The sequence below is a fragment of the Leptidea sinapis genome, chromosome 29 (genome assembly GCF_905404315.1).
Source record: "Leptidea sinapis chromosome 29, ilLepSina1.1, whole genome shotgun sequence".
Lineage (NCBI taxonomy): Eukaryota > Metazoa > Arthropoda > Insecta > Lepidoptera > Pieridae > Leptidea > Leptidea sinapis.
This window is the reverse complement of record NC_066293.1, coordinates 3,981,162-4,053,250: the sequence shown is the minus strand read 5'-3', so window position 1 is coordinate 4,053,250 and position 72,089 is coordinate 3,981,162. Positions and strand designations below refer to the sequence as shown.

The following is a 72,089-nucleotide window of genomic DNA, read 5'->3' as shown; positions in this document are numbered from 1 at the left end:
GGCCTTAAATATTAGTGTGCGTGACCAGCTACATCTTACACTCGCGATTTGTATGATACTTTGTGTTAGTGTGCGTGAATTTCTTAAAATAGAGGTTAGTTCTAAACTCTATTTTTTTCGACGTTTTCACAGCTGTCATAGTCTATCTAGATGTATAAATGATCTACGGCCGTTTTCAAAAACCTATCTATCTTTAGTTCTACTTACTAGAGGTAGACAAATAGACGAAAGGAATAATATTTTATTAATGTCCAAAAATCAATTTAAAATATTTAAAAAAAATTAGTTTGTTTTGTGTGGCAATGGCAAGTTTAAATCAAGTGTAATTGTTTTTATTTGGTGTTAGTTTTAATTTTAGATCCGAGCATCACTATTTTTTGTGCTTTGTGCTCATAGAGAATTAATAGTTTGTACACCTTCGTATCTGGACTGTGCGTTAGTAGCGCTCTCTGGGTTTCCACGGAAAACCAGCGTTGTGGATTCTTTCGAAACCACAACTATGCTGAGTTGGAGGCCCATTCGCGTCATTAGATCATAATTAGATTGGTATAACTTTAAGAACTACACTGGCCTTCAAAAGTAAGTATCACACTTTTAAAATTGGGATAACGTTTTAAGTTCACAAGATATACTTTCGAAATAAAAAGGACTCCAAAGAAAATTTAATTTTGTACATAAAAACTTTATAGTCGGTAACCTTCTTTTAAGAATTGGCTGAAAAAAAACTTCAAAAACAAAACCATTCCTTTTTCAAAGTGGACGTTTCCGAATTACAATTTTACTATTCACATTTTTCTTTCTTTTTTAAATTTTTTTCAAGATCAATGGGTCTTGTTTTAAAAATTTATGTTAAAAAGCACATTACATTTATTTATCATGCCTCTTTCAGTTGAAGAATGTGCTAGGATCATGGCTTTTCTGGAACTAGGCATCAGTATGCGTCGCACTACTAGAATGGTGGGTGTGACGGTACGAACGGTCCAGAAGGTAAAGCGAAGGTACGAAGAGACTGGACACCATCTGAGGAGACCTTGTAATGGCAGACCCAGGTGTACCAGTGCCCGAGAAGATCGTTATATTATTTCCACTGTGTTAAGAAATCGCCACCAAACTGCAGTTGAAGTCCAGCAACAGCTACTTCAGACCCGGAGGGACTACATTAGTGGCAGTACAGTGAGAAGAAGACTTGCTGAAGCAAATTTGAAACCCCGAAGACCAGCGAGTGGCCCAAAACTCGAGAGACAGCATCGAGTAGCGAGACTGCGATACGCCCGTGAACACATGCAGTGGGATGAAGAAGAATGGTCAAGAATTTTGTTTGCAGATGAGTCTCGATTCTCCCTTTACACTTCTGATAGAAGTGTTTACAGGCGACCTGGTGAGCGATACCTTCAAGCCTGCATCTCAGAATGAGTCCAATACGGTGGAGGCAGTGTACATGTATGGGCTGGCATATCTTCAGAAGGTCGCACAGAGCTAGTAGCCATAGAAAATGGCACCCTCACTGGACAAAGGTATGCTCAAGAGATTCTCAATGAGTATGCGGGGCCGTATTTAGCAAATATGGGTGATGGATCGATGCTAATGCCTGATAATGCCCGGCCACACACGGCTCATATCGTACAAGAGTATATTCAGGAGGTCGGTATCAGCGTGATGGCTACGCCATCAAGAAGTCCTGATCGCAACCCGATTGAACACGCCTGGGATGAGCTTGGGAGGCTAGCCAGAAATCGCAGACCACCACCTACTACCCTCAGGGCACTAAAGCAGGCCCTGGTAGAAGAATGGGAGAATATTCCCCAACATCGGCTCCGAAACCTAGTGTTCAGTACGCCAAACCGGCTCGCAGCTGTAATCACAGCTCGACGAGGCAATACCAGTTATTAAAAATTAAATAACATGTAATACATTTTAGTTGAATTTTTTTTACACTAAACTAAAAATGTCTATTTTCATTGTTTTATCTTTTAAGTTAAAAATGTTACTAATGTATAACTTTAGTTTCTAAGAATTAAAGCCTATAAAATTTGCAACAAAACGTTTTTAATCTTAAATCTCTACCTTCTATAGTTAAGAAAAAAAAAATATGTACGTCAATATGAAAAGTGTGATACTTACTTTTGCAGGCCAGTGTATTATCAAAATGTATAATGACCTCAATAAACATTTTTTCTTTCTTTCTTTCTTACAAATCTATCCTTTTACGCTTACTCACTTTTCAATAACCTAACCTAATTTCAAGACAGCATCTTCTGCCGAAGTTGTATGTCTGTCGTTAGGAGGAGGGATAGTCTACTAGACATAGACTTCACATACTGATTGTTCTTACTTGTATTTCAATTAAAGTTTCAAGTTAATAGTTTCAATTTTGATAGCACAAGTCCTCGATTGTGAAACGCAAACCATGGAAAGATAAGATTTTGCCATTAAAACAGGGATAGCAGTCTATCCGTAACTAAAGATAATTTATTGAAAACGGCCGCTAAGCGATTTTGATTGAAACAGAAAAAGTCCTAACTGTTCACGCAGTATTGGGCTGTCGCGTTCTCTATAAGTTCGTATGTCCATTGTCTGATCTGCATATAATTTCGTTTGTGTCGCTCTTGTCCGGGCATTATGGCATGCAAATAAAATATCTTCGAACATATTTATCTTATTTTTTAAATTCCGTCGAGGTCAAACCATTCACAGCTAATGTACGTCTTAATTAATTCAAATAGGCTTATTTAATTTGAATAAATGAATAAAACACCAACAACTATCATTTGTATGTAGAAATAGAATAAGAAGAGACTCAAAAATTGCTCTTAATATAATTTACAAGTAAATTAAATAATACAATTTACAAATTGTCCTCCGCAGTGTACCGATTAAGTACGCTTCAAAAACATAGAGTAAAATAGAGACTTGGTTTAGTGGCACATAACAAGGAATAAAGAATAATAAGAATAACAGAAATGAAGACTAATAAAAATATTAAGAAGGTAAGAATACTAAATGTGTAGATATTTATAACACTATATTATGTACTGACTACGTACTCAAACAAATCGACCAACAAAAGTGGAAATGGGCAGGGCACATGATGCGAGATAAAGTGGGGAAATGGAGCAAAAGACTTACCGAATGGTACCCAAGAGATGGCTAAAGAAAACGAAGGAGACAGCACACAAGGTGGGAAGATGAAATAAAATTAACAGCAGGACCTAACTGGGGAAGAGTTGCCCAAAACAGAAAAGAGTGGCAATCGTTGGAAGAGGCCTTTGCCAATCGGCACGCCGAACTAAGAGACATTTAATAGTTTATACTTTTTAGCTTAAGATTATTGGTTATTCAAATGTTAAATGTTTTTTAGTTCTGAATTAAATGCCTTTATTATTATTATTATGTACTATGATGTAATATGTTTATGTGAGACATGGCTAACTGATGCTGTATTTTCCTCAGAAATTTTTTGATGCTAGATATCGAGTAATAAGGCGTGACAGGGATTCGAATTTCTTGAAAAAGCATAACAAAGATCTTGGAGGTGGAGTGCTAATTGATTTATCAAAACATAAACTATTAAAAGTTAACAACAGTGATCTCGAAGATCTGTGGGTGCGTCTCCGTATAAATGGGATTGCTAATAATCTATTCGTGGTTTACATACCTGCCTATATTCCAATTGCTGTATTTAAACAATTCTTGAAGAAATGTGCTCAAATAGTTTCATCATCACCTAATACTAAAACTATGATCATGGGTGATTTCAATATACCCGATACTCTATGGCAAAGCTATCATACGAACGTTAATGATTTTTTGAATAAAACTAACTCAATGCAATATAATAAAATTACAAATTGCTGTAATAATATTCTCGAATTAATACACAAAATCCGCTTATGCGGACCAGAAGAAAAATTTCGTCCATCAATTGATTTTACTATAGATTTATTGATGCGCCCTGCCCATTACAATGCAGTGCCGCTCAGGATTCTTGAAAAACCCCAAAAAATCTGTGCGGCACTACAACTGCGCTCGTCACCTTGAGACATAATATGTTAAGTCTCATTTACTCAATAATTTCACTAGCTACGGCGCCCTTCAACCCGAAACACAGTAATGCTTACACATTACTGCTTCACGGCAGTAATATACGCCGTTGTGGTACCCATAATCTAGCCGGCATCCTGTGCAAAGGAGCCTCCCAATGTTAAAGCATTTTGGCGATATACCAAATATAAACGTATTACCAATGATCAGTCTAACTCAATTAGATATTTGAATAAAATTGCTAGCTCTGGAAAAGATATGATGAATACTTCTCATCTGTTTACAAATCGAATAAGTCAACTACAGCGTATAATCCAGATTTTCCAAGTTCCAGTTACTCTTTATGTTTAATTAATCTGAATATGAAGTATATAAGCACTTCAACAAAATCTACACTAACAAACGTAGTAGACCAGATATGTGAAACCACCAATATTTATTAAGATGTGTCCGTCGTCTCTGAAAGTACCGTAGAGAATTACAAACAAATCACTAAGTGAAGATTCTTTGAGCTATAGAAAATAGCTAAAATCACTCCCATACATAAATCAGACGACAAGACTGACGCAACAACCTACCGGCCTATTACAATATTAAACTGTTTTGCCAAAATATATTTGAGAGTATGGTTTATAATTCACTCTATAATCATTTCAAACATAGACTTAATCCGGTTCCACATGGCTTTGTCAGTGGTGAGTCTACTGCATCCAATCTGTTAACATATTCAAAATACTTATGTCAATCCTTTTATAGTAAATCCCAAGTTGACTCAGTGTATATTGATTTTTCTAAAGCTTTCGATCGAATCAATCAATTTATTCTCTTTATCAAGCTAGAAAACTTAGATTTTAATGGTAATCTTCATCTTTGGTTACATAGCTATCTCATGAATCGTTCCCAGATAGTTGAATTGTATGGTTTTGAATCTATTCCTTTTGAACCCAATTCCCGGGTCCCTCAGGGCTGAAATTTAAGACCTCTGCTATTTTTGATCTTCATCAATGCCCTTCTTGATAAAATAACATGTAAATGTCTAGCTTATGCTGATGATATTAAATTATACACCAAGATATCAAGAATCGAAGATTGTTATTTACTTCAGGATAACGTTAATACTCTAAATAAATGGTGTAAAACTAACGACATGTCAGTAAATATAAAAAAACTATGAATTTATTAGTTTCAAGAAAAAAGGAATAAAATAAATTTAAACTATACCATAGATGGTACCAATTTGGTCAGGGTTGGTGTTGTACGTGATTTAGGTGATTGGTTCGATTTATCATTAAGTTTTAAACATCACTATGAAACCACTGTGAAAAAAGCAAGTAGGATGCCAGGATTTATGATGCACACATCAAAACCATTCAAGCATATAGATTCGCTAAAGATACTTTACACCTCACTAGTAAGACTAGCAACTAGCAATTTGTGTTCTCAGTCTACTCAGTTACTGCTCCTCAGTCTGAGCACCCACTTACAAAGCTGACAAAGACAGTATAGAAACAGTTCAAAAGCGATTCATTAGAAAATTAAGTACGAAAATGGGATTGAGACGTGCCATACCTGAGTTTGAGCACCGCTTGGTACATTTTCAATTTCCATGACATGTCAGCAATTTCTTGCCTGAATTTCAGCAGGCTATCCTACACCGGATTGTGCATGGGACTTTCAACAATGATTTATTAACATATGTTCACTTTATAACTAGCAAGCAAACCCACTCGTATACCTACATTCTTTGCAATACTGCACTGTTACAACAATGTCGCACATAATAATCTACTTCATCATGGGCCGTTCATCGTATATAAAGAGTTAAGTAAGTAGTAATAAAAATTATGAATAAGATATACGACATATTTAGTCAAACTTTGATTAATTTTAAAATAAAAATTAGGAAGCACAGTGCTTCTTAATTTTAACATAGAACTCAAATATTAGTCGTACTTACATATTTTCAATTTGAATGTAAATAATAATATAACGCTGTGTACAATAGTTAGATTTACAATTTTTTTGTGATAAGTTCTATGACTTTGTAATCGTTTTTGTACCTTAATTAAATAAATAAATAATATCCAAAACAAATTACAACCTCAAATATGCATGTTGTATGCATACCCATACTTTAAAACAAGTTAACTAAAATCTAAAAATTTTAAATGTTTGATTGAAAAAAGAATTTGAAAGTGATGACTTACGGTACGCAGAGTTGGTCGCTAACTATGACCCAGATGAGAAAGCTGACGGTCGCTCAGAGGGTATGCTATGCAGGCTATGCTCGGAGTTTCCTTGCGAATCAGAAATGAAGAGATCCGTAGGAGAACCAATATAGCCCAAATGATTGCGAAACTGAAGTGGCAGTAGGCAGGGCACATAGCTCGACGGACAGATGGCCGTTGGGGCAGTAAAGTCCTCGAATGGCCACCACGTACCGGAAGACCGTCAAATCTGGTAAAGATCGCCGGAACAGGTTGGATGAAGGAAGCGCAGGACCAATCGTCACGGAGATCTTTTGGGAGGCCTATGTCCAGCTGTGGACATCTTCCTGTTGATGATGAAAAATTTTAAAGATAAATCTCCAACGATTAAAGATAAACATATAAATAGAAACATTTATTTGTAATGTTTGTCTAAACTCTAAGGTCGATATTTATTTAATTTTTACTATATTAACCTAAATTGATAATTGATTAAAGAAAATCACATCCAGGCTTAATAATCATATTGCGCACATATAATAAAATCGTCAACAATTAAAAACTATATATTGAATATTAAGAAAACACTTGATGCGCTTTCTAAAAACAATATTGATTCCAAAAAGGTACTTTATAGCATGTCTGTTTAAAAAAAATCTGGAACTACTGAATAGATATAATTCTTATTTGGCAAATGAACGTGGACACTATAAAGACGCAAAAATACAATAACTGATAGTATCTTAGGACAATGTCGCGGGCAGTTGCTAGAATACGACTGTACTACAAGTAGTGCGAAAAAGCAGTTATTGTAACGGGGGACTATAGTCCCTCATATCCCCCTATCATAATCTTAAGAAAGGGTATTTATATATTTGCAAGGAATCTAGGAATCATGCTTGTAACGGCTTGATCACTTGGCGTTGCGTAGAGACGTTGCTTCATTGTGTCGTCTACCGCATTTATCACGGGGAATGTTCCGAAGAGCTGTTTCACTTGATTTATACCGCCTATCATCTTCGCATGGCACGCCACTGATTTGTATACCATCTTCACCATGTCGATGTTTGGCGTTTCTTTACAGTGTGAATTTCATTCAACTTTCGTCCTCGCACAACCAAACTATGGAATGAGCTTATTTGCGTGATGTTTCCAGGACGTCAAAGTCAAAGTTCTTTATTTGACAGAAACATTCACAAGTAAAGTTGTTACAAATTTAAGAGCAGATACATGTTTCGTCTTGACAGATATGCAAGTATTTTTGTAGTTTCACTTCACAATATTATAAACCTAACACAATTAATAATTACTGCTACATTTAATTTAATCAACGTAAAGCCTTCTAAAAGACCCTACAACACACATTTACAATAATAAATGAAGTGCTAAGAGATAATGTAGTAAAAATAATCACAACAAAATAAACTTAATATTATTGGTAAAAATAGTATTGGTGCCAGTTACCACATCGTTTGATAATATTCATTTATTGAGTAAAAACAACTTTTTTTGATAGTGTTTATAATTTTAATTTAAATCTATTTAACACTGTCTCCTCTCTTATTTCTTTTGGTAATTTATTAAATATTTTTACACACATAGACACATGACAGTTTTTTTGGTACGAAGTGGTTCTTATGTGGGGTACTCGAAGTCTCGTAGGATCACGCGATGGAAACAAAGAACAGTCGCCCAGCCGAGTGAATAGATTTGAATTTTTCTTAACAAATAAGCTAGTCTCTAGTACGTAAATTTCCGTAACAGTCAATATGTTTAAATTTAGTAAATAGAGGTTTGCAGCTATCGAAGGGCCCTATACCAGCCGCAGCTCTTATACATCTCTTTTGAACCAGTAATATTTTGTTAATGTTTGTGGAGTTACCCCATAGCAAGATACCATACCTTATAATAGATGCTATATAGCCATGATAGGCAACGATTTCAGGTTCTTTTGATATAGTCTTTCTGGTTCGCCTAAGAGCAAAGACAAATTTATGTATCCTTTTAACTAGTGATTCTATATGAGCCTTCCAGTCTACATTTTAATCTATACTGATACCAAGGAATTTTATAGTAGAGAATTCTTCAATTGATTTACTTTGATAACTTATACTCTTATACATATTATGATTCGTGTTCTTGTTACTAAATTGAATTATTTTGGTTTTTTCAATATTTACACTTAGTTTGTTTCTTTCCATCCAGTTTATAATTGTTAAGATTTTATCTTTTACAATTTTGTGATTATTTATTGATGGTTTAAGGTTAGGTATTAGAAGAAAAACGTCGTGCGCAAAAAGTATGCATTTTCGTGATGTTGAATTTGGTAAATCATTTATATATAGAAGAAACAGCAAGGGCTCTAGAATGCTGCCCCGTGGTACACCTGAATTTGAATAAGTCCACTTGGATTCATAAACCCTTATATTACAATTTTGTCCAAAGTTGAACACATTTTTTCTATTTTTAATATAAGTTTGTAGCCAGTTCAAAGTAATTCCCCTTAAACCATATTGATAACATTTATTTAACAATATATCATGGTCAACATAGTCAAATGCTTTGGTCATGTCAAAAAATACGCCTGTAACTCTTTTCTTATTGTCAATATATTTTAAGATATGATTCACTAAAGAAAATGAAGCACTTGTAGCACATTTTCCTTTTTGGAATGCGTATTGAACCTCATATTAAACATTAAATTTTGTAAGACCTGAACCAGTCTACTTTGCATTAATTTCTCACATAACTTGGATATGATCGGAATTAGTGTGATCGGTCTATAGTTGGCTGCATCTGTTTTATCACCTTTTTTGTAGACTGGTCTTATTATTGAATATTTAAGTTTTCTGGGAATTTTCCTTGGGAAAAAGAAAGATTTATTAGATATGTGAGGGATTCGACAAATAAGGTAAACCTACTGCAATATTTTAGCAGCTGGGTAGAGATCTCATCGTAACCTGTTGATTTTATATCTCTTAATGATTTTATTGCAGCTGCTACTTCATCGTGAGTGCATGGCGTCAGATAAATAGAATTATTTAAAAAATATTTTATGTTTTTAAAGTGATAACCCTCACTTCTAGGATTAATACACAAATAAAATTTGAAAAACAAAATTTTATGAAGCCACAACCTGAGAGTTGAACAAAGCAAACATAATTTTATAACGAGGCGCTACTCGAACGGTTAGCTCAGTCGGTTAGAGGACCGGCACGGAACGCCGGAGGTCGTGGGTTCGAATCCCGCATCGTTCATAAAATTTTGTTTTTCAAATTAGAATTATTTACTGATTTAACTTGTTTATAACAAATATTGGTGTGAGTATTTTTATGATTGAGATCTGTCACATTATGTCACATCATAATTAAAACATTAAAAAATAACCATTAAAAAGCTAGCACACCTTCCTAAAACTGTCACTATTTCAATTATTCCGCTTATTTTTACCCGATTTGTATCTATGCATGTTTGATTTTATTTTTTATGGAATAGGAGGACAAACGAGCGTACGGGTCACCTGTTGTTAAGTGATCACCGCCGCCCACAATCTCTTGCAACACCAGAGGAATCACAGGAGCGTTGCCGGCCTTTAAGGAAGGTGTACGCGCTTTTTTTGAAGGTACCCATGTCGTATCGTCCCGGAAACACCGCAAAAGGAAGCTCATTCCACAGCTTTGTAGTACGTGGAAGAAAGCTCCTTGAAAACCGCACTGTGGAGGACCGCCACACATCCAGATGGTGAGGATGATATCCTAACTTGTGGCGTGTCGTGCGAAGGTGGAATTGAGGATTTCTAAAATCACTAACAAAAAAAAAGTTTCAAAAGAATGTTAACGTAGAACGGAAAGGACGGCTAAAAATATGTACTTATGATATTGGATCGGTCGTTCAAATTATATTATTATCATAAACAAAAATAAATTTTGTATTTGCGTACGTAATGCATTATCAATAATTACCGACGTACTTAATGGATTAATGGAATTATTAGTGAGGAGCTTGATGTGTTTTCTATTAGTAATATTTACACAGGATCAATACACAAGGTACAGATCAATAGTACAAGGCCTGCTAACTACTAAGTAGTTTATAAGTACATTTACATGGGGCTAAACGTTTTGCACTTGTAGCTAATCGGAACTATTTGAATTTCGAATGTTCTATTTTTTGAAACGTTGCAACCTTCTTAGTAATAAAAAGAAACAATTGGCGAGAAATCATTCGTCAATTGTTTTTTATCACACAACAAAGTCCTACGTACGCAACGAGAATGGAATTAAGTCGAAAAGATTTAAGAGCGATGATTTTTTATGATTTTAAAAGTTCTCACGACAGCGGAGCAGAAGCGGGCTCGCGTGGAATGGTGCTCACAGATGGTAATGAAGTACGACCACGGACAATCTAATGCTGTTTATGACATTGTCACAGGAGACGAAACGAGGATTTATTGTTTTGAACCCGAAAAAAACAGCAATCTTGTGAATGGGTGTTTGAAAATGAGAACAGGCCAACAAAAGTGAGGCACGCGAGAGACGTTGGTAAAAAAATGATCGCAATTTTTTCTCAGCTACGAGTAACATCTGCACAATTCCACTTGAAGATCAAAAGAGTGTAAATGCCGAGTGGTATTCTACCATTTGTTTACCCAGGTGTTCAAAGAAGTTCGCGAAAGACGACCAAAAAGCTTCACCTACATCATGACAACGCTTCTTCACACACAGCCAAGGAAACTAAGTCATTTTTAGCCTATGAAAAATTACAACTCGTCACCCATCGTGCATATAGCCCCGACCTAGAACCCTGTGATTCCTGTATTTTCCCCAAAATCAAAGATTTGATGAGAGGTTTCGCTTTTACCAATTCCGAAGAGGCAGTGATAGCGTTCAATCATCACGTAGTAAACATGCCTTCAGATCTGTGGTCCTCCTGTTTTAAAAAATGGTTCGATCACATGAAAAAATGTTTAAAATGTAATGGAGAGTATTTTGAAAAGCAATAAACATCATATTTTGGTCAAAACATGTTGTTTTTTTTAGTAACGCATAACTTTTAGTGTGACCTACGTATAATAATATTATGTTGCCTTTCCTCCATCATCATCATTTCAGCAGGAAGACGTCCACTGCTGGATAAAGACCTCCCCAAAGATCGCCATGACGATCGCTCCTGCGCTGCCCACGTCCACCCTATTCCAGCGATCTTGACCAGATCGTCTATCTTGTGGGGACCTACCAACACTACTTCATCCTTACTCCGTCATCGCCAATTAAGGAATTTACTGCCCCAACGGCCATTTGTCTGTCGAACTATGTGCCCTGCCCAATGCCACTTCAGTTTAGCAACCATCTGAGCTATGCCCTCCATTATATCCTCCATTGCCCTCTGAGCGACCATGAGCTTCCTCAACAGGGCCATGGTTAGCGACTACATCTGTGTCCCGTGTCTACATCTACATGTTTAAATAAACACTTTTAATAAAAATATTTTGTTTGTTTGTTTGTTTGAAGGTCTTAAAACGTCGGGTTGACTAAAATAAAAATGTATCTTTTGCGCAAAAATCTAATGTAAAAACAGTTACAATTACACGCGTTTTAATCCTTTAAAAGTGTTTTATTTAAATGTGTAACACTCGCGGTAATCAAAGAAAAAACTATACATCTACATGTCATCACTGGCAATACCTATATGGTATCTCTTAGAGAGATGCTGCTGCCAATCCTCCGTTCATTGTATCCTATTTGACGACTAGATAATTTTAATTTAAACAAACAAAAATTACGTGTTACCGTTAGCCGGGAAATGAGTGGTTTTATTTTTACTTCAAGTCCCAAACAGTCAAAAAAACTGTGCTTTATTAGCGGCAACAATTAAATAAAGATAACAAAACATTTTGAAGGTATATAGCAGAGACTTTTTAAAGTCGATGACGTCACATCGTCGCTTTGGTACGGTGTGCAAAACAATCATCACTAGGACATTATTATTAATATATAAATAATGAATTATATTTTCAGTATTATAGATTGACATAAAGTTGTTGTGTTGTGATGCTGATTATTATTTTTATAAAGATGAAAAATCAATGAATGAGTCTGGGTTAAGTATATAGTAATATGTATTAAAAATGTTACTTAAAATAAACCTAAAGGTAATGAAACTGCAAACCGTACCGCGAGGGGGTAAAAGGGGGACCGGGGTCTTCACTTTCCAACGAGGTCCAGACATCATGTGGCCGTGTAGTGGCTATACAGCCACAATTATACAATAAAAGTAGTGAAGTTGAAAACATACTAATGATATTGTTTCAGAATTGACACGAAAATATTATGCGTTGAATGCGTTGAGCATGAATCTTGCTATATAATCAGTGTAAAAAAGTAAAAACGGTTTAAATGAGACAAGTAGGATGCATGGTCTACGAATAGTCACGCGAAAAAACACAAAAAGAAGGATAGATGGAGTGAATCAAAAAGCTAAGGAAACTGCTCGAATAGATCTAGTGCTCTGTGAACGACTCGATCACTTGGCGTTGTGTAGAGACGTCGTTTCATTGTGTGTCTTCTAACGCATTTATCACGGGGTGTTTATAGGTTTGTCCATCTTCGCATGACACGCCACAGTGCGGTTTTCAAGGAACTTATAGGATGGCCGGCAATAATTAATACCTGGCAATACTTTTAAATCAAAATCAGTGGATAACGTAAACGATTTTACAAATCTGCCTGTTGTGTGCAGTTCAAAATATGATTCAATAAATCTATGATGTTTTTTTTTGTTTGAACTTGATATTCGCCATAAATGAACCGCTTTCATAAACTAAGTCGATCAATAGTAACTTTTTAGTCCAATTAAAGTGACTGTGGTCTAAGAAGGCAACGATTAAAGAAACGTTTTTCGCACTCAGTTAAGATAAACCTTATATGTGATATTTAAATAGCCATAAAGCAATATCTTTTAATCACAAAAACTAAAATAGTAAAGTGGTTCAATTATAGAAATGTCCCCTATTGCCTTGCTCTGTTTATGACTTTCTTGTTTTTTGAAGCCGGTTTGCCTTCCGGATGTTCTCGAAATTGGCAATCGCACAAGATTCCGAGACCCAGTATTCCAATAGGCGGGCACGGTTTTATTCATTTTTATTGACATCCATATTTAGGATAGATTGACAGAGGACATTGACAGGATATTGATTCGGTATGATGCTCAATTATAGCCGTAACTATTATTTCGCCATTGCTAAGAAGGAAAATAGTCCTATTATTTCACTGCTGAATATCTAAATGATCGGACAGCCTGGGACTAATATTGTATATTTTTATTGAAAAGAGCGCAAAAAAAAGAATGCTGAGAGAGTTTCTTGCGCCGCTTCTTCTCTCTCAGAGCGCTATTTGTTTCCGAAGCGGTAGTAGTATAAGAAATGACATCAAAAAGAATTCTAAAGGAATCAATTTTGAGAAAATAAATGCCTTTTATGCCTTTAGTTAACGGAAAAATCGCCATACTCAGCGCCGACATATCGAGCGGTTCAATTGTGTAGTCACTTGGAAGAGAAGGCCAAATTCGCTTGGTGTACTCAGTGGGGCCAGACAATACTTCATTACAAGAATCGATACGACTTAGGGACCTTCTAGAACAGACCATACCTTAAAGGCCAGTAAAGCATTTCTTGACCCCTGGTATTGCGGATATCCATGGACGGTTGTCCCACTATTCCCCATCACTTGAGCCTCTTGCCCGTTTACACCCTCTTATATAAGAAATAGCAAATCAAAAATTGTATAGTATAGAAAAACAAACACAAGCAGTTAGTGATATAAAAAATTTTATCTCTTAAAATTAGCTAAATATACTCCGGATGTTGGCTCTTCATATGACCCTTTAAACTACAATTCTGTATAAATGCTTGCCCACATATATGGCACCTGTAAAAGAAAAAAAGAGTGAGAAAGGTGAATTAAAAAAAAAGATAGCGATATAAGTGTTTGCATTTACACTCCTACAATAACCATTTTTTCCATTACTTGTGCTGTAGGAACATCTTACTTATGGAATACGAGGTCAAACAAGAGTAAGGTGAGCGTCGCCAACTATACTCTCTTGCTAACACTGGTCTCCTCTGGGAGTTTTATTGAAGGCACCGATGTGATATCAAAAGTGGAACAACTGATCCATAATATTGCTGCTACGAAATATCATATATGAATTCTCTATGAAACGCCTTTTGATGGCCTTAAATTTTCCGAACATTTACTATTGTAATTTATTTTTTTTATAGTATCGGAAAGTAGAGATTTTGACGGACAGAAAACAGAACAATTTTTTGTAAAAAGCTGTTATTTTGACGGGTGAATTTTCGATTGAAAATAAGGGTTCTTTTTCCATATTTGAGTCAAAATAAGGTGACAAAATAAATATTTCAATTCTAATAAATAACAGTGTATTTGGGACATAAAAAGGTAAATTTTCACCAAATTTCGTGAAAAAAAAACATTGATTTTGGAAAAAATAAAAATTAATTTATTTATTTATTGCCCTAACTTCTATCATGTGAAGAATATTAGAAAAAAGCATTTAAAGATCAACAAAATTTGTTGACTGATAAACATATTCATTTTTGACAAAATAAATATTTCAATTCTAATAAATAACAGTGTATTTGGGACATAAAAAGGTAAATTTTCACCAAATTTCGTGAAACAAAAACATTGATTTTGGAAAAAATAAAAATTAATTTATTTATTTATTGCCCTAACTTCTATCATGTGAAGAATATTTGAAAAAAGCATTTAAAGATCAACAAAATTTGTTGACTGATAAAGATATTCATTTTTAGAAAAAAACAAAGTTCTTGTACCACAACAGAAATGGTTGCGAAAAAACCACACCACACCGATTTTTGTAACATGTATTTTGTCGATCATACAATATAGTTAAAAACAACTGGAACATTATGGATTACGTGGCAACTTTCACAGCCTAATACAGATATACCTTGGAAACAGAAATCAAGTAACGCACATTACTAAGCTCAGCCCGCGTAATAAACGGAAAAACCCAGTAGTTCTCAAGAATGTGAGGGTGTACCCCAAAGTAGCATGCTAGGCCCCTTATTGTTTCTGCTATATACGACTTGCCCTCTAATATACCATATCCTACGATACGCAAGGACTACACTGGCTTAATTGTAATAATTTGCATTTTTTCTAACTTGACATTTACAGTTAATTAAATTGGAAGGCACATACAATAGGACCTAGTAAAAATGCAAGTTAATTCTCGTACGCAGTTGATCAACTTTCAAAAGTCGCTAATAGACACAATGACCTGGCAGCATATCATGAATTCGTTGTATCCAACTTACGTTACGGTATAATTTTCTGGGGAAACTCATACGAAAAAGAGATAATTTATGAAGCTCAAAAGAACTGCGTTATATGATGTCTTAAAATAACGGATAGTTGCAAAACCATTCTTTAATGAACTTAAAATTCTAACGTTGACCTCCCTAAATATATATTTATGAAATAGCATTATTTATATAAATTAACCACGATACATTTATCAGAACAACCGAAATCCACAACATAAATTTGAGAAGAAAGAATAGATTACGTAAACATCGGAGTAACAAAGCTTCTATGTTCAATAGTGTTCTTGAAATGGCACCGAGAATATTTAACAGGCTACCAACTAATATCACAGAATTTAAGTTGACTTGTTTTAAAAAGAAACTATTTAATCTCCTACTAACAAAATCTTATTATTCTATTGAACACTTTTTTCAGATGCTTCACTCAATTCAGTGCCGCTCAGGATTCTTAAGAAACCTAAGTTCTGAGCGGCAACACAATTACGCTCGTCATCTTGAGACATGAGAAGTTTCATTTGCCCAGTAATTTCACTATCTACGGTGGTAGGTACGATCTTTCCTTCAGACCGAAACATAATAATTCATACTCATTATTGCTTCACGGCAGAAAAAGGCGCCGTTTGTACCCATAATCTAGCCGGCATTCTGTGCAAGGAAGCCTCCCACTGGTAAATATTTAGTAAAATTATTTTCGTATTACCTATATCTCCTGTCGTTTGTGTGTATCCGAATGTGATCTTTAAGCGTCTTCAGACGGGGGTAAGATTTTTCACAAACTTTGCACTTAAAATTCCTCTCTCCCGTGTGGGTCGGCATGTGATTGGTCAAAGCGAAACGTGTGAAAAATTTCTGGCCGCAGATCTGGCACTCATACCTGTAAAAATTAAAATTTCGAGTCACATTGTTTCTCTGCGATGACGTTCAATGCAACTTGATTCATACGATAGTTTTTATTTCGATTCGTGATTGTAATAGTTTTTAATTTCAAATTTTATCTATATATATAAAAATTAATTGCTGTTCGTTAGTCTCGTTAAAACTCGAGAATTGCTGGACCAATTTGGCAAATTTTGGTCTTAAATTAATTGTGGAAGTCCAGGGAAGGTTTAAAAGGTGAATAAAAACAACGATTGATTTTCTTTGATATGTCCCCCGTCGTACAGAAATTAAATAAAAATAATAGTTTAAAATGAATAGCTAATTAGAATTTTTATATCTTTCTAACGAGGTAAAAAATAAACTTAATTTTAGGTAGCTATAGTTGGTGGATTACTTACAGTTGTTAACTATCTATCAAATTACCTTTATGTAATATAAAGTATGGCGATGTCTTTATTTAATATAAAGTTTTACTAAATATAGATCTTTATAAGTACTACGCGTGTACGCGTGTGAGTGTACGCGGAAGAAGTTCCGGGTATCAGCTAGTTTCTTTATAAATAGTTCAATTAGATTAGATTTGCAAAGTCGGAGAAAAAACGGTCGAACGAAAACGTTTCTTACGAACACTGCCTAAACGATAAGAGACACGATGTCACATCAATTAAATGCGGACTTAATAAAATAAAAGGCGACAGGCGTTCCGAATGCACCTTCTTATTTAGTATCGAAATTATCCATCTTATGCAATTAATAAACGCAATCAAAAAACAAATTACAACAGATTAGATCATTTATACGTCTAGATATACTATGACAGCTGTGAGAACGTCGAAAAAAATTGAGTTTCGAACTAGCCTCTATTTTGAGCAATTCACGCACACTAAAACAAAGTGTCATGCAATTATTTATTAATGCGCAGTTATCCACCCTTCTATAAGTCGGGACAATGTCGCTAATTACAGACCTATTTCAGTGTTGGGTGATAAATCATAGACCACCAAATAAATTTTAGCTTCTTTTTCATAATCAGTATGGATTTAGGAGTGGAAAATCCACCGAAGATGGACTGGGACTTTCAAATACGATTATTAGCCACTGGGAACATAAATATAAAACACTTGCCATCTTTTTAGACCTATCCGAACCCTTCGACACTGTTTTCATTCCCATTCTTCTTTCAAAGCTAGAACATCCTGGTATTCGTGTAACGGCCCACAGTCTTTTCAGAAGTTTTCTTACAAGTCGTTAACAAATAACAAAGCTTGAAAGTTACCTCAGAAACCAGGAGACTCTCACTTTTAGTGTTCCTCCAGGGCAGTGTCTTGGGTCCCCGACTTTTTCTCATATACATCAATGAGCTCTAATTGTTCATGGTCGGGACTGAAGTGATACTTGTCTGAATGTGGAGTATGCCTTGACTACCATTATGAGGTGGCTGACAAAAAATCACCTTACTCTAAACGTCAATAAAACAAATTTATCACTTTTTCTACTATAATCTAGTCAGCCTACACCCAGCACACATGCAACGAACTTCACAATCACTATATACATATCATTAACACTCACCCAAACTCAGGCACCCATTCACCCAAAACTCTACACATTAACATATACATTGCAAATCACATGTCCTGTTTAATTTTCTGCTATTAATTAGCTTACTTTGCTTACTACTTAGATCTTTTATGCATGGAACATCATTCCTTATTGTATTCGAAGAGAGGCATTGTTAGCTGCACTGAAGTTAATACTTTTGTAGCTATTATCGTTTTTACTTCTTTGTATTAGCTTTGTCAAATTGTTCCAAATATTTTTTTGAAATAAGACGTAGCTCGTCACGCATACTAAACTAACGACGACCTGTATAGCCCAGTGGTTACCGATCCTACCTACTAAGCTAGACGTCCCGGGTTCGAATCCCGGTAGGTGCAAGTATTTATAAGATGAATATGGATGTTTGTTTCCGAGTCATGGGTGTTTATATTTGTTTAAGTAAGTATATTGTATTAAATATCGGTGTCTTGCAAACCATTACACAGGCTTTAATTTGTGTAGAAAGTGTATCAATATTATTATATTATTTATAGGTTGTCTAACAAAAAAAGACTCTATCTAGACGTATAAACTTATCTAAGCACAATAGTGCACATGTGTTGCACGCAATGAGGTTGGAGCGTCACTGCCGGCCGGACTGGCGGTCAAGTGACTGAGACACCGAACCTAAACACATACCTGTAGTCCTTCAAGTGTATCTTTCGCCTATGCGTGGTCAGAGTGCGCCGCGTCTCAAACACCTTTTCACACAAATTACACGTAAACGACATCGGTTGCTCCCCGTGGACCTCCACCAAATGTTTCAGCTTCTGCGGGTACGTCATCAATCTGACGTCACATTTGGGACAATATATCCTCCCCCGCCTGTTATGCACGCGATCTATATGCAGATCTTTGTTGTACGCAGCCCTGAACGACTTGCCACATATTTCACATGGGTACTCCGTTTGATCGTGCCGTTGTTGGTGCATCAGAAATCGAGCTCGATCAACGAAGCCCAAACCGCAAGTCTCACAGACAAAGTTACTATAATGTTCATTCATGTGTTTATTCAAAGCGTGGAAATATGGAAATTGAAGATCGCACAACGCGCACTTGATCTCATTCTTCGACAGCCTAAAAGGCAGCAACATATCTTTGATATCGTAGATTCTCTTTTTATGCGCCGTTGTGATGTGACGTTTGAATTCATCGAGTGAATCGATTTTCATGGAGCACAATCGACAATCGATTCTCGTTAGGTCGACTTTTATCATTTTTTTCGATTCGACTATTTTAAATTTCTTCGGGTTGTGAGTTGATAGTGTGTGCTCCCGGAGCGCGGAAGGGTCGGCGAAGACGTCGCCGCAGAAGTAGCACAGTAGATGGTTGTGGCGACATTTGAACGGACAAACATAAGAGAACTCCATTATAGTAAGAGTGTTCGACTCCATTAAGTATGTTGGATCCCTTTCTCGTATTCGTTGTTGTAACACTGACATAGATATTTCTGGAAATTAATTATAGATATTTACTTCCCGGCGAAAATAAGCCTTTACTCACACAGTAAATGAAATGATATTTAAACTTAATCTACCAATTCATAATATAATAAACTCGTAGTAAAATAAAAGAACGCTATTTTTTTTAAAGAAAACTGTTTGTTCTAGAAACAATACCGAATCCAAACATTTCTTTTAATTTAAGGAGAATAAACCAACAATGACGTGGCCGATTACCTTTCCTCTGGAACCGCGCAGTGGTCAAGCAACCTCTACTAGTAAAATGACGTTCAGTCGGCATTCAGACACAGAACGTGCAACATGAGAAGAAAAGCGAAAAAAATCCCGAATTGTCCATTTAGTGACGTGAAACCAAAGCTCACGGTAACATTACCTATCACCCGCGCCGGTGAGTATAACTGAATACTTAATAAATATTAAAACGTAAGTTATTGAGTATAATGCCAAATACCAAATCATAAGAGTCACTGTTTCTGTGCATCGCATGCCGCTTTTGGCGGGAAGCGATTTCATTGGTTAATTTTGATCGTGCCACGGACGCCACGCTTATATGCCCAACAAAAATTGGTTCACGCGGTCTTCATAGCAATAGTTTGTATTGTCAGTCAATTCTCTTAAAATGTCGTAGTCTACATCTTAATTTGCACCAAAGTATATGGACGATCGATACGACTCTGTCCTGTAGATGGAACCACAACCTGAGCGATGAAAAAAAATACTGCGATTTACGGATCATGGGTCATTCGAACAGTTCCCTTGGTTACTGGGCGTAACCGAAGAGCCACGGGTTGGAGTCCCACAGCGAACATAAATTAAGTTTTCGTACAAATGAAAGTCATATACATATTTAATTCCAGAATAATGAAGGGAGATAAAAAAAAAAATATTTTTAAAGTGATATCCCCCGCACTTCTGGGATTAATTAAATTAAATTTGTAACCAAAAATTATGAATGATGCGACTCTAACCCACGACCTCTCGGGTTCAAGACATACCAAGATTTACGAACGTAATGATACGTCACTGCAACAGTTGGCTCAGTTGGAAGAGCCCCGTATTGTTCATAAATTTTGGTTACAAGTTTAATTTGTGTAAGGGAGATAACATAAAAATAAACTTTATAGATAATGAACCTTTGAATTAAATGGACTCACGTTTTGATACGGTATGATTAGTCGCTTTCGAGTTCTTGTCGATTCTGAGCTCTTGCCGAGCTGGATCCAGAGTCTTTACCAAGTCTATCAAAGGTCTGTCCTCGTCTTCCACGCTGTTGGTGTCTGACTTCCGTGATTCCGATTTAATGTCACCTGCAAGGTAATGCTGCTCAAAATTAGTATGTCTAGCGCTCGCGTAGACTATACCGACGCGGCGCTGATAACGTATAACATAACTAAAGGTGCGTACAGACTGGTGATACGTAACATGAAACGTATCATTCTACATTTCATTGCATATTCGCTGCAACCGTGGACGCATAGCGCCCTTATACCGCACATTCACTTCGAACCGCCCACGTACGTCCGTTTCCGCCATTCAAACGCCAACGCGTCCCTACGCGTTCGTTCGAAAAATCGACAAATCAAAGGAGGTCATAAAAAAAATAGAGGTCCTGACTAACTTTAATAAATTAACTTTGGTTTGATACAGAGTGTTTGCCATTTGGTCTCCTATAAAAATTGACAGTTCGGCCCAATAGAATTCATCTTATGAACATTTTCTATGAATATTTTTGTTTACGTGGATAATATTTTTAAAGTTTCTTAGGAGTTTTCAATTAGATTGTTTATTACCGACTTGAAACCTATCAAAAGGTAGCACATACAAATAATAGTATTTTATTAACATTAAAAGTATAAGATTTGTATAAGAGGTGTATTAAATTAAATATTAATTAAGTTATTTATACTTTTCAGTTTTTAAAGTTGGTTTTTTTAAACGTAGTTTTTTTTATTTATTATTCATTTAACCCGACTATTTGTGAACTTTGCAGAAGCACGTTTTCAGGGGGATTGCGGTTGACAGCAGTCAAGATAGTATATTTTGTTATAGCTGTCATTGTGTAGTTTAGCGGCATTTGTTGCGTCCGACGTGGTTCATAATATACTATCGTATAAAGCTAACGGAAAATGTTTTATACAACAGAAAAATAGTAGTTTGTTAACCGAGGGTCGAAAGAATCAATTCCCGAGGTATTTAGACTATAGTCCGAGTAGGAATTGATTTTTTTACCCGTGTTAAACACTCAACTTTTCATTTCGAATATCAGGTAAATAAAACTATTTGTTTATCTAAACTATTCATATATAATATGTAATAATATTAGTAGTACCTATTTAAAATTAATTGTCAAATAAGGACAGTTTATGTCGACTTTTTGAATTTTAAATATGGAACTCACCGCGTAATTATTGCGGTTTATTCCGCTCAAAGAAGTTTGTGCTAAGTTCACACTGGCTGTTTAGAAAGTCACATGGCCGCAGCGTTATTTTTTTTATTAGTTTATCTTTTACATAAAACTCTACACAGCTGACAGCAGTTCTTTTTTTAAAGTTCTTTCCGGCCCTTGGGTGGGAACTAATTTAAAATACAAATACTTTCCGAGTATGAGAAATTAAAAAGATCTTTTCCTTGTAACGATATTTACTGAAAATTTTTATGTGTTTATTAACCCTTATTATTATACCCTGAATAAATCATTAGGTAACCTTAAAGTTTTAAATAAGAATCTTTTAAAAGATCAACACCCCTGTGAACACAACATCAGGTTCATATCTGGCATAAAATAATGTGATTTGAATTAATTCAATTCAATTAGGATAAAAAAATAGTATGTGCTGTTTAAATAAAACACTTTTAAAGGATTAAAACGCGTGTAATTGTAACGGTTTTACATTAGATGTTTGCGTAAAAGATACATTTTTATTTTAGTTAACCAGACGCTTCAAGACCTTTCCAGATCTCGTTTTCGGGGGGACTGCAGATGAAGTGAGTCAAAGTTAGTATTTGTCATAGCCTATATAACCTAGCTAACTTATTAACAAATAAGTTAGCTAGGTTTAAAGGCTCCTTCATAGGGCTTTGTATTCAATTTTACAATAAAATACCCGTCATTATACTAGGACTCACTGATTGCAAGAAATATATTTAAGCTTCTTTGATAGAGAAAGCTTACTATAATTTAGCAGATTATAAAGAGGAAATTGAATAATATTATATGACTTAAGTGAGATAAGCAATTTTGTTATAGTTATTTATGCAACTGTTGTGTAATTATAATGTAATAAGGGGTATTAAAACACGAATGTGGATGAGTGTTTTAATACTTTAATTATCAACAGTTGCATACAAGACTTTATCTACACCCACAATATGAATCCTCTAAAAGATTCTGAAACAGTTAGCTTACTGCCAACATTAAAACACCAGTCCTAGTAGTAACCTAATATCATCCATTACTGATTATATATTCGAATAAACTAAGTATTATTGAAACAATTATTTATTTATTAATTATTTTCGTAGTTATTTACATTTTGTATAGTGCAATAATTAAAATTCACTCGAATAAAATGTTCTTTTGCAGCGTTTAAATGAATCGCTCATTTTTTGTAAACAAAACAATAAAAATATCGAAGAAAAATGGCGGGGAGTCGAATAGCCTAATTTTTTTTACGGCGCGCGACATTCTTGTTGTGTGGAACGCGCGTAAACGAAAATGTTCTTTTTTTGAAATTAAAAAAAAATACAGATAACACGCATCGAGCAATAAGAATGTGGCTGTATGTTGAAACTCTTTGCGTATGAAGGGATCGAAATAAAACATAGGAGTGTTGTTATGAAATTCAGTACAACATTACAACACTCGTTTGGATGATGTAATGGTTATTAGAACATTAGGTGTTTTAATGTTGGCAATAAGCTATCTGTTTCAGAATCTTTAACAGGGGATTTAAAGCATGGGTGTAGATAAATATGAATTAAAAGATGGTCTGGGAGATTCTTATCAGTTCTTCTCCCCATGTCATAGCCCCTTTACGAACTGGTGCAGCTTCATGACGTTTAACAAGTTGCAATTTGTCATGTCAGTGTTTCTCAAACATTATTTTGCCATGGCTCGGTAAATTTCACACTGCCCCCTCGGGATCCACCTTACTTTCAAACTCAAGCTAAAATTATACACATTTATTGATAGTAAAATGATTTTTAGTACTACATATTTTGTTATAGGTCTATTTAGTAACATAATTTTAGTGCGAAGTATATAGCTGCTACTTATTTTTTGCTAACGAATCCAAGTTTGCGGAAATGACGAAAGTTTTATCCCATGGACTTTTTTTAAACAAGGCGGGAATGTTGCGACCCGATATTTTATTTTGATGACCAGGAGGTCTATAACCAAATTAAAAAGCCGAAGTTTCGTCCGAAACGAAAGAACGACGAAAGTACTTCGGATCCGAATAGCGCGGACGGATTTCGTTTCGGAATCATAGACATAACCATCAAGTGTCAAGTGAATTTGGGAATAAGGTAAACGAAAGACATAAATGTCCAATCGTGAACTTCGTATCGATCTTCGGATCTTGACTTTGGTAATACAAAGTGTTTCGGATTGGGAATTAATTTGAAGTTCGTCGTTCTTTCGTTCATACGATCCGTCGACCGAAACTTTGTATTTGGATTTTGGTAATGGGGCTCCTGGTACCGGGTCACGACTCGGCAAATGGGAAACCCTGTATTGTTACTCCCTATAGTAAACAAATACATTTGTATCCTATTTCATAATTACCCATTTCATTAGAAACCTTTTAGTCATTATGTCGAACCAGTCAACTGTAGCTGTTCTTAATTCTATAAAGTTAATAAAAAATTTAAATTAATTTAATCATATAATCTAATACTTAATAACCGAACTGAGTGATGTGCTTATTTATGATAGTGATGTGTATCAGTCTTTGTTTCATTTATTAACTAAAAGTTAAATGTTAAGATGTACCGTAATAATAAGTAAATAAATTAAATAAATCGCCTAATCTTCGAAAGCGCATGAGTCATAGTCTAATTTATTTATTTGATAAGTACACAAAACAGAGATACAACAATATAACATAACACACATAAATTCGAGTGAAAGCTCCTCTAGTGGATGCGAAACAAACAATCCATACAAGACTAGAGATCGATATATTACCAATCCAAATATTTGAACTAAACAAAATTTATGCAAATCTTGTTTGTGCGATTTAAAATACAAGTAGTGCCATCTGTTATTGACTAGCAAGCAACAAATGAAAATTTAACATATTAAATCTTAACAACAAGATAGGCTACAACTCCACGAAAGTGTATACACAGCAGAGGGTGTTTTGCAAAATGAATAACTATTAAAATAAAATAATAATAGCGATTTTAAAAGAAGCTCTAGGTAATGTAATATTATAAAAGAAAAAGAAAGAGAAATTATTTATATATACTATTTGCTATTTTTAAGGAATTTACATACAAACTAAATTTCCATTTACAAACAGATGATATGTATTGACGACAAATTCTATAGATAGGGTTTTGTAAGGACACGTTATTATTACAGAATGGTAAAATTACAGTGGATAGGCCGCTAGTAAAAATAAAAATACTTACTCTGTGAATCATCGTGGGTATCGTGAAAAGGTGATCCAGACGGCCGATCTTCTGACATCTCAATTAGTTCCAACTTCACTTCTATTTCGGGCGTTTCGATTTTGGTGACATCCCTCGCTGAAATCATTTTCGACATCTATAACATACAGTTAGAAAATTAACTGTATCACGCGTTATTTTGAAAAAAATATAATGGTAGGGTTCTGAAAACACTATCATAACTCTGCACATGATATATTAAAAGTCAAACTTACAATAACCCGTTACTTATAGTAGTTGTATCACTTGGTGTACTTTTCTATCGCGCTGAATGTTAACTTAAGGATTATTCTCAAATGATGTCAAATAGTGTCGTTAATTATAAATAAGAAGGAATAATCTTTCACACACTTACATATATTACTAGCTGATCTGGCAAACGTTGTATTGCCTTATAAATTAATAAAAAAAAATTAGGTATGAAAGATAGATGTTGGCCGATTCTCAGACCTACTGAATATACATAAAACTTCATAAAAATAGGTCAAGCAATTTCAGAGGAGTTTGGTAACAAACACCGCGACACGAGAATTTTACATATTAGAAGAAGATATTATAGGACCTGGAGACTTAAAGCAGAAAAGCAGCGTTTGAAATGAGCACACAGAAAACTAAATCCGTGACAAAAAGAGGAAAATAACTAGTACGCATACTGGGCAATTGTTAAATTGATAATATTAATGAATATGTAAATCTGAGCCCAAAAATAACAATAACAAAAGATCTAGAAACAAAAGAAATGGAAAAACATATTCAGTCAGAACGATACAAGATGCATGATGGGGAAAAAAATTCAGATCAGGAAATTTAAATGGAAGTGGGCTGACACAATCAGAAATTGAGCAAAACGGAACAAGACATTAATACTATGATACACATGTCACATGAAAAGAAAAGGCTGTAGATATTTTCTAAGAGAGGTCAACAAAACAAGAGTGACAGGCAAATGGCAATGGAGTCACGCTACCGTCTCATGAAGTCAGCATAGGTTAGTGTCGATGACGAGAGCCCATCCCCACATCGTCGGAGAATCCCTCCCCGAGCATTGTCGCTTGGGAGGCACGTCATTTCTGGGGAGGGCACAGGATGCATGTCCGAGGACAAACGAGGCAGTAATACCACGGCGACACGGGCTTCCTTGTGCGGTATTTCCGGGACGATACGATATGGGTACCTTCAAAAAAAGCGCGTACACCTAAAGGCCGGCAAAGCTCCTGTGATTCCTCTGGTGTTGCAAAATGTGGGCGGTGGTGATCTCTTAACATCAGGTGGCCCGTACGCTCGTTTGTCCTCCTCTTTCATGAAAAAAATTTGATCGTTCGTTCCTCCTCAAAACATAACTTACACGACACTACTCGACCCGACCCTACCCTAGGCGCCATTTAATGTGGACTTTTGCAACATCAGGGGAATCCACTCCAATTTAAACGCCATCCAACAACCACTTTGAGACAGCGCCGCTGGCCTTGTGTTTCCTTACGGAGAAATAGATATCTAGACCTAAGAGAGTCATACGTCATATTTAACGCACCCCGGGTACAAAATTGAGCATATATTTTTGCCTTATGCCAATATAAAGTTATTAGAGTTTTAAAAAACAACAATTTTTATAAGCAGTATGTGCTCAGTCATGTGCATACACTGACAAAGTTACGGGTATAAGATATGAATATTCTAAAGAGCAATAGAGACTTCATAATAAATCTGAGGAAAACAGGAGATACAAAACTGAAGGTATAATGTGCAATCTGCTGTCATTTATGATCAGCGGTTGTTGATGTTTTTGTTGAGGTTCCTGTCAGGAGATATTAACAGTTGGCAAAAGAAGTAACTATTATCCATTTCATCATTATACAACACCTTTTGTTCTGATCAACATTATTAAACTACATACCTTTAACCTCTTGATCATGGAGTCTTGCCTGAAGGAAAGCATCCTCACACTTCAGTACTTGCTGTTTGAATTCATAAGAATCCCTTAAACGATGCACACAAGACGCACAAATGAGACGATCAGTTGGTCCACTGTCCAAGTTCGACAACTAGAAGAGAAGAAAAAAGTTCACAAAAACAAACCGTCCTAAACCGTGGTCCATTTAAAAGGACCTACTGATCATAGTCATTAAGGCATAGACGTTTAAAATAGGAAGTTGCAATTAACACTCACTGTACTTTTCAAGAGACATAAACTTTGGTGTTAATTCAATTTTAAATACTGGTTTGTATTAAATAAGTAAGTAATTTGTTGATGACTAGTGATTTTTCTCCTTCAAATAGTGCTTACAATTGAAATATTTTTAAAAGAAATATTTTTTTTTCGAATATCTCTTAAAAAAATCTTAAACAATACCTCAACTTGATTTCAAGTCTATTTAATATCTATAACACTTAAAAAACTTTAGTTTAAGTGCTCAGCCTTCATGACTATAAAAATTTGGAACTTCATAGAGTACTGTCGGTCATTATTACAACCCACTCCCGAATTACCTTCAGTCTTATCAGGAAGTATCCTCATAGTTCAATATATAATCTTTATAAATTACATGACATGTTGTTTGTCAATGGACTCCTAAACTAATGAACGGATTTAAATGGGGAATACTTCATGGATGGATGCAGTTAGGTCCAACTTGAGAGACAGGATAGTTTTTATTTTGATTTGGGACCCATAATTATTTTTATTTCCAATATTTGTTTGGTGTGGACATATTTTCTGTGAGAGAACTTATTGACACACAGTTTGACAGTTCTGCTGTGAAACAATTTCGTTTCAACAACAGCAAGCATATTTTAGGAAATAATTAGTGATGTTACGAAAAATTCTTGACAAATACATAAAAAACTAGTATTTTATTTATTATGTACAGTACAATGTCTGTCGGGTCAGCTAGTTTTTTTATAAATGTCAAAAAACAATTTTTAATACACAAATACTGTATTTTCTAGTAATTGCCAGTAAACCAATTGGTGGCTAATGTTAGTGGTAAAGAGCCTTTGAGCTTATTAATGAAATTTTTTTTATTTGTCTGAGTTGTGGTAACATAGTTCTTAACAATTGGTAGAAGCACGGCATAATTCACCAATAAAATGGCATACAAATATTTGATTTTCAACATTACAATTATAATATTTATATGTCATTAATCACATCAGATAGCTATAATCCAACAATCCTATTAATATTATAAATGTGAAAGTTTGTATGTCTGGATGTATGATTGAACTTCTTTAACGCAAAAACTACTGATTGGATTTTGATGAAACTTTACAATAATATAGCTTACACACCAGAATAACACATAGGCTATTTATTATTAATAAAACTATCGTGTGAATTATACTTTATATGGCAAAACAACGTTTGCCGGGTCAGCTAGTTTAATATAAAATAAACATTATTTTGTAGGTACCAATCTCAAATACTTTCTTTTAAATATTTTTATTTTTGGCTAAACGTTTCTTTTAAACTATAGAAGCATTTATCTATTAGCCACAATTTATATATTTTTTTCATTACTGTTTTTGGCATCAATCTAATATTTTTTGGAAGAGGGTTAAAGACCTACATACACATATGATTTGCATTATTTTGATGAAGCAATAGAACTATAATATGGCATCAAAGGCCATCATCAATCTTATTATGGAGAGCCCTTTGCTGGGCTTTGCTGGTCGTGCGAAGGTGGAATTCGGCGGCAGGAATCGGGTAAACTACTCTTCGGAACACTCCCCGTGATAAATGCGGTAGAAGACACACAATGAAGCAACATCTCTACGCAACACCAAGTGATCCAGCCGTTCACAGAGCACTGGGTGGCTCCAGATCTGAGATGACAGTAATACTTGATGGCCGGAGCTGCGCTTTGTGGGACACTAGAATGTGGGCCGGCTTGAAAGTATTGCCTTGTTCTATTAATGACGCCGAGCTTCTTCCAAGCCAATTTGGCTTTGCCCTCTAGATGGCCACGCAAATTGCATGAAATTATAAATACTTTAAATTTTAAAGGTGGTTGGTTACAGGTATCAAAAATAAAATTTGTTACCCTGAAATAAGTTTAAATATGTAATAACAAATATAAGAACTAGACACATAATATAGACACAGGTGTGTAGGCTAAGCTTTCACTGCTCGAAAGAATAGTGATAGTTTATTATTTTTTATTTAGATGTGTCTCATGCTTCATCAATGGTGTGCCTGTAGCCAGAATGTGAGGTGGGTATGGTACCTTTTCTAAGATATGATTGAGAATTCTCGGGTATGAATGCTACTTGTGGTGGCGGATGATTTGGTCATCAAGAATCCTGATTTTCTAGTAAAATTAAAAGCTATATTTTCCTTAAATAATTCAACTATTTATAAAATGTTCACTTATTATCTTTTTTTTATTAAGTGTGCGCTAATTGATCACTGTAGTCAATAGCTCTTGAGGTTTTTTGAAAAATTTGCTTAAACAAGTTAAAAACAGTTGAGAATAACGGGGAGTACTACCTACAATGTAGTGCACACAAATATTTTTTTTTTATGGAATAGGAGGACAAACGAGCGTACGGGTCACCTGTTGTTAAGTGATCACCGCCGCCCATACTCTCTTGCAACACCAGAGGAATCACAGGAGCGTTGCCGGCCTTTAAGGAAGGTGTACGCACTTTTTTTGAAGGTACCCATGTCGTATCGTCCCGGAAACACCGCACAAGGAAGTTCATTCCACAGCTTTGTAGTACGTGGAAGAAAGCTCCTTGTAAACCGCACTGTGGAGGACCGCCACACATCCAGATGGTGAGGATGATATCCTAACTTAATATGTCATTAATTATTATATTGTTCGTAACTCATATATATAAATATACTCACTATAACTCCAAAGCAATCAATTAACATATCCATATACAACTCTTTTTTACCCAAACTTATATATTCAACATTTAAAATCCTACATTTCTTTAAATTTCCACAGCACCTACACAAACCCGGATCGTAAATCGGTCCTTTATCTGTTGTCAGGGCAGCCATAACTATATACACAAATTATATGAATTAAAATCTATGAAAAACTTAATTGATAATTAGTTTTAAGTCACAAAATCTTTTAATTTAATTAAAAAAATATTAGTAGAATTCAAACAATCGAAATTGTAAATATTAGTGATTGGATTTTCTTTTTTGGTTTGTTCGCCCAATATTAGGACAGGCAAAGGGTTCGAGTCCATACAGCCATGTCTTCCGTATTGGTGAAATTGTAATTTTTGGACATAGTTACCTTTTTTTGGAATTTTATTTTTATATTTTATGCTGTCATTTCACAGTTTGCTAATAACTTCAATTTATTTCATATTGTTAGAATTGTATTTTTAATGTATTTATATATTGGTTTATAGTTATAAATAAGTATAAATAAATAGTTATAAAGAAGTTTCTTTAGCCTTTTAATAACCGATAAAGTGAAGGCGGGCGGCATGTAGAATCACAAAAGTTTTGTATCACTGATTTAACTAGCCAGCACAAAAATTTCAATTAGAAATGATTGGCATACGAAAACAAGGTGTCCCACAGCTCTTTCGTTTGAGCAGAACTATCTCACTCGGGGGAGTGAGATAGTTCTGCTCGGGTGTAGGCATCGAAATCGTAAGTAGGCGTGGCGACAACGCCAGCGTTGATATCCAGTAGGAATTCACGAGTGCGAGCGAACGAGCGAGGAGTGCCTCTCGCAAGAGCTTTGTTTGTCACCGATCCAACCGATGTTTTAAAAATGGAGTTGTGGTGGTGTTTCGTTTTCCTGCGTAGACTAAGAGCCGACCACAAACAAGTTGTTTGTTATTGCTAATATAATACCTAAGAGGACGTGTGCAAGTCCAGCTCGCGTCATGTTCCTGTTCTAGCTCGTATGTACCTACATAACTTACGAGTAGATTCGTCTCGATTTTATTATATTATACAGAAAACAACATCTCAAGTATTAGTACATTTTATTTTTACTTATTACAAGACATTACAAAAGACAAGTGAATCACAAGCTAGTTTTAATTTTATTTTGGCACATTGTATCTCTAAAAAGTATGCATATCTTCTGAGGTTACATGCATTAACTATAACACCTCTCAATGTGAAGACCAATAAAATTTACAAGCTTGCGAAGCCTAGGTCTGAGTAACGGCTTACTGAGGAGATCCGCTAATTGAACTTCGCTGGTGACCTTCTTTACTAACAGTTCTCCATTAGTCACAAGTTATCTTACAAAGAAGTGACGGGTGTGGATGTATTTGGTAAGTCGGTGAAACTCGGGATTCTGAGCTAACTTTATAGCTGCTTCGTTATTCACTTGTAAGGTAGGCATACTTTTAAGTTTTACGAGCGTTCCGATAAATCGAGTCAACTAAACACATTATCTCGCAGCTTCACTGGCAGCAACCACTTCAGCTTCTGTTGTCGAAATTGCAGCGCTTTGCTGCCTCTGACTTATCCAGAAGACTGGCCCACCGGCATACATGCAAAGTATTCCAGAGGTTGACCTACCAGTTTCAATATCGCCTGCATGGTCAGCATTACAGTATGACTCTATAATTCCCCTTTTATAGATCTTTTTTATTCATAATGCCGACTCCTTGATACTACGCTGAAGGCAAATGCAATGTCAGGCCTTGTTCCAACGATTAAATAGGCAAGTGACCCAACTACTTGTCTGTACTTATTCAGAATTAACTCATCATTCTCGTTTTGTGACAGTACCTGTTCCTTGACTATAGTCACTGACTAGACTGTGACTACACCTATAGGTGTAGTCACAGGTTTACAGTTCTACATACCAAACCTGTTCAAGACTTTCTTAACTTACCATTTTACAAACATGGCATCTGAACTTAGTAACTTTTTTATTCCCTGGTGTCTGTTCCTTAGTTTGTTCAACAAACTTTTTACTTGTTTTTGTGAGAAGTGCTCGTGCACTAGACTTGCCTTATTTGCTTCTTGTCATTGCTCTTTCATGCGCACAACATTGGCTGGTAATATTCTCGACAGTTCTATCTTTCTTCGACATCAACATCCAACTCGACTTAAAAGAAAAATAATTCTCCGGCAAAGTATCTAAAATCTTGCAGATTAAAAGAAGTTCTGGTAATTCCTTACATTCTTCAGCTTTCTTTACTCATTCCTGTTTTAGTAAAAGCTGAAGCTGAAGTTCATGCCACAAATTTTTCAGTTTAGAAATATGCGTTAACATGTCATTGAAAGTGTCCTTTTGAACTTTAAAGAAATCCATACATACTTCATAATACTTATTTTCGCTGACACAATCATATAATTTATGAAGTTCATCCTATATTTCCTGAGGACTTGAAAATCTTATTACCTTGTTTAGAATTTCATCTGAAATGTTATTCGTAACTAGCAGTAGAGCGGTACTTTCCAGCTTAACGTACTCTGATAACTGTTTGTTATATTCTGTCAAAGCCGCTGTGGACGTAACACTAGCATCACCTCCTACAGCTACAGGCTTCTTTGGTTTATCCGTTTTCCCCTGGACAATATCCAAAAGTCCGTCTATGCTCCGCAGTAGAGCTGACATGAGAAACTTCCATTGTATCCAGTTATTCCCATCAAACTTACTTATTTGTATTTTACTTAGCTCCATGCTTGGTTTCCAGCAAATATTATATTATTCCAGCATATGAAGGGCCCATAACGACATACGAGTAGATTCGTCTCGATTTTATTTTATACAGATAACAAGATCTCAAGTATTAGTACATTTTATTTTTCGTTATTACATGATTCCAAAAAACAAGTGAATGACAAGGTAGTTTTAATTTTATGGTGGCACATTGTATCTCTAAAAAATATGCATATCTTCTGAGGTTACATACATAGACTTTAACACTAAGAAAACAAAAAAATATATTATTTTATGCCCGCCATTACAAGGTTACGTTGTTGAATATTGATGAACTGTCAAATGTTACCTAAAACTCTACTTTATTTCATAAATTTCACACAGAAACAATGGTACTCTGTGGTTCGCACATAGGTATCTTAGATTATATAGGTCATGGTTGTTGTGTTTAAATCAGCTTAAGTTCTCTTTGTTAAGTAACAAGCTAACAACTACACATACATATATCCCTAGTATATAATTATTTTATTTAACGAATCACTTTCATTAATAAAATAATTATATATGGATACTAAGCTTTATATTAGTCTGTGATGGATACGTTCGTATTCGTTTTGGCAAAAGTAAGATTGAACGTTCGTACTTCCAAGTTGTAACCTCGTTTATTGTTATAAGATGGCGGTTAGAGTAAGTGTTCTGTAGATGTCGGTGTTTCTTTAGCTACTGAAACGTCCGGGCAACTAGAGCGGCTTTTTTCTTTAGTCTTGTTGATTCTATTTGTCTGAATTTGCCCTACTAAACCAATAGATCTTTATATTTATAGCCCATCAACAAATTGTTCTAAATTCCTTTTAATGATATTCATCTATTCACAAAAATTTTAACTCTAATAATATGCTTGCCCCCTGCCTATGTTATTTTCCTTTGTTATGTTGTGATGTCTTAATATCTTGTGTCCGTTTACTTTATTGTTCATATTCAAACCTTAATATGCCAGAGACTATTTAGGTCCCAATTTGATAATTGGTCAACTATGCCATACCATGGACTTTATGGTCACTAACCTTAAAGTGACCCAGTTGAAATTGAATTTATCCTGTTCAAGTCAACTCCAATCTACTTGGTTTTGCTTAGGGTATGGTCACTAAGCTGGGGTGCAGTTGTTTTTGTGTTTTGGTTTATTTGCTCTATTCAATTCAAAGGCGTCTGCAAAAAAAATACTAGAGCACCATGACAATGTTGCCTGTTGTGAATTTAAAGGTTTTAAAACTTCCTAGCACATAAGGTATTCTGTTTTAACTAGCTCTAAAAGGGTTGTTGATGCCCACCAGACATTCTGAAATGTTAATCCGAGATGAAAACTGTTGACTTTACTTACCTAATTTTTATGTACACAAGAATTTATCATACTGTACACTATGTCTTTCTTGTGGCCCAAACTGGTATAGAAACAACACCTCTAAATGGTATTAATTTTTTTTGGCACCTCTTATATTTTGTTCTAAATTCCCTCTTAGTGTAGCAGTTTGAGTTATTATCAATTTCCTCCCCTTCTAGCCATATTGTCAATTGAGTAAATATAATGGCTGCTTTCTAAAGTGGTCCAGGTGGAGATGTGTGAATGTTCATTGCCCGGGGTTGTAAGTGATTCCACAAAATATTATCTGGGCTAAACAGAGATATCGTCTTCGCTTAACTTAACCTATCTATGTCGGCAGTTAATATTTCAATCGTGATTTAGACTGTTGTTAAGGCTATGCATATTCAAATTTTGGGTTGCCAACATTTTCTTGATGAAGTAGGAGTATATCAGATTTCAAAGAGAATAATTGAAGAGTACTGTCAGATTAACACACTCCCTGTCTGTTGAACCACATATAGCTCAGGAAATGTGCACTTGGAAAACACCAATACATTCCTGGGCCATATGTGTGTAAGTGCGCATATTGTCCACTTGCATCAACAGTAAGATGTTTGATGATCATGATTGTTGATAGTCCAATACTTCGAACTTATATTAGGGAATAATGTGCATACACAGTTTAGCAAATTATACAGATGGCTGATTAAACTATTATTCTAAAATCTATCCAGCTAATTTTTTAATGAACTCGATTATAGAACTATTTTTATCCATGGAAAAAGTTCTCAACATTAACAGCCTTTTATGAAATATATTACCTACTTATCAAATTAAAATCTTACTATATATGGAATATAAGCATAAATCATCATATCAATAACACAAATAGACAAATATTCTATAAGATCAAATAAATGAAAATAACATATTGTGATAAATATAAGAAGTTACTTAATTCACTTGCAAAAGTCACAGATCCAAGTATCAAACTCTGTACCAGCACAATCATAATGTGCTTATAGTCCTCACATTTATTTATTTTAAGCATTTAATCCAGCTTTCTCAACTTTTATCCATGGAAAAAGGTTTGAACAGAGCATATGTTCTAAATCAGCAGAGTCAGGAGATACTTGGTATATTAACTCATCATGTTCACTGTCTTCATCAAACTGGATAACATCCTGCTCCTCAGTCTTCTTCTTCACAATCCTTCTTATTTTTCTTCATTTGTTTGTTTCTCTTCGCAGTTTTCTTCTTATGCTTTGTCTTTCTTGCTTTTTCTTGTCTCTTCATATTTTTATTTACTATATGATTTTTGTAGGATGAAGATGCTGTGACTGTTGCTACAACAGCTTTTCTTCCTTTGTTTGCTGGTACAGGTATTTCTATCTGCTCTTGACCAGTTTCAGATCTTGATTCCAGTGGAGTGATATTTGTTCTACATCCGTCTCTTACACCATTTTGTTGCGCAGCAAAAAAGCCCACTTCACTTTTTTTATTTAAAGTTATATAAATGTAGGTCCTGTAGAAGAGGCCGCAGAATTACGGCTGCTGTTCACTGAATCCGGCCTGTGTTTGTCTCTGACAACATATGCTGGTGCCAGTGGGCCCCGATATACTTCTCGCCTGAATTCTTTCAGATTCAGCTTTTCTAGATCTGGACGTGAAGAGGACTGCAGTTCTTTATAAATCAAAAAAGCATTGAAAACACAACAATCAAGATAGTGAAAAAAATCCTATGCCACCACTTGGGATTTTCTGTCAATAGCGTAGCTTCCTTTGAGCTTATCAAATTTGTCGACAAAGTTCATGTTTGCGTTGTAGTCGATGACGGCTTGAGGACGCGACACTTCTGAACTGGCGCTATCACGCTCTCTGCGTTTTACTTTTCCCACATTCTTCACATCATGATAGTTTCACAAAATAAATGCTTTCACTTACAAAGGGTAACTATTGAAATAATTGTCAAAATAAACCTTATGATTTTTATTTTTCAAGGTTTCGCAAAAATTCTTGACAACTTTTCCACCTAGGTCAGTTTCAACGTTTCTACCCTGTTTGCCTGTGTAAATACAAAAATCTAGACAATAACCTGATTGTGCACACAACATTCAACATTCCTAATAAGCCAAGAAGTAAATCATGCTCAACCTGGCGGAGTCTTCTTCTCTGTCTCTGTTCGCAGTATTCACTTGCGGTTTCATTTAATGCTGGCTCAAAAGCTCTAGAATAGAGACATTTATCTTTACCCTAAAATCATAATTAGGGGTGTCATTTTCTTTTGTTTTTTTAGCCACGGGAGTACTAGGCTCTTCACCAGTAGCTACATAACCCCGGTCTTGTTATGGACCAGCCTCTGTAGCTTGCTCTTGTCTCTGCTTACAAAACTTCGCCTTTCCAGTATAAGAAGATGCTTCCTTGTTCAGAGAATTCTTCCTTATAGTTGGGACTGCGCCAAACTGGTTCTTCTTCGACGCGTTTACATCCCGCCAGACATTGGGCGTTGATAAATAAACACCTTGTGACTGTGGACCTTGTTACCGGTCGCTTGCTGGTCTGGCCTTCGCATGGAGGATCCGTAGCGGGAAGAGGTTGCTGTTGTGACCGAGGAGGCAATCCATCCTGAGTATCACTAACACCATCAACCACCAAACCCTTTTTTGGCTTGTATTGTTTTAGTAAGTTTCTGCCTTTGAAATTTGATCATGCTTTCATCGATCGCAACTCTCTCAGATGGCTTGTAATTTTTTTGAAAATTGTTTTGCAGTATGTTGAGTAGAGGTCTAATTTTATAAAGTTTGTCGTAATTAGGGTCAGTTTGGTCGGGCATTACACTATTGTCATTGACATGTAAGTTATTCAAAAGCCAACTGAACCTGTAAAAGCTCATGAACTTCGAAACATAGCTGTCATGCAAAATGAGGCGCTGAAGACCAATAATCTCGGTAGCTCGGCAATTTTTTTATACCCATCACCAAATTCAAGGCAATAAAAACATCAAGGTCTTCTGTTGTGGCTTTCCAGTTTGAGTAGCGTAAAGGTTAGTTTGGAAACATAAAAGGTCTTGTAAATGCTCTGTACAAAAAAGGCGAAACAGTAAAAGAGGTGTTACATTCTCCTTGCTTAAAATTTGATCTGACAAACCCAGTCTTTCAGAAAACTCACCAGGGATATCCATTCTATAATTTTTCTTCCATTTTGGAGCAATCATAACCGGCATGTTTTAACTAACATTATTAGACTTTGTAGGATCAGGATTCCGTTGTAACCGGCTAGACAAGTTCAAGTTCAAGTTCAAGTTTTTATTCGTAAATACTATTACACGTCATACTATAATTATTTCATACTTAACATAATAATTCAATTATTAATTTATAAATTCATTATATGAGTAAAACGAGCGCTCAATGAGCCACCTTTTGAGTTTATATTTAAAAGTGTTACAATTTGACACGCTTGTGATATAGTCCGGGAGTTTATTATAAACCCGAGGGCTCATAGCATGTATTGTGCGGGAAGCTTTTTCCAGGCTATGAGGGACTGTATTTAGGCGATTTGCGTGTCGCAGCTGGTACTGGCTGGTGTCGCCTCTTTTTTTATACTGGTGTAACTGAGCTCGGGCGTATAAGCCTACCTGTAGTATCAGGAGGCTTGGTATTGTTAATATTTTTAGAGAAACGAAGAAAGGTCTTACGCATTGGTCCGACGGTATACCAGCTAGTATGCGAACGGCTCGCCTTTGCAGGCGACAAACTCGTTCAAAGTCCGCGGCGCGTCCCCAAAATTCAACTCCATATTGTACCTGTGACTGAAAGGTTGCGAAGTAACAGGTACGTAGCGCTTTCTTTGACAATGTCGAGGAAAGTCTACTTAATGCGAAACAGCTACGGGCTAATCTACCAGATAGATTTTCGATGTGGTGATCCCACGACAAAGTTTGATCTAATTGAAAACCGAGGAAGGACGCTGCTTTAACCTGTTGTATACGAACATCATTGATATTTACAACCAGCTGCCGCCGAGTCCGACCAGAGAGATCGAAACATATAAATTGGGTCTTTGTTAGATTTAACACCAGACCGTTTCCGCGGAACCATTCAGCCAATTGGTTTATTACCGAGTTGAGCTTTTGTTCGAGAGCATCTAGTCCCGGCGCAGTTATCACAGTAGCCACATCATCAGCGTACATGTATACTTCGGCGTTCTCTACGATTCTCGGTAAGTCGTTCAGCAGAATAGAGAAGGCGAGATTAGACAATGAGGAACCCTGAGGTACTCTTACAGTCGTATAGAGACCGTCTGACTTTAATTCACACCCGCTACCCGTAACGTATTGAACTCTATTGCTCATGAAATCTAACATAAGTTTTAACGTTCGGTGATCAATACCGTAGTGCTGAAACTTAGTAGCTAGTACGCAATGATCGGCTACGTCAAATGCCTTAGACAGGTCACAGAAAAGCAGTGCGACCTCTAGCCCTTTCTCGCGGGCATTTAAAATGCATTCGACTACTTTACGAGTCAACATGGTGGTTGAATGACCCGCGCGATACGCATATTGCCGATCTGAGATAGTTGCCACGCTGCTAAGATAATTTGTTATTCGAGAGGTGAGACCATTTTCGAATATTTTTGCAACAGCTGGTATTATTGAAATAGGTCTATAGCAGTTGGAATCCGTCTTTTTGCCTTTACCCTTATAAAGAGGAACGACTCTTACTTTTTTGAAGTATTCCGGATATATTCCGTCTCTTATGCACCTATTAAACAATATAGCTAACGGAGTGCATAGTGGGTCAGCAATTGATCGCAGCAACTCTACCGATATTTCGTAAATGTCTTTTGTGGGTTTATTAGCGACTTTTTTCATAATAATATTGTACACCTCGTTAGGTGTGAACCAGGGTAATTTTATTGAACGGTCAGCAGATGGTGTAGTATGCTTAAGATAAAGAGTATACAATTGTGAGTTTGCAATCGGAGCGCCGCATTGATCCGCCGCCGTCACGAATTGTTTGTTTAAGCAATTAACCAATTCTTTTTTTGATGCAAAACAAGTACCATCAGGTTTTTTTATAATGTCGGTAAAATCTATGTTGGACTTGTTGCTTTTACACATTTCTGTGTTCACGATGCCCCACATCGTTTTATTAGTGTTGGGGCTACTCTCAATAATCTGCGTATAGAATGAGGTCCTCTTGTTACGCAATAATTTATTATAATAATCGGAATATTCGTCAACTTTACTCTTAATATAGATGTCATTTGGGAATTTGTCTCGAATGTCAATAAGGTCATGAAGCAATAGTTTAAAGTTAAATATTTTATCATCTATCCAATTTTTATACTTTTTCGTTTGAATTTTTTTAAGCTGGAAGCATATGTCAATTTTTTGTATGATTAAATTAATAATAGCTTTCGCAAAGTCATTTGTGTCTGGCTGATTTTCACATAACTTATTCCAATCAATACTATTAATGGCATAAATGAAGTCATAACGAGCGGCCGTTGTGTAACATCTTTTAACAACTGATACCTGACGGCTGAAGGTGTAGGTGATTCCCACTCAAAGTAGCCAGTGACCGCATAATGGTCGCTTATTTTAGATTTTACTGGCAACACGTTTTTACAAACTATGTTTGTATAAATGTGGTCGATTGACGACGAAGAGGTAGGTGTAACGCGGGTAGGAAATGTAACTTCGTTATGAAAGTTATGAGCGATAAGCAAATCCTCTAGTTGTTTACGTCCCGGACTAGTCACCAAGCTGTCGATGTTGGCATAGCCAGTTATAATACAATCAAGTTCCATTTCATTAACTAAATTGAGTACTCGTTCTAATACATTTAAAAAGTCTGAATCCTTTATCGTGTGATGATTGGATCGATAAAAACAAATAACTGACATTTGATAATCTACTAATTCTACCGCGGAGATTTCACAGACGCGTTCCACCGATAAATTGCAAATCCTTACGTTTTCTACGGCTTTTATGTGTGATTTCACAAACAAGCAAGAACCTCCGCGTTCCATGTTCGCGCGACAGTAGCTAGATATTAAAGTATAGTTACAAATATGCACATAACGTAGTTCGTCACTTTTTAGCCAATGCTCGGTTATTGCTAACACATCACATCTAAGGTCACTTTCCAATAATACTTCAAGTCGCTGTGTTTTAGAATTTAGGGATTGAATATTTTGAACACATAGTACGAAATCAGTACGTTTTTGAGTCAGGGTATTCTTGTGTGTGGTGTTTGTCATACATACACTTGCATCATAAGTGATCGTCGCATGTGTTGCCACGGCCGGCGGCAAGTACTCACTGGCTGTCGATGATTGCCGAAGCTGAGTGGTTGCCCCGCTCGCTGCGGGGACGGGCTCGAAACCAGTTTGAATAGTGGATCCCCGGCGGCCACGAAGTCGGCGCGGTTAATAGCGGGTATAAACATTCTGGCATTCCGATAACAAAAGCGGCGTGCCTTTCGGTCTTAATATTTCTTTTTTCAACAAAATACTCACTTGATGGTTGAATTTTATTTATGTGGTTGTGGATTTGAGCTTCTGTAGTTTCTGGTTTAAATGACCAAGCTTGAATGTATTTCAAACGTTCAACCGATTGAAGTCCACTATTATTGCTACCAGTTCCTACTTTAACAGTTGACGTTTTGGATTTACGCTTGTGGTGTCGCGGTTGCTCCCACTTTCCATCACTCAAATCCTCGACAGAATCCAATTCTGGCGTTTTAGCTCTTACCACTAAATTTCGTGGCCCACCACTCCCGTTTCGGTCGGCCCTATGCTAGTTATTTTAAATAAACAAAAAGAAATTAATTAATTTTATATATAATTTGTAATATACAAAGTTTTTACAAGTAAGACATTAGGTCTTTTACTACTTATGAACTCTATATTATATTACATCAGACTGTACCCTCGATGCTGCTCGCCGTGGCCGCGGTCTGTTTTGAATGATTCAGCGTGGGCTGATTATCATTCTACGAACAATCGCATTAGTGCGGTTGCTCTGTGAATCGGAGATCGAGACAAATCTCGATATGTCCAATCCATTTGGAAGCGTGCGTCTCACGTTTCTATTGTCAATCCATTGTTGTGGTATTACCCACGGATTTATGACAGGAAGTGCTTCTACGCAGCACCAGTTTCGGTGGCTTGCTGCTATCACTTCTTTGTTGAGCTGGTATCCCATTATGTAGGAAGCTCCGAACGTGGTGATGGGGCATGCATTTGCTGCAGTAGGTCTAACGACCAACTGCGTCCATCTCGCATTTGCGTCCGCATTCTCGTCCGTTGGCAACGAACGAATCAGTTGAGCGCTGTCTCCCTCTATGGTTAGCGCGTCAACCCTGACTTTCTCGTTTCGGAACGTTGGAGATCCGGCGAGGTAGTCACTGACTAGTTGGACTAGTCGTATGTTCAGGCGTGTGCCTGCTATCTGCTCTTCGAAAGTTGTGGTTCTAACACCGACTGATTCCAGTGCTATTTTAACCTCTTCCTTTCGTAAGCCAATTGGACCAAAGTTCCCGTTCAATGCACGGGTCGCTCTTGTCCTTGCCGGGAGTACACGGAAATTGGGTGTTGGATGCACCTCTTCCGATGTCTCGGCCATTAGAACATCTCCACAGATTCCTAAGCAAGGAATCTCCTCGTAGAGATTGTGGGAGTCTGCGTCCACTACCGCGGAGTGATAACCTCCCAAACCTTGCACTACTACCTCTGGTAGGACGTGGTCTGCTAGACTCACGGTTTTACCCGTTGCGTCTTTGACCTCGCCTATTCCTTTGAGGAATAGATACAGTGGTTGAGGGATGTTGAACTCTTGCGATGTCATGAATTTGCAGAATTCCTGTTCTTTAAGTGTCGCCGCACACGAGCCACTCGCCACAGCCACAAACGCCGCCACGAGAAGCTATAAGCGGCTACAAAGGTAGCTGAAGCGCGCGACAGCCACTTGTGGCCGGTGGTCGACACTTGCGGTCGGTGGCTGCTACTTTTTTTAACCCTTACGTGCAGTATCATAATGGACTCTGACGAAGAAGGTTTAATTGCGCTACTTTTGATAAAAAGACGTCGTCGTAGAAGACGAAACCGTAGTTATTGGATACATCCAATTTTAACGAATGTACACAAATGCAACGAACATTTCGATAATCTTCTAAACCATCCTAAAAAGTTTTTCAAACATTTTCGTTTAAGCATAGGTACGTTTTGGGAACTACATGCTCTATTATATGCTGGATTAAAGCACCACGATACCAACATGCGGAAAAGCATCGCACCTGCGGAAAGACTAGCTATCACATTAAGGTAAGTGGAAATAATCACTAGCATAAAACTCCACAGAACACTATGATAAAATAATCTATACTTTATTTATAATCACTATGCATTGTTTTTTCTACTAGAGAATAGCTAGTTAACAAATAAAACACGTAGGTATTTGTATTTAGTTATTGTGTGTTTATTATAATTTGATATCACTCGTCATCATCACGGAACATGTCTTCGATAACAGAACTGTTGTCCATAGACTGGTCAGAATAATATGAATGAGTTGGAGAAGGCTGAATTATAGGTGAAGACGGGATAGATGTAGAAGCGTTTTCTGTAGAGTATGACATGTCAAGCATAGACTTGTCGGAATAATGTGAATGAAGTGGAGAAGGCTGGGCAGATGTAGAAGCTTTTTGTGTCTTTTTGTGTATGTTGGCATTTCCTGAAGAATAACCATAATATTGTGCCGAATAGGTTTCATAATTTTGATTATGAGTGTACTTTCTAATTAACTGTAATATTTCTGATTGAAAATCAAGTTTACAATTTTCGTCAATTTTTTTTACATGTGGAAGCAGCGACATCAGAAATTGCTTATCGGGGTCATTTTGGTCGCTTATTTGATCATGTTTACGTTTTAAATTTTCCGAAAGTGTTCTGAGAATTTCATTTTCTGATTTTTCGGCCCTTTTTATATTAATGTTTCTGTTTATTTTCGGGCGAGATGTTTCCGCATCATTAGTTGCATTAGTAACATCGGTAGGCGGTCTCACTTCTTTTAAGGAATTCAAGAACGATAGATGATTGAAATAAATGTACTGTTTACTGCTTGTTGCTGCCGAACCACTCGCAACGTTCTTGTTTTTTGCATTTTCTCTATTAAAACTGTCACGAAGACTCTTCCACTTCCTCTGTAATTTAGTTACTGTAACAAAAAAAAAAATTTAATTTATTTAATTTATTTAAAAAAATATATATAATTTGTTTCAGGTATCTAGGAACTGGATGCTCGTTTGAGGATTTTGAACTCTCTTACCACCGTGGGGCCACTACAGCAAGGAAAATAGTACAAGAAACATGTCAACTAATTTGGAACTATTTAAAAGCCGTTTGTATTCCAGAACCGACCCAAGACATGTGGAAAGAAATTGCCAGCGGATTTCTTCAAAATACTAATTTTCCTAATTGTTTAGGCGCCATAGATGGGAAACATATAAGAATTATTCATCCATTCGATACCGGCTCCTTGTACTTTAACTATAAAAAATTTTTTTCAATAGTACTTCTTGCAACTTGCGACTCGAATTTACTTTTTACGTTCGTGGATGTTGGGGCATACGGTAAAGCATCCGATTCTACAATATTTAGAGAAAGTGAACTGTGTAATAAAATACACAGAAATACATTAAATATCCCCTCACCACGACAGGTCGGTAATCGACAACCATTGAACTATACATTTGTTGGTGATGAAGCATTTGGCCTCAGTGAAAATATGATGAGGCCATATGCTGGAAAATATTTGGACTTAGACAAAAAAGTTTTCAATTATAGGTTAAGCCGTGCCAGACGTTGCATTGAGTGTACCTTCGGCGTACTAGCAAACAAATGGAGAATATTACATCGCCCATTAAACACTTCTGTTCATTTCTCAGAAGACATTGTGAAAGCTTGTTGCATTTTGCACAACTTTATTCGCAAAAGGGATGGTTTCAATTTTCGGCACACTTTGAAAATAGTGGGACTCGAAAATATACAAAATACAGGCTGGCCAGTAACACGAGCGTCTACTGCAAGAGATACGTTAAAAGATTATTTTATGTATGAAGGAGCAATACCGTGGCAAGAAAATAGAATATAAATATATGGTTTTATATTATTTTATTAAACTTACCTTCAATGTTCTTTTCTTTGGCAGTTTTATTCGAAAAATCTCCCACAAACAATTCGCAGATTTCTTCCCAGGCCTTCACTTTTTCTCCTCTATTACTATAACTATCACTTTTTGAATCCCAAATCGCAGGACGGGATTGTATCTCTGATATAAATAATTCTATATCCATATTTATCTACATATATGAACTACAGACTACGTGCGTGCGTTACCGTCGACTTACACAGGTTAACTGAGGCAAGGGAGAGAGGGGCGCGGAATCGCGCGAGTGGCGTGTGGCGGCTTTTTGTGTCGGCGTTTAGTGGCCGGTGCGAGCCACAAGATGCAAGCTGCGACGATTTGTAGCGTGTGGCCGCCACCGGCGCCAACCGTGTGCGGCGAGTCCATATAAAATGTATGAAAATTACAGGAAATATGCCAGTGGCGGCGTTTTGTGGTTGTGGCCGGTGGCCCGTGTGCGGGAGCCCTAAAGGTCAAATTTGTGTTTCCACGTTTGGCCTTTATTTCCAACAAGCGTGACCATAGGATTGCCGTTGTATAATACATCAGCATTCCTTTCGTCATTTGCTTGTTGAGGTTTTTGTCGTCCCCTCCGATTGCGGAGTAGACTTCTTCGACGATGTCAGGAAGCCTTCCAAATGTCGGGCTTAACTCCTGATTTACCGTCAGTTCGCGTACTGACACGTCAACTCCGAATATCGAATCGGCCCACATGGGGGTGTTCTTCGGTGGTGTCGGGGTCTTCGCGCTCTCAGTCGCGGTTGGTGGAGTGACCTCTTTCGAAGCTGGTCCATTTCTTCTAGGTTGCCTCTGTACTTTGGGCTCGTCAGATTTCTTTCCGACCTTAGTCGGATCGAATTTTTCTGGTTTGCCACGGTAACCGGGTGCTATCTTCTTGATCTCATCTTTTGTGTAGATCTTCTTCTCTTGTTGGTTCATTTTAAAATATCTTTTTTAGCGTTCGGCGTAAGACAAAGGAAGGTCATCATCAGAATCAAAAATGTCGTCATGAGCAATTTGAACTCCAATCAAATCACCTAACACCATCGGATTTGGCTGATTTTCTGCCTCTTCTTTGTCATCTTCATAGCTACAAATGCTCTCGTTACCTGAAAGGATGTCTTCTAACAAGTATTTTTCAATCTCTTTCTTTCCTAAGCGGCGCGTGCGGCGTGACATACTGAAAAGAATGTGAAAAAAACAATTACAAGCTTACAAACAACCACCGTCATGGTTGTTTGTAAGCTAACTACCAAATTTCGTTTGTAATATTCATTGAAAACACAAAAGTAACAGTACTTACTTACTAACTAACATACGGGATTCACCAAAGGGATTCTGTAAATTGTTCCGCTTTGCTAGCATGTACGCCATACGGCGAAGATCAGTTCTTGATAAACCGTGAAACTTGCTCTCCATCATTAATATGTATTCGTCCCAATGTAGTAGCTGCTGCCACTTCTGGAGACAGTTCATTTGAGACACATTTATATTTTATTATTATACAAAACAATTTTATCAGCAAATTAACTTTTCTCAATAAGTAATTAAATAAAAACACTACCACCGTTATAGTACAATATAAAAAAATGCAATGAAATCTTTATTTTACGCTTATTAGTGATTCTTGGCTTGGAGTTGGATGATTCTTTGAAGTCGGTTAAAAATTAATCCATATCTTCATTACTAGAGATGTCATTAATTTCCATACCCTCCTCAGAATCTGATTCGTTTCATACATTGATCAAGTCGTCTATCACATTGTCAAACCTCATGCCGTGGTTCAAATTTTTTGTACGTGGTAGTCACACTTGCCATTTTTCGGGAGTGAATTCAGAAAACATTCTGGTGATGATTGTAATTTTGTCGTCAAATGAAGAATTTATTTATATTGAAGCTAAATTATTTTTATATCGACCCACACAAGCTCAACAGGGTTGACCTGTGCAGCCTTTAACATTTCGTCAATTGTGTAATTTTTTTCGGACTGAGTTCTTTTTATTCGAAAAAGGAGTTCGGCTTTACGTATTGTCTGGTATAAAGTCAACATTATGTTGACGTAACCAATCTTTCATGACTCTTTTTAAACTTGACAATGTAGGTATACGATCACTGAATAGGGCTAGTTAATTTATCAATTTATGGTTAACCCCGTTACGAAAATTTGTGGCATTCATATCGCCATGGTAATCCCCGCATTTTGAATCAGATTTGAAAATTGTTAAGGCCCCGTCAACTAATCCGTCACGGTTTCCCCCATGAATAATTACTAAACAACGTCCTTTGCCAACATCAGCATAAATTCCGGGCTCAGATTCGGATTGCCAACACTTCTTCAAGAAAATATATTTTTCGGTTTTCATTTCTATATTTCCGTATAGCTCTTAAATATCTTACTCGCCATTCAGCAATGCCTAGGTAATACTGAAAATGTTTAGAAAATGAAAAACGGCTTAACCCTTTACGGCGCAAAGTAATGTTTTTTTTTTCTTTTTTCATGTGTAAATATTTTAACATTAACTTTCTAATAACGGGAAAAATAAAAAAAAAATGTTATTTCAGAAAAAGTATTTATTATTATAAAAAAACACTATGATGCATATCTGCATCATGGTGCTAAAACATTATAAAATGTAAAACAAAACTGTATAACAGCCAAGAATTGCACATGGCCATATCAAGAAGATGGTAAAAGACCCTCATAAACCTACGTAGTTTTATCTTATAATGACCTATAACACAATCCATCAAATCGACACCCCCCATGTGACGATTATATTCTGCTACGATGAATGGCCGTTCGACAGTTATATGTTTTTTTTTTAAATTTGTCGAATCTAGTAACGAAACATACAGGGATTTTCCCAGCAAAGTTTGACACCAGATTTACTATTTTATTATCTCTCCAAGCCACCAAGTAAATATCAATGCCATTATAGTTTGCGACATGTTCGGTATGCGGTTTTTAGAAAATAGTTAAAAGAATAAAGATAAGATGCCGCGGCATGATAAAAACTCTATTATTGGTAGCGACGCGTAATAATTGTCGAAAAACACACTATAATTTTGGTTATTGGGTACTTCTCGTGTAAGTCGTACGACTACATTAGCTGAGGCACCCAATTGGGGTTCGCCTTCCATACATACATTTTCTTGGCCGCTATAAATTTCGAATTTGTATCCATAACCACTTACACCACAGATGACAAATAGTTTGAAGCCCCACTTGTGGGGTTTATCTGGTAAATATTGTTTGAGAGAACTTCGTGCTTTTGTTGAGCATATTTGCTCATCGACCGATTAGTGTTGTTTATAGGGCACTTTTGCAAAATTCCGTTTCAGTTTTTCAATGAGCGGTCTGATTTTATGCAGTCGGTCTGCATTCGGTTGGTCGTATGTTATCATTTTCGAATTGACGTTAAAATGTAGTGTTTGCCTCAAAAATTCAAAAAGTTTTAGCGTCATAGTATCGCGTATATGAGCATAGCCAAATTTTTCTGACCAGTTCATTCTTACATTAAGTATATGTATGATAGACATAAAGTAAACAATACCAATGAACTGACGTATTTCCTGACTTGTCATATTTATGGGTTTGCTGGCATCTTTTTGCACACTGTACAGGTTTGTTTCGTCTCTTATGAGGTCCACAATATCGTCAATGAAAAAATAAGAAAATACTTGAAATGGCGTCTGCAACTGTAGTATTTAAGATGGTAACATGGAAGATCCCCAGAATTGGATTTGGTCTTTATTCAGTTCTAAGTTTTTAGTTTTCCATTTGATATTTGCCTTCTGACTATTTATATTTATTGGGGTAGTTTTGGAACTGGTACTGGAAACTGGAACAATAGTCGTGGGTGTCTCACATGGGATAGCCATGATATGGGATGGGCAAGATGTTACTATTGTGATCTACTGGGCTTCGTATATCAGGTTCATCATCAGATTCTTGGTATGCATTTTCATTCACCTGCAATATGCATGAAGGCTACATCATCATCGTCAGAGAAGTCCAGGTCATTCTCACTACCCTGCCATTGTTCCAAAAGCGTTTAATTTCGCTCGAGCAATAGTGTAGATTCAGGCATATGAGCATCATAACCATGTTGCTGCAGGAATGGAATCGCATCTCTAAAGCCTCTATCAAGAATAAAAACATCATTTTCTCTGAAATAGGAAGACAGTGGACTGTTATCTTTAAATAAAATACTGATAATATGACTGGTGCCTAAAGCCTAGTTCACACCACTTTAGTAATTTTGTAGAGTAGCGAGTCGCTAAACTACTCGCTACTGCTAAGAAATCGTTCGCATTACAATACAGTACACAAGTGAGTGGTGTGTTTTGCAAGATGAACGGACTGCAGCTGCAACGCAATAGAATGAATAAACCGATTAAGCTAATCGTAATAGCTATTTTAGAAGTGGTGGATGAAGAAATCTGCGTTATTAAGAAAAAAAAGCTATAGGTACGAAAATGGATCAATAGAAGAGATAAACTAGGAGCTACTAATTTTCTTCTGAAGGAATTAACATTGGAAGATCCCAAAGAATATTTCGATACTTTGAGAAAGTCCGAAAAATGTGTGAATTTTTTATACTTTCTTGCTACTGCATGCAGTTTAAGGACACTCACACATATATTTAGACTCGGAAAATCAACTATTTCCGAATTCATCATCGAAGTTTGTGAAGCAATCTATGAATCATTAATAGAATTTATTTACTAAGAGAATCATTTTTACCATTGTTAGGAATAAATTTCATATGTACATATTTTGTTTGCTCCTATTACTTTTGCATATTATTATCAACATTAGCATTCTGCATTGCTGTGAAAATTAAGTCATTTGATGTAATTGTAACGTTACTCTGCGTTTCATTATTGTTTATATAGCCAGATGGAAACATGTGTGAGGAAAGCTCACAATCCGCAACGTGTTCAGACTGATGTGTGGGTAAAACGGACGAGGGAATACATTCAGTTGCTTGCTCTTCCAAATTTTAATTACTGGTGTCATCATAATATATTGAAGAATCGCTGTATGGTGATTCAGTAGCATATGACGACTGTGGCTTTCTGGAGGTTCTGTTTTCTACTACTTTTTTACCGAAGACCTCAAACTTATTTTCTTCGACTGTAGAATTAGTAGTATAAGCTATTTCTTTTTATTGGCCAACCATGCTCGAAAGCTGGGCGATTTCCCTCTTTTTTGTCGGAGGTGTAGGTTCACGAAAAGTAGGTGGACGAGGTGTAGGTTCAAGAAAAGTAGCCATTAAAGTACTACTTTGCTCAGTATCTGTATCACCAGTATGTGAACTGTTGGAAGCCAATTTTATTAGTATCAAAGAGTATTCATGAAAATTTTTTTTTCAGATTCCTACTACTACAGACTGGAAAATGATTGAAAATGGTTTTCGAGAACAGTGGAACTCCATGGTTGTGTGGAGCAATCGACGGCAAACATGTCGTCATTAAGTCACCCTTTGAATCAGGAAGTTTATACTACACTGGAGAGCAAAAAAATCGACTCAATTCATACTTTCGCACTCAAAGTGCTCTAGGATTAAAATTAAGACCTAAATCTCAATTTAGGTCTTAAAATCTTTAATTTCTAGATAATAGCTTTATAATGAGTACAAATACTCTTATCTTGCCCAATTTTTTTTGAAGAATAAATGCTTTTAAACTTTGCGAGTACTGAAACTTGAAAAATTAAGGATAAAAATTTAAAAGAAAAAACAACATAACATTTTAAAATAAACTTTATTAAACATGGTAACAGCTTTAATACCTGGTGTTACCCCCTTTTGCTCTGATTACAGCTTCTAATCGGTTCCTCATTGATCCAATGAGGTGCTTCACTGCGTCTTGTGGTATGCCCTCCCATTCTTCGGTCAGAGCCGCTTGTAGGTCAGCTCTTGAATCTGGTGCAGGATCTCTAGCCCGGACTCTTCTCTTTAGCTCATCCCATAAATGCTCGATAGGATTTAAGTCCGGACTACGAGCTGGCCAGTCCATAACAGCGATACCCACGTCTCGTAGATACTCACGCACGACATTTGCACTGTGTGGACGGGCATTATCCTGCATCAGGATGAAGTTTTCTTCAATAAAACCAGCGTATGGGATGACGTGGTCTCCCAAGATTTCTTCAATATACCGATTTGCAGTCAAACCTCCCACATGGCGGCCAGTTTCGATAAAAACCAGTTTGGTTTTTGCATCCATTGAAATGCCAGCCCACACCATGCAGAAACCTCCTCCGTACGCAACAGTTTCTGCTATGCAGCATTGTGCGTATCGCTCCCCCGGCCTTCTGTACACCCTTCTCCTTCTGTCGCTACCATGTAGGCATGCTCTGCTTTCATCCGAGAAGAGAACTGAGCGCCATTGGTCCTCAGTCCAATTGACGTGTTCTCTTGCAAAACGTAGCCGGGCTGCTCGATGAGCTGCAGTCAATTTGTGACCCGTTGCTGGTCTTTTTCAAGTGAGGGTTGCTGCCTTGAGTCTTCTTCTCACTGTCCAAGAACTTACAGCTACCCCACGTGTTTCTCGAAGCTCCCGTTGAACTTGAACCCCGGTGAGAGAACGATTTCTCAGCGAAGTACTGACGATAAAGCGATCGTCTCGCTCCGAAGTGGACCGACTTCTACCGGAACCTCTTCGTCGGTGAAAGCCACCAGTCTCCTGGTGCCGTCGGTATATTCTTGATACAGCTGACTGGCTTATCTGCAAAGTACGAGCCACTTGTCGTTGACTCCAGCCCTGTTGCAAAAGCGTAACTGCTTGAGCCGCTACTTCTGCTGTTGTATCCATTTCCGGGAAATTTTCTTCCTTGGAGATTGAGACGATGTGTACCTGTTTACGTTTCACGGTCAACTGATACACACGTGATGTCATCTCACGCGCACCCGAAGGGCGCGTGGGGCATGATTTTCGGGGCTAATTTGCCCCCTGAATCAGGATTCAGGCGCTGGGCATGAATATGCCCAGGTCGTCGGGTGGGGGGTGCGGGTGCACCCCTTTGAGGCCATCCTCTTGAGATGTTGGGGGAGCGGATGCTCCCCTTTGCGGTCATCTTCTTCCTGAATTGGTAGGGGAGCGGATGCTCCCCATGCGGTCATCTTTTGGTTTTTGCGCCCAATATAAGGATAATTGGGCGCGGCGTCATATCCGGTAGTGTGGCGATCGTCGCCCCAGGTGGCCCAGCGATCAAGCCCCTATGAAGCGATCAGCCGAGCAGTGGGACGAGCACGTCGTCACTCCTCCTCTTCTTCGACCCGCGACAGAAGATCTCGCGGGAAGCGGCGGCCGTCGGGTGGCCTCGCGTGCAAGGGCGCCAGGTCCCGCAAATGTGCGAAGTCCGACGCGTCTGCTCGCGAGAACATTGCGACGGCGAGGCGCCTAATGAAGGCGTCCAGGGTCTCAACTCCCAAGTCCCTCTGGATAGTGGTGTTCCTCACGTACCATGGGGCGCCCGCGACACGGCGGAGAATCTTATTTTGTGTAATTTGTAAACGCTTTTTTGAGCCGCCTGTCACGAGCGCGTACCATGCTGGTGCTGCGTACGTGAGGCGGGATCGGATGTAGGTCTTGTAGACCCCCACCTTGTTCTTTAGAGGGAGGCTGGAGGAGAGCACCGGACGGAGGAGCGCTGCGGCGACGTTGGCCTTCGTCACAGTGTCTTCGACGTGCTGCGTCATGTTGAGGCGACGATCTATCGTGACTCCGAGGTACTTGACCATCGAAGACCACGGGATGTCCTCTCCGCAGAACTTCAGCTTTTGCAGGCTTATGGACTGCCTGTATAGGCAGATGGCCTGGGTTTTCCTGGCATTTGCCGAGAGTCGCCAGCTTTTCAGCCAGGCTGGTAGTTCATCCAGCTGGCGCTGCATCTTCAACGCGGCGTGTTTCGACGTGAGGGAAGTGGTGATGTACGCCGCGTCGTCTGCAAACAGCGCCAGTGTGGTGGAAGCTCAGAGTGGGATGTCGTTCGTATACAGGGCGTACAACAAGGGAGAAAGGCAACTGCCCTGTGGTACGCCCGCGCAGATCTTGTGCGGTTGCGTTATATGGTGATCGATCCGCACTCGGAATCGGCGATCTTCAAGAAAGCTGGCGACTATCTTTACCAGTCGTCTTGGAGCTGAAGTCTGGGAGAGCTTGTAAGTCAGTCCTTGGTGCCAAACACGGTCGAACGCCTTCTCCATATCCAGAAATACTGCAACAGCACTCTCCCTTTTATTCCGGGCTGCTGTGAGGAGATGCAGTACTCTGGATAGCTGAAGCGTTGTGCTGTGTTCAGCGCGGAACCCGTATTGCTCTTCACGCAGTTGGATGTGTGGCGTGATGTGAGACAGCAGGAGCTTTTCGAACACCTTGGAGGCGGTGGGGAGCAGCGTGATGGGCCGATAGCTTCCGGCCTGCAGCGTGTCCTTCCCGGGCTTTGGAAGCACTATCACGAGGCCCTCTTTCCAGATGGACGGAAAGTGCCCCGTGCGTAGGATGCCATTATAGAGCCGCGTCATTGCCGCGATGGTTTGCCGCGGCAGATGCCGCAGTGCTGAGTTTGTAATGCCATCCACGCCCGGGGCCTTTTTAGGCCTCGTGCGCCTGATGGCTTTGGCGACTTGGTTGGGCGAGAAGAACATCGCATTTTCTTCGCTAGCTATCGGTGTTCTGAAGTACTCCTCCAGGTGTTGCTCGACTGCTGTCAGATGAGCGGTGTCGTCCGTCGGGTTCGGCTGGAACTGGCGTTCGAGGTGTTTGGCAAAGATGTCGGCGCGGTCCTCCGCAGCGTACCGCATCGAGCCATCTTCGTGCCGCAGAGGTCTTACTGGGGGCGATGTGTTAGTGAATTGACGGCACAGCCTGTGCAATGATGCCCAGTCATCCATTGCGCCGTCAATCCGCTCCTCCCAGCTCTCTGCGGCTGCCTCATCCAACTCCCTCTTTATCTGAGCTGCCAGCCTGTTCAGTTCGGTCTTGAGCGGAGGATACCTGGTGTCTTGCCACCGGCGCCTCAGCTCTCTCTTGTGGGTAATGAGGCGCCGGATTTTGGCCGGCAGCTCTGGGAGTCGGTGAGACGACTTTTCTTTTGTCGCGGTGGCTAGCGCCCGCTGGGTACTCTCCGTGAGATCCACGGCGAGGGACTCCACGTCGGTACTGGACTCCGCCCTCCTCGTCGGGGTGGTCGACGCCATAATGTCGGCGAAGCACCGCCAGTCTATCACCTTGCGTAGTGGTGGTGGTGGAGTACGTGAGGATTCGTTTTCTAGTGTGATCAAGACTGGCAGGTGGTCCGATTGGAGCTCATCAATGAGCACCTCCTGAGACATCTGGCAGTCGAGGCCCTTAAGCAAGAGCGAAGTCTATTACATCCGGCTGGTAGCCATAATAATCTGGATAGTGTGTTGGAGTCTCCGGGCCGTGGACCTCATACCTTTGAAGTACGGCATCTCTCCATAGCCTAAGTCCGTCCGCTGTTGTCCGGCTTTAATTCCACGCTGGGTGTTTGCAATTCCAATCACCCGCCGCGAGAGTTGCTTTCGGAGAGTTAAGCAACTCTCGTACTTCTTCTATGTCTAGTCGGTGTTTTGGCGGGTGATATATTGCGTAGATCCTGGTGTCTTTTCCGTTGATTCTGGTTTCAACACCCAGCGCGTAAAAGCTTCCTTTCTAGGCGCAGTCGGTGCCTTCTCTGGCGCCGCGAGCGGGGCGCTTTTCTTGGTTTTTGGCCTCCTCTTCTTTGCTTGACCCTTTGGCCCTGGCTGTCGCGGTTTGGGCATATTTGCAGGGGCCATAAGGGTCGGGGCTTCCGGCGGCTGTTCAACTGCTGTTTGGTTTATATTTATATGCGTGGCGGCTATCCTTGCGCTTGTTGTGCGCGCCACTGTGCCGGCCTTCTTGTTTCGTGCCTCCTGTTTGAAGACGGGGCACGAAGAGTTGTTGGCCGGATGGGGGCCTCCGCAGTTTGCGCATGTTGGAGGCTCTGAGAGAGGGCGCGGGCACTCCTTGGCAGTGTGTTCCTCGCCGCAGCGCACACATGCCAGTCTACGATGGTACCCATGCGAGGAGTGCCTAAATTCTTGGCACCTGTGGCACTGGGCGGGACCTTTTTTGGAGCGCCACAGCTCGATCTTTACCCCTGTCATATTAAGTAGTTGGTCTACTTCGTAGATGCCAGGGGTGAGGCCGGGGGTTTTCCTCAAAATAACGAAGAAAATACACCCCGGACGGCCTTTGCGAGCTTGTACTTGCCGGCAGTACTCCGGGCAGTACCCCAGCGAGCGCAGAGCCTCCTCGATTTCTGCTGGTTCCGACATCACCGGCAGTCCCCTGACCGCTACTTTAAGAGTGCGGTCTGCCGGCAATGAGAGGCTGAACCAGGAGATCTTCTCCACCTTTTCCAGGTCCGTAAGGTACCTCTGAATGATGCGGTACTCACCTTCATCGCTGGGGGTGAACCTGATCCCTTTGCCAAAGGGTCGGGCGCTGGGCGGGCGGCCTAGCTTCTCCCTCAGGACCCGGAAGTGGTGCGTCCAGTTGGGCAGGTCTTCACAAATGAGCGGAGGGAGCTTGTTCCGGGCGGCAGGCTTTGTCGCGGTCGCGGTCGCGGTTACCGTCGTCGTTGCGGTCGGAGTCGCGGTCGCGGTCGTTTGTACCATGTGAGGCACGCGGGCCGCGGGTGTGGGGGGGCCTACGGGAGCCGCTGCTCTTTGCGCGTAGGTCACAGGCGGGGAGGACGGCCCCGCCTGAGGCTCGAGTCGCTGAAGTCGCGGGTCCCTTTTGATGTAGGATGGTGGCGAGGGTACGTCACACCGTCTCTTGTTAGTAAATTCGTCCTCGCTATTTGAGTCGGGACGACGGCGGCGCGAAGCGGATGCGACTTCGGGCACCTGAGAAGCGCCGCGGGGCTCCAACGTTTTGATGGTTTCAAAAACCATTTCAACGCTCACCGCGGGCGCCTCTCTTAGGCGATTTGTCGCCTCTTTCACCTTGCCTAGGACGAACCCCTCGGCCGCCTCAAAGTTTAGAGACGCCGAGCCGAAAGCCGATTTCAGTAACCTGAAAACATTTTCGGTAACCAACATAATGTTGGCTTCGACGCTCACATGGGCTGGTACCGGGGAGTCGTCCAGGCAGAAGGTGTTCGGTGCCTCGATTGAATCGTCCGTCACTAGTATGGGCGATGAAGGTCGGCTGTTGGTGAATGTAGTGGCGCTGGTCGCGGTGATGGACGTGGAGACCGGGGTAGACGAGCGTGAGCGCGATCTTGTGCGCGATCGTTCGGTGCGCGACGCGGATGGGGCGCGGCCTCTGAAGGGCGCGCTGGGAGCGGCGGTGGTTGACGCGGACGCGGGCGCGGCAGGCGTGCGGAACGCGGCGGGCGCAGACATAGTAGTCGCGCTGTTCGCGGTCGCGGTCGCGGTCACGGTCGCGGTCACGGTCGCGGGCGCTAGCGGAGCGCGGGGCGCTTGCGGAGCACGGGGCGCTTGCGGAGCGCGGGGCGCTAGCGGAGCGCTTGCGGCGGGCGTTTTTTGGCCCTCAGGAGGGCCTTTTGGGTGTTTCTCCATGTATGCGGGTGTTTATCCGCGCAGCATGGGGCTGGGGAGCTCACGGCACTGTCCTAAGCCGGCCACAAGTTCCCCCCAAGCCACTTTTCACCGGGGGATCCCGCTGGTGGGAAGCCGGTTACTCGGCGGAATGAGGGTAGTTGTAAACTGGCTGGACTCAACGGATCCGGAGGTTCCCCGCAGTAGTTTTAACTACCGGCGTTCTTGTGACGTTCTTCACTTATGAAGAAAGCAACCAAGAACTGCTAACGGTGCAGAGCACATAAAAATATTTGGTGGACACGAGTATTCTTAGGTGAGCGATGCCAATCCTCGATGCCAATCCATATATCCAATATACCGATTTGCAGTCAAACCTCCCACATGGCGGCCAGTTTCGATAAAAACCAGTTTGGTTTTTGCATCCATTGAAATGCCAGCCCACACCATGCAGAAACCTCCTCCGTACGCAACAGTTTCTGCTATGCAGCATTGTGCGTATCGCTCCCCCGGCCTTCTGTACACCCTTCTCCTTCTGTCGCTACCATGTAGGCATGCTCTGCTTTCATCCGAGAAGAGAACTGAGCGCCATTGGTCCTCAGTCCAATTGACGTGTTCTCTTGCAAAACGTAGCCGGGCTGCTCGATGAGCTGCAGTCAATTTGTGACCCGTTGCTGGTTTTTTTGAAGTGAGGGTTGCTGCCTTGAGTCTTCTTCTCACTGTCCAAGAACTTACAGCTACCCCACGTGTTTCTCGAAGCTCCCGTTGAACTTGAACCCCGGTGAGAGAACGATTTCTCAGCGAAGTACTGACGATAAAGCGATCGTCTCGCTCCGAAGTGGACCGACTTCTACCGGAACCTCTTCGTCGGTGAAAGCCACCAGTCTCCTGGTGCCGTCGGTATATTCTTGATACAGCTGACTGGCTTATCTGCAAAGTACGAGCCACTTGTCGTTGACTCCAGCCCTGTTGCAAAAGCGTAACTGCTTGAGCCGCTACTTCTGCTGTTGTATCCATTTCCGGGAAATTTTCTTCCTTGGAGATTGAGACGATGTGTACCTGTTTACGTTTCACGGTCAACTGATAAGGGTGACAGGTGGCGCAATGCTAGCTGAGTAAACGAGTACGAAATCATACAGTGACCATTCCTCGACTATTGTGACGTTGTCTAAAAGTTAACTCTGCCATCATTGTTTTTATTTTTAAGGCTAGACCTAAAACTTTAAGAATTTATGACCTAAATTGAGATTTAGGTCTTAATTTTAAACCTAGAGCACTTTGAGTGCGAAAGTATGAATTGAGTCGATTTTTTTGCTCTCCAGTGTATAATTACAAAGATATAAACAGTATTGTCTTAATGGCTGTTGTATATCATAAATATTGCTTTAGTTATATAGACGTAGGGTGTAATGGAAGTGTTTCTGTTTTAGGCGTATTTCGTAACTGTATTTTGTACCAAGAATTAGAAAATGGTGTTCTACCAGAGGATCATGTCCTAGTTGGCGACAATGCATTTCCCTTGAAAGAATATTTATTAAAACCATTTCCAGGAAATCGAGTTACGCTACAGACAATCTTTTTTAATTATCGTTTGTCTCGGGCTAGAAGAATAGTCGAAAATGCTTTCGGTTTACTAGCTGCCAGATCCAGAGTGTTTGAGAAACCTATGCCCTATAGTCCTGATAAAGTTATTAAGATAGTAAAGACCTGTTGAGCTTTACACAATTGGCTCCGACAAACAAAATTACAGAACAGACAGTATGAATACACAGTAGACTCAGAACATTTTGAAGCAGGAACTAACGTTCCTGGTAATTGGAGAAATGAGCGAGCAGTCGCTCGGATTGCAACCGCCACCTATTTCTTTAAGTAACCGTTCATCTCAAGGGTCTACAGATCGTCGGGAGAGATATGCAAATTATTTTGTTCGAAGCCGATCTGTCCCTTGGAAGACTGATACATTGAAAACTAGCGGCCCACCAACACTATAGTATAATAATATAACTAGTGGTTCGCCTCAAACTGTGAACTCGCGACCCCATATCTCAGCAAGACCTCGACCGATTTGGCTCATCTGAACTTAAATATTCTCTTTGCCTCATTTACCCACTATGTAAAGGGTGTTTTTTTAAGCCCGATATAACTTGAAATTGTAAAAAATAACACAAAAAATTAAATTGTAATCAAAATTTTTTTTTATTCGAAAGATCAATACGTGACATTAACATTTGAAAATGATTTCGGGCATATGGGCACCGCGGCTGTTCTTGACGAAGCGCATTCTGGACGTCCAATTTTGGGCCACTTTTTCGAGCACTGCTGGCCGTATGTCACGAATAACACGAACAATGCTGGCCTCCAAGGCGTCAATTGTTGCTGGTTTATCAGCATAAACCAGTGACTTCTCGTAGCCCCACAGGAAATAATCGAGAGGTGTCAAATCGCACGACCTTGGAGGCCAATTGACAGGTCCATTTCTCGAAATCAAGTTATCGCCAAATTTTGATTTCAATAAGTCGATGGTTGCGTTCGCCGTATGGCACGTAGCGCCATCCTGTTGAAACCACATCTCCTCCGGATCAATGTCATCCATATTTTCAAACAAAAAATCATTGATCATGGTGCGGTAACGATCTCCATTGACCGTAACGCGAGCTCCGGCCTCATTTTTGAAGAAATAAGGTCCGATGATGCCACCAGCGTGAAAACCGCACCAAACGGTGCATTTTTCTGGATGTAATGGAGTCTGTATGGTCTCTTGTGGATTGGTCTCACTCCATATGCGGCAATTTTGCTTATTAACAAACCCGTTAAGCCAAAAATGCGCCTCATCGCTGAACACAATTTTGCGATAAAACAACGGGTCAGTTGCCAACTGCTCTAGAGCCCAATCGGCGAAAGAACGACGCATATAATGGTCTCGTGGCTTCAATTCCTGCACCAGCTGGATCTTATACGGGTGTAGGCCGAGATCTTTGCGCAAAATTTTCCACGTAGTGGACGGACAGAGCCCCAATTGCTGCGACCGACGACGAATCGATAAATTTGGATCTTCTTCCACACTTTCGTTTACAGCGGCGATATTCTCTTCACTACGCACATTCCTTCGACGTGTTGGTGTTATTGCATCCTCTAGAGAGTATGTGGTACGAAATCTATCCACAGTTCGACGAATGGCTTGTTCAGATGGACGATTATGTACGCCATAAAAATGACGAAGTCGTCCTTAAGTTGCGCGAATCGACGACTGATTTTCAAAGTAAATTTGGATAATTTCGTAGCGTTGTTCAAGCGTGAGTCTATTCATGATGATTTGTCAGAGTATACTGAAACAAATAAAAAAAAATGTTTTATCAAAATTTAATTTTTTGTGTTACTTTTTACAATTTAAAGTTCTATCTAGGTTAAAAAAACACCCTCTATGTATTTAATTTCCTTTTCACCAAATCCGGGTTCATTCATTGTATTTTCCAAATCCAAATAGCGGATTGTTTCATTTGCTTGTTTTTATAATGTTTCGACTTTATGTTCCACAAGCATTCATGCTCCACACATTTGGAAACAAATAGTAACGTTTTTTCTTCGCTCCAGTGAAACGACATTTTTGCGGCCACTAATGTTCTAGACTAAATCAACCGGTTCGGACTTGTTTAGCCGGTGAACCAGTGAGCACGGACGCGTGGTGGGAGGCGCTACTCGCCCGAAAAAATTGAGTAAAATGGATCGACTCGACTTAATCATTCACTAAACTACTCGACTAATTTTTTGTGGTTCGCACACATTTAGCCACTAAATTACTCGCTACTCCACTAAATTACTAGCCTAGTGCGAATTAGGCTTAAGTGCAATTGAATGAATTGTTCTTCAAAGCACTGTCTTACAATGTTAAGGTTTTTAAAAAAAAATTAAGGACACATCATTCAAAAGTGAAGCTATGCGTTCATTGTTATCTCCTGTACCAAGTTTCATTAAGAACATAGCCAGACTTTTCTTAGGAGATTTTTACCCTTTCACTGACAGATGGAATCTCAATAAGTAATCTTTCAAATTGATAGTGAGTAAGGCCCAACCAATACTTGCACAATATTGCATTATTTTTAAATATTATAACTTCGCATTGTACTACTTTTAAAAAGTAAACATTGGTCTTCAATTTGAGATGCAGTAAAATCTGAATAGTTACTGATAGTATATAAATGATTCCAATAATTATGAGGTTAATTTAAATGAAATTCATAACCAATCAGTAATCTTTCTTTAAGTATTACAGGTACTAAATAGTCGAGACACATTTTCACATAATCTAAAAATAGCACGCTTGTAATTAGACATATTGATTATTGGTGCTACTCTGAAAATAGGCGTAACAAGTTCAGGCATAACTTCTGTTTTACAAGCACTCATTGTTTGAACTTCTATGTCTGTGGTACTATCATGTTGCCTGAGCCGATGCACCACTCTGGTCGCTTTAAGCCAGCAAGCCATACAGTACAGTATACAGTAACATATACAAAAGAACACACTATGAGATGTTATTCAAACCTAAATACATATAACATTACTCTTTTTATTACATAATAGCTTAAGAGATGTTTAACCTGGTGTGAGGGTATCCACTGCAAAATAATACTCCTTTCCGCAGAGTCTATAGGTACACTATGAGTTTGATATGCTCTTAATATTGAAGCCCCGCATAGAATACAAATAACCCACAGTACCCAAATCTTCTTGTTGATTGACCAGTTTGAATACTTGTAATATCAATAAACATTTTCCACACACTGAGTCTGAAAAAAAATTAGTAGTTATTAAAACATACTTTAAATAAATAGGCGTATTGACCCGTATACTAGGCACTTCCTACAAGCTATTTTTTCAGGTGCACAGGCTGTATCCAGGGTTACCTAAGTTACGTAAGTCGACCTAGATCCTTTATGGGGCTATAGTTTAGATCGTTTCTGATTGATTTGACTATGAAATCCTAAATCCAATGGTTTTCAAGATAATCTAATTATAAGTATTTTTCATAAAAAGTCCGTTTTTTGCCTTTTCTTGTATCTCTTTTTTGTAATCTGAGCCTCTGGTATGTTTGTTTATACGTTTTATTTTAGAAGATGAATTGCTCTATCCATTTCAATTAAAAAAAAATACAGTTGCAGAATAAAATGAGTCGTGAAAGATGGAGAATAGTGAAAAATCAACCAAAAAAAAAGCAAAGATGTGTTTTTCTTTAAGGGATACTTTAAAAAATCTGTGGAAGTCTTATTTGCAGATGAGCTTAAAACATCTCCATTTTTTCAGCTATCCAAAAACTTATAAGGTTAGATGATAGCCTCTCCGGGCATTGTAATAAAATTATTAGTTCTAAAAAATGATACAAAACCACGTAAATAGTGAATATTTATTAATTGTTTTTACAGTTCATGTTCTACATGTCCGCCTGTGTTTCGGACACAAATTCTCATACTTTTTCTTAAAGCACTTTTAACGACTCCAGTTGTTAGTGTAGTTCGCAGTTTATCGGCTGCATCATTAATTTTTTGGCGTAAAACTTCTACACTCGTTATGGGATGGGGTCGTCATACACCAAAGTCTTCATGTGAAACAAGACATACACCATGGCCAGCTAGAAGTCCCGACTTCATTCCCATACGTCCATGGGAATGAAGTCGGGACTTCTAGCTGGCCATGGTGTATGTCCACCTCTCGCAATCCACTTATTGGGATACGTCGTATCTAGCAATTGTCGGACTGATCTTCGGTAATGTGCAGGACAACCGTCGTGTTGGAACCACATAACACAAGTCCTGCAGTTATGGTAATTCTTCAGTCAAAAAGTTTTCATATGTTTCTCCATTTAAATTTTCGAGAAGAAAGTATGTATCGAAAACGCACGTTCAACACTTGCATTCGAGATTGGTACCGTAACGAATGCCAGTCCAAATTTAGCCTACAGCCAGCTGCATCAACATCATTGTAAACCTCCGAATAAAAATCCGCCAAACTATAGAAATTTGTCCACTGTTTATTACTTAGTTGATTCCACCCCAACTCGAGATCATTTTAATTGTCATGTGAGTTCGTTGTATACAGCTTAATATGGTTTAATCTGCGATGTAGCGACTCGTGGATGTAAGTCAGAAATTATTTTTAACGTGGATAAATTTTCAGGCAGTCTTTGTTGAATTTGCTCAACTAAGCAGCAAAGAAAGTTTGTACATCTTTCTCTAAGATCCAACAAATCATATGGTAAGATTTTGTGAGATATTATGGAAATCATTACCAATGTACATTGAAGCTGTATGCATTAAATGCTTCTTGAAATCAAAGTTAATCAATTCCGAATCCACCACTTTTTCCAAATAAGTTGGTACAACAAGTTGTTGTAGCAATTTTTTGTACAGCAAAAATAAATATTCGAAGCTTCACATTATCGCTTTGAAAAATAAACTTTTTAACTGAGTCACTGTTTTCAATTCGTTTCTTTAAATAAACTAAGAATGCTTTGTAAGGTAATCGGTCCATTATGTCATGAAGGCTTCCTGCTATGAAACATTTATCATCAGACAAGGCGATTGAAAAAAAATAGCTTCAATTCATCCCAATGATCCAATATAGTGCAGATACGAGGGGAGGCTGATAAGTAATCTACCTAACTATGAAAGAAAAGACTTTGATGGCTAGTTTTTTTTTTATTTTTCTATATAGTCTCCTGCAAGTGAAATACACTTATGACATTTGCAAATAAGTGACATCATGCCGTTATAATAGTAATTTTTATTTTGCTCGTCAAAATGGTCAGTCACAGCCTCCTTCATTTCTTCGTCCGTCGAAAATCTGCGACCCCTCAATTTTTTCTTTAAATCTTTGAATAAGAAATAGTCACAGGGAGCCAGATCTGGACTATAAGGGCGCGTACACATAGAACATCCGTTTTACAGGATCCTTTTTAACTGATCCGTCGTTACTGGAGGTAATATTCACACAGCATTTACAGGACCGATTTTAACAGATCCGACGCTACTGGAGGTAATATTCACACAGCATTTACAGGACCGATTTTAACAGATCCGACGCTACTGGACTTTCGTTCTTCAGTGTATCGCCTACTTTCTACGAGAATGGACGTTGTCGTGTTGTATTGGTACTATCGTCGTCTGCGGCGGAGGAAGCCCCGGCGTTATTGGATACATCCACTATTAAGGCAAAGATTTTGTCGTGGTGCTGTTGTGCGTCAGCTGAAAGAAGACGAATCTAAATTTTTTACTTATTTCCGAATGACGACGTCTACTTTTGATGACCTTCTTAAACGATTAGAAAAGGATTTAAAAAAGAAAGACACAAACTGGAGGAAAAGCTTGTGCCCTGAAGTAAAACTAGCGATATTTTTAAGGTAAGAACTTTAATTTTTGTTATTATCAATTAAAATTTAAAATGACAAAAAGGTTTACAAAAATGAAGATTTATTTCAAAACATAGACAGATCTGGCAAGTCTGACTCCTGGCTGAATGTAGATTCTACTGATGGCGAACCTTCTACTGATGGTGTAGAGTCAAGATGATGTGGCCTACTAAAATAACCTTGGGTGTGGTAGTGAGGAGTGCTAGAACTTTGTGAATATGGAGGCCACTCGTAGTTTGACTGACCATATCTTCTACTTTTAATATTTTGTAAAAGGTTTATCACTCCAGACTGAAATTCTAAAATTTGATCGCCATTAAGTGAAGCCAGTTGCGGCAAAATACCTTTGAAGAACGATAAATTGGGATCTTCAAACTCATTTTTACTTTTTTTTAACTGATCATTCATGTATTCAATCATTTTGGCGTCTACTTCATTCACATTTCTTTTGATTGCCTTGCGTTGCGGCGGGGCTAAATTTTGTCTTTCCTTTTGTCTGTCACTACCACTTTGTTCCGTAATCTGATCAGGTTCATCTTCGTTGTCTTTATTACTTTCTACTGTTTCCGTGATGTTGTCATTAGCAGGGACGTTCTCGTGTGTATCACCTGGGGTGACAACTTTTTTCAAAAATAACATTTGATTGTGATATTTGTAAGGCTTGGTATTTGAGGCAGCAGCTCCAGATTTCTTCAATTTCTTTTTCTCACTCAATGTTCGTATCCAGGCATCTCTAGTCGAATTCCATTTTTTTATAACATATTTTCCTGAAGCAAGTAAATAATAATACAAGATGGTTGTCAATAGCTTAGTAAGTGAAAGGCGAATAAGAAGGTAGAATAGACTTGTCAGTAATTAATTACCATATTGGTCAGTGGATAAGTCAAATTGACAGTGCAAGAACTAATCGGTCAGTAAATAATGGGAAGCAAAAAAGTATTACTAATGTTTAAATCAATTTATTTTAATTAGGTAATTTTATAATTTAGTTCAGTTCAGTTTAATTTGATTGATTGATTAATTTATTTTTTTTAGGTATGCAGCGTCTGGGTGTACATTTCAAGAACTTCATTACGTCTTTCGTGTCGGTGTGTCAACTATAAGCAACATTATTAAGGAAGTTACACGATGCATATGGAACAACTTGAATGACGAGTTTATGCGACTTCCTACAACAGTGAGTGAATGGGAGCATATATCAAATGGATTCGACACAAAAGCAAATTTTCCCCACTGTTTAGGAGCAGTGGACGGTAAACACATCAGACTTCGAAAACCAGCAAAAAGTGGCTCAATGTACCTAAATTACAAAGACTTTTTTTCCATCATATTATTAGCGATCGTAGACTCTGACTATCGTTTTCTATATGTTAGTATTGGGTCGTATGGAAAAGAATGCGATTCATCAATATTCAAGGAGTCGACATTTTGGAAAATGATGCTAGATGGCAGTTTACAAATACCAGAACCTTGCCCATTAATAACAGGCTCAGAAACGAGAGTTCCCTACGTCATAATCGGCGATGAAGGTTTCGGTTTACACGAAAATTTAATGAGGCCATTTAGCGGGACGCATTTAGACGTAAATAAGCGAATATATAACTATCGTTTGACCAGAGCTAGACGATACGTTGAATGTGCATTTGGTATTCTTGCTAATAAGTGGAGAGTATTCCACCGGCCTCTAGACGTCAACAAAACAACAGCTATATGGATAGTTAAGGCATGTACCGTTCTACACAACTTTATAAGAGAAAAAGAGGGCTTAAAGGATGGCAACACATCCGAATCTGAAGCATTTCATTTCAATAGCCTACCTGATGATGAAACGCTACGAGGTGGTCGAACTGCAAATTCAGTTCGAACGGAATTCGAAAACTATTTCGTGTCCGAATCTGGGTCAGTTTCTTGGCAGAATGAAGCTATTTAAAATAAAAAACAATGTCTCCATTACAATATAAAATAAATACTTACCAAATTCTTGTCTTTCTTTTTGTTCCATAGCTTCAAAATCCTCCTTTAGAATACCGCATATTTCGCTCAGGGCTGACCTCGCCGTTAAGGCTGTGTGTACAGGAGCATTGTCTTGTAAAATCAGAACACCTTTGCTGAGTTTGCCTCTCCGCTTTTCTTTGATTTGTTCACGAAGCTGGTCAAGCAAGTTTGCATAATATTCAGCATTCATTGTTGTATTTTTAGGCAAATAATCTATCATCAAAATCCCTTGGACATCCCAAAATACGGTGGCCATTAGTTTTCCAGCCGACGGCCGAACCTTGAACTTCCTTGGCGGCTTTTCTCCTTTAAATTTCCATTGCATTGACTCTTGTTTGCTTTCCGGATCCCACTGGCGAATCCAAGTTTCATCACAGGTCACAATTCGAGAGATAGTCTCTTCTTCTTTACCTTTGACCAGGTCTAGAAATGCCTGACAACATTCTACTTGCCTTTGTTTGTCAAAGGGGGTCAACATTCTAGGGACCCAACGCGCGCTCACCTTGGACATGCCCAAATGTTCGTGAATAATTTCATGAACTCGTTCCTTGCTAATGCCCACATCTCTGGCTATCTCCCACTGCTTGATTCGCCGATCTGCAAGAATCAGGTTCTTCACCTTTTCAACATTATCTGCGGTAACAGCAGAAATTGGCCTTCCACTACGTGGGTCGTCTCACAGGCTCTCACGGCCATGTTTAAATTGCTTCGACCAAAACTTTATGACGAATTCAGAAGGACTTGAATCACCAAACACCTTTAACATGCGCTCTCTGATCTGCGTAGGCGTATTTCCTTCTTTACTTAGGAATTTAATCACTGCTCGATGCTCAAATTTCATCATTTTACAATTTTCTTTCGACATGGTGAAATCAAAGCCGCGCCAAAAAAACAAAAGCAAGCGAAAAAAAATAAGCGTCATAATTTTGAAAAAGGAATAAATATAGAATATGATTTTGCAGTGGCCAGTTCGATTTTCAAAACTTTCTTTAACAAAGTAGATTTTATATCAGCCACCCCTCGTAGCTTGATAGCGTGCATGGCAGCAGGGTCCACTCATTCCTTGAATTTTTTTAGGATCTTTGTTATTATTTATGGTCCCATAAAAATTTCAAGTCTAACCGTTTAGGGCTGTATGAGAACCAATTATTTATCTTACAAAAAACTCGTTGCCTTGGTAATAGTTTATTTATTTATTTAAAATATCACGAAATCCACAGAACTTAAATTAGGTTATAATAATACTATTTTGTAGGACTTATATCTAATAACGGACTTACAATATTTATAAAAAGACATGATATTTGTGCGTGTGGGGTTTATAGTTTATAGTTCAGCAGCTTTTTCCGCGCATAAGTGCAATGAGTGGCTGATACATTTAACTCTAATTAAATCAGGCAGTAACAGAATTATATTTACCAAATAGCAGATTGGGCCACATCCGGAGCCTTGTGGTACTCCACACCAAAGTGGAACCTCGTCACTGAGCATGTCACCCACCTTCTCCCCGTAACTGCGTGATGTTAAATATGTGAGAAACCATAGGTTGAGTGGGTGGCCGACTCTACATACGTTCATTCCGTTTAAAAGTGTTTCTGTTTCAAGAGTTTCATATGCTTTTTTAAAATTTTTCTTCCCTTATTCCCTTTTTCTTTACGTAACGTTCTTTTTCACTAGCCATCAATATTTTTTGTTTCTTGCCTCCATCGGAGTGGAGAGCAATCTCCTCTTTCTGCCTGTTTCTGAAATTTTATAAAAATAGTAGGTGAAATACGAGTGCAATGCCAAAGTTGGTATAGCTACATGAGTACAAAGATCTGTTTGCAGCAGTACAGTTTTATTATAAAGGTTTTTCAATGATCTACCATATAACGCTACCAATTTGTGTGACATAGTCCTTTTTGCTGATGACACTTCCTTAATTTTCAAAGTGGATGATCGAAAGAAACTTTGATGATGTAAACAAATCACTTTCATGTATATTAAATTTGTTTAACATGAATAATCTTCTGCTAAATGCCGATAAAACAAAATGCATTAAATTTACTATGCAAAATGTGAAACAATTTCCTACTAATATTAAACTCAAGGAGGAGTCACTTAGTCTTGTAGATTTTACAGTATTTCTGGGGCTCCACATTGATTCAAAACTAAAATGGTGCCCCCAAATAGAATCACTTGCAGGTAGACTTGCCTCAGCAGCGTATGCGGATCGAACAATCAGACAACTAACTAACGAATCGACGGCTAGACTTGTGTACTTTACCTGCTTTCATAGAGTTATGACGTATGGCATTCTGCTATGGGGTAATTCGGCAGATATCCAAACAATCTTTGTTTTACAGAAGAGGGCAATTCGTGGCATATATAATATGAAACCTCGCGACTCATTGCGTAACCGTTTTAAAGATATAAATATTTTAACAGTAACTTCCCAATATATTTATGAAAATTTATTGTACACGCATAGAAACAAAGGTAACCTGCTGAAAAGAAATGATATACATAACATTAATACAAGATACAAGAATGAATTGTTGATTCCAAGATACCGACTACAAAAATTTAACGATTCTTTCATGGGAAGCTCTGTGCGTTTCTATAACAAACCCCCATCAAAAGTGACAGAGCTATCAATTCGTCATTTCAAATCTTGTATTGAAAAACAATTAATTAAGGAAGCCTATTATAGAATAGATGATTTTATAAATGCCAAGATAGTCTGGCCAGATGTCGCTCCATCTCGCAATGACAGCTTGACAATACCTTGGGTTCTTGTAAACCGGTGTAGAGCTATGACTAGTTTTTGTATGATATAGTACAATAGTATAATTATGGATACAACTTTTTATTTTTGTATATTAGAATAATTTATTTTGTGACGATTCAATGTGATCCTCGAGGTTTTATTGAATAAAGATTTTCTGATTCTGATTCTGATATGGTAGCAGCAGTTAGGGATTCGGGTTAGATCAATGAAGAAAACCTATTCATAGATTGGTTACATCATTTTATCTCATGTGCAAAACCAACTGTTGAAGAACCTATTCTACTCGTGTTAGACAATCACGAAAGCCATGTCTTGCTTGCTATCTGCTATGTCGGCAGAATGGGTTAGTGCTGATATACCTACCACCACATACATCGCATCGTATGCAGCCACTGGATCGTGAGATCACCTTACATTCAGATAGCATCGGCATCAAATGTACAAAGAGCAGTAACACCTTATATCCAAATAGCACCATCTATCCAAAGAGCAACGACACCCGATGTTTAAACAACATTATCATCATTTATGCAAAGAGCAGTTACACCTGATGCTGAGATAGCTCCAATGGCACTTTTACAAAAAGTAGTGGCAGTGGACGATCAGATAGACTCGACGTCATCTGTACAAAGAGCGGCGGCAACTGACGCCCATATAGAATTGTCACAATCTATATTAAACATAGCGACACCTAAAGCTTAGATAGTACCAAGTTATTGACTTTTTCTACTTTGTATTCCCACAAAGTTACATAGAATAACTGGTTAACTGTAATAGCAATTATGGAAGCGATTGATGTAATAGAAAGAGACCTCATACCAGACATAGGCGTAAAACCTTTTATCGTGAAACCAACTGTGAGGAAATGATGAAATTTCGCACTTCTGCTAATATGTCAAGTTCGATCATCCAGATTATTTATTATCTGGAACTCGTATACATACATATAGGAATGTATGTAATGGAAATAAAATGCTGCAAAAGCGCACTAAATTATTAACTTAGGTGAGATCAATTTTACCGCACGTTACGTAGTATGGTGAATAATTTATTAATTTCGAACAAAGTTTTGTTAATGCATATTTTGGGCAAGTGTGCTGAAAATATTTTTTTTATTAGTAGGTTACCTTATAAATTTCACCTCTCCCAATCACCCACGTCGACTCTATATATGGATGTTCCTCTATAATTGCAAGAGTTTCATCAAAGCTACCTGCTACTTCCACATCGCGTATACCTGCTACCCGGAATTATTCAATCACGGATTGAAATTGCAATCTGCTGCTAGCAGTAGAACTAACTACTACTGAAATCTAAAAGTCGTTGTGTTTCATTTTGAAGGTCCGATGTAGTTCACTGCGCCAATGCACATCAAACTTGCGTCTGTGGCTACGGCTACTGTTAGATATATATACTGTATCATTATGTTGGGCAAGTTATACTGAAGTACAATGGACGAACGCCCCACTTGCTGATGGTGATATTTTATATTTGTGCCCGTTGTTACATAGTGCGGTCATAGCGGTGTTTACTCACGCAGATACCACGAATGAACATATTATAATAACGTAGTCAAAAAGCAATGGAGGGGAGGGAAGTAACGAGCAAAATTATCGGGGCAGCCGGCTCTCCCTCTGTAATCGTGAGAGACGACTAAAGGCCTACGCAGACCGGGACGGCAAGGCAAGGGATTTTGCCGTGAGTCAGCGCACACTGGCCGCTTAGATACCGCGGCATTCCAGCACTTTGCCACGGCATGCCACGGCGTGCCGCGGCACGACAAAGCACGCCTCAGCGACTCCTGCTGCCTGATACACTTTTAGTCTTCAGTTGCGTTTGATCGAGTGTTGGTGTGCCTCAGTTTTAAAATGGTAGATTGGGATTTGGTGTTGATATCGATTATTGCAGATGAAGAAGAAGGTGCACAGGCTAATAATAGGGATAGAAGAAGATTTTGGGTTGATAATTTATGGAAAGAAAGGGAATCAAAGGGTGAATTCAATAATTTATTTAATGATTTAAAATACGACGTGCAAAAATTTTATGACTATCATAGAATGGATTATGAGAAATTTCAAGCACTGTTGAATATATGTCGACCATATATCGAAAAACAGAGGACCAATTTTCGCAACCCCATTGAAGCCGATCAGAGATTATCCTTGTGTTTGAGGTGGGTAGTTAAATGATTGTATAAGTTTTATTTTTTCTTCTTTTATTAAATTAAAAAAAAAAAAACAATATTTTTTGCCAAGTACAATCATGTATTGTAGACACATAATAACGATTTTCAAGTTTTTGCACTGATAAACCTTCTCACTGATAATCCCTGGATCTTTATTTGTTTTTACTTAATTTAGAGTACCTACTAGTTTAGATTAGTTTCGTATTCACAAACTGCAGTTTTGTAGCCAGACCCTGAAGCAGCTTCATAGCCAGGGCCAGAGGCGGTACCATAAACAGACCGTGAAACAGCTTCATAACCAGAGCCTGAGGCAGTTCCATAGCCAGACCCCGAAGCAGCTTCATAACCAGAGCCTGAGGTGGTTTCATAGCTAGAGACATCTTCAGATGTTGGAGCTGGAGTTCCCTCTATGTATTTTAATTCGGCGTCAGTTACCACATTAAATATTTGTCTCTTTATTTGGACCTGCACTCTTTCTGGTAGTTTTTTTACTGTGGCAGCCATTGTTTGAAAGAACGAATCAATGGGGTCCACCTCCTTTTTCGATTCAATGTATTTATTTAGTATTTCAGCAGTTGTTGTAGGTTCTGGTCTTATTAAGGAATGGTGTGAATCATTGGTCATTCGCGAAACTGAACGTTCATCATTATCATTGACAGCGGATTCTGCGAAAGAAGTCTGCGTATCCTCTGAAGAGGAGTCCAGATTCGAGGTTTGTTTTCTGTGCTGAATGAATTTTTTCAAAAACTCCAGCTCTTTTTCAAACTTGATAGGGCGTCGCTTTGTGTACGGGTCACCACTCTTTGTTTTTCTGTTATTCAGAGCTTTCCTAAAATTATTACGTATATTACCCCATATTTTCTGGCATTCTTCACCTAAAACAAAACATAAGCAGGTAAAATGGTATAGAAACAGAATAAGTAGGTAATGGGAAAAGGCCTTAGATAGTGACTAGGTTAGCACCAGCTGTGTTTATGGGATTATATTGAGCTAATCTTTTTCTAAGTAGAAATTACCACTGGCATTACGGTGACGGAAAAATATCATGAGGAATTCATAATTATATATAAATACGTAAACTGTATTATTTAATTGACTTTGTTTAACTGTGCCCTGTCTTTCACTCTGCCTCACTTACCCCTAATTATATTATCTTTCAGATTTTTGATCACGGGAAGTAGCTTCAAGTCTCTAGGTTACAGCTATCGCATGGGGTTTAGTACAGTGCGCTCTATCGTACATGAAACTTGCCGAGTCATTTGGAATGCCCTAAGACCTAGTGTTATGCCAAAACCAACAAGGGAAAAATGGACGCGAATCGCGATGGAATTTGATGAAAAATGGAATTTCCCGAACTGCATCGGTGCAATAGATGGTAAACATTTCAAGATAAAAGCACCTCGCAATAGTGGAAGTCTCTACATAAACTATAAAAAGTTTTTCAGTATCGTACTACTAGCGGTTGTGGATGCAAATTATAAATTTGTGATTGCAGATGTAGGATCATATGGACGAAATAGTGATGGAGGTATAATGCAAAACTCAATATTTGGAAAAAAATTGACTTCTAATGCCCTCGATATTCCCCCAAAAAAACGTTTACCGAGGACAGATCTTGAGTTGCCGTATGTTTTTGTAGCAGACGAGGCTTTTCCGTTAACCACAAACATTATGAGACCATTTAGTGGCGATCGATTGACAGATGAAGCAATGAAAATATACAATTATCGTTTGAGTAGAGCCAGGCGTATCGTCGAAAATGCATTTGGTATACTTCAAGAA

The 72,089-nt window shown here is 38.3% G+C and overlaps 4 protein-coding genes and 1 pseudogene across 7 annotated transcripts in view; 2 read left to right on the top strand and 3 right to left on the bottom strand.

Moving 5' to 3' along the window:
- Positions 1-14,056: 14,056 nt before the first annotated feature.
- On the bottom strand, positions 14,057-30,364 carry LOC126973593 (zinc finger protein OZF-like). 3 transcript variants are annotated; one of them, XM_050820920.1, is made up of 7 exons: positions 30,091-30,364; positions 27,133-27,280; positions 25,200-25,316; positions 20,717-20,869; positions 18,739-19,549; positions 16,322-16,495; positions 14,057-14,173 (listed from the first exon to the last, which is right to left on the bottom strand). In XM_050820920.1, exons 1-7 carry the CDS (start codon positions 30,247-30,249, stop codon positions 14,092-14,094), a joined length of 1,644 nt encoding a protein of 547 aa, XP_050676877.1. In that variant the 5' UTR covers positions 30,250-30,364; the 3' UTR covers positions 14,057-14,091. The 3 variants fall into 3 exon arrangements, with proteins under 3 accessions (XP_050676877.1, XP_050676878.1, XP_050676879.1); XM_050820921.1 differs by lacking the exon at positions 30,091-30,364 and having other exon boundaries at positions 25,200-25,335; positions 27,133-27,278; XM_050820922.1 differs by lacking the exon at positions 30,091-30,364 and having other exon boundaries at positions 20,717-20,882; positions 27,133-27,278.
- An 11,882-nt stretch (positions 30,365-42,246) lies between these two features.
- Positions 42,247-44,410, top strand: LOC126973616 (uncharacterized). The gene is made up of 2 exons (XM_050820955.1): positions 42,247-42,533; positions 43,491-44,410. The coding sequence occupies exons 1-2, from the start codon at positions 42,247-42,249 to the stop codon at positions 44,359-44,361; spliced, it is 1,158 nt and encodes a 385-aa protein (XP_050676912.1). The 3' UTR covers positions 44,362-44,410.
- Positions 44,411-46,061: 1,651 nt separating this feature from the next.
- On the bottom strand, positions 46,062-59,557 carry LOC126973543 (uncharacterized; annotated as a pseudogene).
- Positions 59,558-63,338: 3,781 nt separating this feature from the next.
- On the bottom strand, positions 63,339-67,628 carry LOC126973542 (uncharacterized). Its single transcript, XM_050820884.1, has 3 exons — positions 67,619-67,628; positions 65,332-65,421; positions 63,339-64,124 (listed from the first exon to the last, which is right to left on the bottom strand). The coding sequence occupies exons 1-3, from the start codon at positions 67,626-67,628 to the stop codon at positions 63,424-63,426; spliced, it is 801 nt and encodes a 266-aa protein (XP_050676841.1). The 3' UTR covers positions 63,339-63,423.
- Positions 67,629-69,777: 2,149 nt separating this feature from the next.
- The window catches only part of LOC126973608 (uncharacterized), a 2,624-nt gene continuing 312 nt past the window's right edge, over positions 69,778-72,089 (top strand). Inside the window, exons 1-3 of one of the 2 annotated variants that reach the window (XM_050820946.1) lie at positions 69,778-70,295; positions 71,468-71,682; positions 71,803-72,089. The exon at positions 71,803-72,089 is cut by the window's right edge and continues 312 nt beyond it. In XM_050820946.1, coding sequence (XP_050676903.1) covers positions 69,991-70,295; positions 71,468-71,682; positions 71,803-72,089 — 807 coding nt within the window. In that variant the 5' untranslated portion in view covers positions 69,778-69,990. Of the gene's footprint in view, positions 70,296-71,467 lie in introns of both variants that reach the window. The other variant, XM_050820945.1, reaches the window with a different exon arrangement.

What these genes read in the sequence shown, in the direction of transcription:
- LOC126973593 (XM_050820920.1), bottom strand. Translation starts at nt 30,249, where the DNA reads ATGGCTGCCCTGACAACAGATAAAGGACCGATTTACGATCCGGGTTTG. An exon ending in TAATCATACCGTATCAAAAC is followed by an intron (nt 19,550 to 20,716) that starts GTGAGTCCATTT and finishes ATTAATTTCCAG; the next exon opens with AAATATCTATGTCAGTGTTA. An exon ending in ACAAACGACAGGAGATATAG is followed by an intron (nt 14,174 to 16,321) that starts GTAATACGAAAA and finishes TTTCTTTTACAG; the next exon opens with GTGCCATATATGTGGGCAAG.
- LOC126973542 (XM_050820884.1), bottom strand. An exon ending in AAAAGAAAGACAAGAATTTG is followed by an intron (nt 64,125 to 65,331) that starts GTAAGTATTTAT and finishes TACTTGCTTCAG; the next exon opens with GAAAATATGTTATAAAAAAA.
- LOC126973616 (XM_050820955.1), top strand. Translation starts at nt 42,247, where the DNA reads ATGGACTCTGACGAAGAAGGTTTAATTGCGCTACTTTTGATAAAAAGA. An exon ending in AGACTAGCTATCACATTAAG is followed by an intron (nt 42,534 to 43,490) that starts GTAAGTGGAAAT and finishes AATTTGTTTCAG; the next exon opens with GTATCTAGGAACTGGATGCT.